Source organism: Nicotiana tabacum, chromosome 20, assembly GCF_000715075.1.
Source record: "Nicotiana tabacum cultivar K326 chromosome 20, ASM71507v2, whole genome shotgun sequence".
Lineage (NCBI taxonomy): Eukaryota > Viridiplantae > Streptophyta > Magnoliopsida > Solanales > Solanaceae > Nicotiana > Nicotiana tabacum.
The window spans coordinates 145,739,291-145,803,062 of record NC_134099.1 but is presented as its reverse complement, the minus strand read 5'-3'; the positions used below and the strand labels follow the sequence as shown (position 1 = coordinate 145,803,062).

General features: G+C 38.6%; 3 protein-coding genes across 3 annotated transcripts; 1 reads left to right on the top strand and 2 right to left on the bottom strand.

Moving 5' to 3' along the window:
* The first annotated feature begins 11,178 nt into the window (after window positions 1–11,178).
* On the top strand, window positions 11,179–12,680 carry LOC107774611 (dehydrogenase/reductase SDR family member FEY-like). Its single transcript, XM_016594201.2, has one exon. The coding sequence runs from the start codon at window positions 11,205–11,207 to the stop codon at window positions 12,327–12,329; it is 1,125 nt and encodes a 374-aa protein (XP_016449687.1). The 5' UTR covers window positions 11,179–11,204; the 3' UTR covers window positions 12,330–12,680.
* Window positions 12,681–19,645: 6,965 nt separating this feature from the next.
* Window positions 19,646–22,041, bottom strand: LOC107774609 (small ribosomal subunit protein eS12-like). The gene is made up of 5 exons (XM_016594197.2): window positions 21,951–22,041; window positions 20,931–20,976; window positions 20,197–20,488; window positions 19,977–20,042; window positions 19,646–19,884 (listed from the first exon to the last, which is right to left on the bottom strand). Exons 2-5 carry the CDS (start codon window positions 20,936–20,938, stop codon window positions 19,825–19,827), a joined length of 426 nt encoding a protein of 141 aa, XP_016449683.1. The 5' UTR covers window positions 20,939–20,976; window positions 21,951–22,041; the 3' UTR covers window positions 19,646–19,824.
* A 2,577-nt stretch (window positions 22,042–24,618) lies between these two features.
* LOC107774607 (factor of DNA methylation 1) lies at window positions 24,619–33,956 on the bottom strand. The gene is made up of 8 exons (XM_016594196.2): window positions 33,735–33,956; window positions 31,544–32,435; window positions 30,987–31,168; window positions 30,661–30,750; window positions 30,181–30,468; window positions 29,826–30,044; window positions 29,012–29,246; window positions 24,619–24,975 (listed from the first exon to the last, which is right to left on the bottom strand). Exons 2-7 carry the CDS (start codon window positions 32,433–32,435, stop codon window positions 29,019–29,021), a joined length of 1,899 nt encoding a protein of 632 aa, XP_016449682.1. The 5' UTR covers window positions 33,735–33,956; the 3' UTR covers window positions 24,619–24,975; window positions 29,012–29,018.
* Window positions 33,957–63,772: the final 29,816 nt, after the last annotated feature.

Here is a 63,772-nt window from a genome sequence, read left to right as displayed (position 1 = left end):
CCTATTATTAACTTACCTGCAGACACAGTGACAAGGTTATTGAATGTCAGAGGCATTAGTGCCTACTCAGGGTGGAAGTTCAGCTTCTCAGGCTACTTTTTAGACACAAGCACCTGCACATACTCAGACTTTCGGGAATAAGGTATCTCAACAAGAGTTTCTGAAATCGGAAAAGGGCCTAAACTGCCCCTATCATTTACTAAATGGTTTACAATTGCCCTCCGTCCACCTATTTGTCTAAAAATATACATTCCGTCCATCTATTAGTCCAAAAGTACATACTATGTTAATTTTATTAATTAAAATACCTTTACGTTTAATGGCAGACCAGTTGAACCATTAAATAATGTGTTGGAATCTTTTTACAGGACCACGTGATGCTCTTGTCCAAAAACAAATCTGAGTAAAACTAAAAAAGCTAGCATCAATTGTTTCAACATTTTCATTATCTGATGGGCTCAAATTCGGGATCAACTGAATTGGATAATACCTAAATCTAAAAATCAATTTGGGAAAGAAAAATCAGAGCATTCATTGTTGCATGACGAATGGGTCAAAACATGGATGCGGGATTTCATTGTTAAGGAACTAAATAAACACTTTGGTCATCATTTACAGGAGATTTGGGCTGCTGTTGAAGACATAATGTTTCAGAAATGGTAGAAGAACGACATCTGATTGATTTTTTTAGACACAAATCATGTATCAATTTAGTCCATATATCTACTTGTATAACTCAAAGCTCTTCAAGTATCAAATAAAATTTATAATTTCAGTGCTTTATGCCCTCATCTTTTGTACTACAATCTGTTCATGAGGATCTTGGAAGTGGAAAAGAAGAAATGATGCCAGTGAAGAAAAGGGATAGAACATAGAAGCCATGGAATGATGAAATAGAGGAGAAAGAAGAAGCCGAAAAGGTTTTTTTAACCCGGATTGTAAAAAAATTAGGACATGTTCGGTTTATGGGACGGGTACTAAACATATATATGTGTTGTCCCACCTAAAATGCCACGTGGCCCAATAAAAATATTTCACCTCATTAAATAGAAGGCCCACAGGTTATGGCGTTAGTCGCGGGGGTAATTTTGTTAATAGAATTAACGTCGTATACTTTTTTGGACAAATAGGTGGACAGAGGGCAATTGTAAACCATTTAGTAAATGATAGAGGTAGTTTTGACCCTTTTCCGTTCTGAATTTGAAATCACCAAAATTCACAAGTTCTGATAATTCAGCAGATTCTCAAAGTTTCTTGGATGAGACACTCAAGGCATTATGTGCTCTAGGATGTTCTAATGAGAGAGTCGTTGAGCTTGCAACATACAAACTAGAGGATATGGCCAACACATGGTATGAAACTGTATTGCTAGGAAGGCCAGCAAGAGCAGCACAACTGACATGGGACGAGTTCAGTAAGTTGTTCATGGATCATTTCCTTCCAGACAGCCTAATATCACGACCCAATTTAGGATCATGATCGGCGCTTAGGAGCAAGTGCTCCCAAGCATCATCGATAATTTACAGAAAATCGGACAGAGTTTTCCCTGTTTAGGGCCTATCAAAAAATAAACCTGTCTTCAAAATCAACAACACAAACAACCTATATCGACCAAACAAGCTATAATCTTCATTCACGAAATATTTCCAACACAATAATACTAACTTCATCTCCAAGTATACGATAGGAAAGTCTAATACGAATCACAAGTCTATATCAACAAAAGACTACTTATGATACTCATAAAAATGACTATGGAGCGACTCTAAGAGTTTCAAGAAAGAGACTATAACAAATAAATAACAATCTTTGCCCACGCGAATAAGTGCAAGACTCACCAGGAACTGCCAACTCGTATACTCTAATTAACGGAATCCTTACATGTGTCTATTCCTGTCTCTGTAAAAATAACAGCGGGAAGTGAGTCGCTAGCTCAATGAGTAATAATATTTAATCACAACTATTTTTAATAGGGGACAAGTCAGAAAACAAGCTTGTATAATAATCACAAAATAAAATGCCCTTTTTAAAACGGTAATAATAATCAATCTCATCATGTGTTTCCTGTAATAAAAATCAATTTAACAATTCAGTAATAAACTTGGTAAATACTGTGTCATAGCAAATTTTAATATTTGGGAGGTTACCATAAAAAGATCATGTAATATGTATCACTGTGTGGACCCCTTCGTAAAAGGAGTCAAGTATAACTATAGGCCCCTACTCGAGGGAAAACTATAACTGTATGCTAGTTCTACCTTCCTAGTAGCGAGGGCTATAACTGTAATCGGTAATTGGTAAATCTGTAAATACAAGGTGCACCAGGTCTAACGAACCCGCTATTAGCTACGGGATCCTTCAAAGTCTCCTCCCATTTATACTCTTTCTTGTAAATAGTAATTACTCGTACAAAAGCATTTTCAAAATAATAAAGGGCATATCACTCCTTATCAAATCTTGTAATTTTATTTCAATAACAGTAACCATATCTCAAGTAACAGTAAAACATATCTAGTAATAGTGAGAATACTTCAAATAAATGGTAATCATATCTCAAGTAATAGTAAAACATGTCAAGTAACAATGAGAATCTTTTAAACAACTGTAAACATCTCAAGTAAACTATTCAGTATCATATCAAGTAAAGAACTTGTCCCACATGCAATTTCAAACATTCGGTAACACATTTTATTTTCAAAATAACGTATAAACCATGCAGGTTATGAAAACACAAATTGCGGTAAGATTACTATTCACAGTACTCGTGCCAATTATTGAACTTTATATCAACTTCGGGAACTAGCAACGTAATTGGTCCAACCATGTCACTTTTAATTAGTTTTTCTGTTTAATTTCTCTAGAATATGAATATGTTTATCTGTTATTCACTTAAGTAGTACTTAAAGGGATAGGAAACTAGTTTATATTTTCCTTGGCAAAAAGAAGTTTGTATTGCTTGGAAAATTAATATTTTTGTTCGATATCACGTAGTGCTTTGCAAGCACTCACAATCTCTCCAATAGAGTATCTAACAGGATATTGTGTAATTACTTAGAATGAAGGAATTGATCTTGCTCATGAGTATTCTTGTATCCAATTCAATTAAAAATCAACTCACTATTTAACTCAATCCAGGACAAATAAAATATACTCATGCCAATGGGATAACAAAATATACCTGATGATCTTAAATACACAGTAGCTAGGAACAACAACAATATTGTAGCATGAGGTTGCTAGCCTTTTCTCTTCTTTTTTTTTTCTTCTTTTCCGCAGCTTCTTTCCCTTCCCTCAATCCCTTTTTGCTTTTGACTTTGGCAGAATGTAACCTAATGGGCTTCGGCCCTTTTGTGTCCATTCCCTTTTTTTAAAATTCATTTTATTTTATTAGTTTGTTCCTCCTTTTTTTACTTAAAATATTTGCTAAATATTCAATATATCCTCATATAAAATTATGGGTTATTACACCTGAGTCAAAAATATGCTAGAGACTTTGAGAGATTGGTTCAAACTCCAGATATAGATGTGTCAACATATAACACTAATTTTTGTAAGCTGGCTATATATGCTCCCTACTTAGTGCCTACCGAAGAAGCTCGAGTTCAGAGGTTTGTTAATGGATTGGTTGGTCGTCTATACTACAATAGCCCCACAGATGAAGACTTTATCCTACTATGATGCAGTCGATCTCGCTAGAAAGTTTGAAAATAAGGGATGTGATGAGCGTGTAGCCAGTGATTTACGCAAGAAGGCCAAGACAGGAGGATCTTTTAGTGGTAGTTTTAGTAAAAATCGCGGAGCAGGAAATTTCGGATAGCAACAACAAGGTTCTCAAACATGGACACACTTGTCTTCACAGTCCACATACAGACCACATTACAGACAGGGTACTAAGGGACCATCATCATCTGGATATCATAATTCTGGGCAGATATATGCCACTACTCCAGTTTGCCAGACCTGTGGTAGATCGCATTTTGGCCAGTGTCTTTCTGGATGGAGAGTGCTTTCGATGTGGCCAGTTGGAACATCACTTGAGGGATTGCCCTCAGCCTTCGAGGAATTTCAACTAGGCTTCTATTAAGTCAGATGCACCTACTCAGACTACTCGCAATACTCCAGGTGCTGCAGGTACAGGAAATAGAGGTCGAGGTGCCAGAGATCGTGCTACTGTGAATCAAGGTCAAGGGAATGTTGGTAGAGTTCATGCGAGAGATTTTGCACTTACTCGACAGGATGCTTAGGCCTCGAATGCTGTGGTTACAGGTATTCTTTATGTCTGTTAATTTTATGCACTTGCGTTGATTGATCTGGGATCTACTCACTCCTATGTATCCTCGTACTTTGCTTTGAGGTTTAGTAGACAGCCTGAGCTATTAAATGATCCTTTTATAGTTGCTACTCCTGTTGGGGAGTCTTTATTAGCTGAATACGTGTATCATGCTTGTCACATTCGAGTTGAGGATAGAGATACTCTAGCTGACCTTATTGTACTTGATATGATTGACTTTGACATGCTGATGGGAATGGATTGGTTATCTTCTTACTATGTTATCGTCGATTGTCATGCAAAGATAGTTAAGTTTGAGATATCAAATGAACCCGATTTATTCTAAGAGGGAGTTGGGTTCCAAAGATTCGCAAAGTTGTATCTTTTATGAAAGCTCAACGACTTCTGAAGAAAGGTCGCTTGGGTCTCTTAGCTATTGTAAATGACACAAGAAAGGAAACAGTTAGTATAGAAAATGTACCAGTGGTGGGAGAATTTCTGATGTATTTCCTGAGGATTTACCAGGATTGCCTCTAGTACGAGAAATAGATTTTGGTATTGAATTTGCCACCTGACACATAGCCCATATCAATACCCCCATATCGGATGGCACCAGCAGAGTTGAAAGAGCTAAAACAACAACTGTAGGATTTGTTAGATAAGGGTTTTATCAGACCGAGTACATCTCCATGGGGTGTACTAGTACTGTACATAAAGAAAAAAATGGATCCCTAAGAATGTGCATTGACTACAGGCAGTTAAATAAGATAAAAATACGCAATAGATATCATTTGCCTTGTATAGATGACATGTTTGATCAGTTACAATGAGCTGCCCACTTTTCAAAGATTGACCTCCGTTCTGGTTATCATAAACTTACAATCAAAGATGAAGATATTTCTAAGACTGCTTTCAGAACTCAATACAGGCACTATGAGTTTCTTGTGATGCCTTTCGGACGGACTAATGCTCCAACTGCATTCATGGATTTAATGAATAAGGCGTTCAAGCCGTTTCTGGATATATTTGTAATAGTATTTATTGATGATATCCTGATATATTCTCGTAGTAGGAAAGAACACGAGAATCATTTGAGGACTTTATTGCAGACATTGCGAGAACATCGGCTCTATGCTAAGTTCTCAAAGTGTGAATTTTGGCTAGACTCAATATCATTTCTGGGGCATGTTGTATCCAAAGATAGAATTATGGCAAATCCCAAAAGACAGAAGCTGTGCAGAAATGGCCTAGACCTACTTCTCGTACAAATATTCGCAGCTTTTTAGGCTTAGCAGGCTATTACAAGCATTTTGCGCAGGATTTCTCTAGAATAGCAGCGCCACTGACTAAGCTAACACAGAAAAATGCAAAGTTTCAGTGGACGAAGGAATGTGAGCAGAACTTTCAAAAACTCTACAGTATTCTGTGATGCCTCGAGGTGGGATTAGGATGTGTTCTCATGCAAAATGGCTGCGTTATAGCTTATGCTTTGAGATAATTGAAAAAGCACGAGCAAAACTATCCTACACATAATTTGGAGAAGGCTGCAGTGGTATTTGCTCCAAAAATTTGGAGGTATTACCTATACGGCGAAACTTGTGAGATTATACTGACGATAACAGTCTGAAGTATATCTTTCAACATAGAGATCTGAATCTTTGGCAGCGTCGATGGATGGAACTACTCAAAGACTATGACTGTTCTATTTTGTATCATCCTAGAAAAACCAATGTGGTGGCTGATGCATTGAGCAGAAAATCTATGGGGGGGTTTGGCATATATAGCTCCTACAAAGAAACTTTTGGCCAAAGATATTCAGATACTAGATGATACAAGTATCAGATTTAATGTCGGAAATTCAGAGGCATTGTTGGCTTGTGCTCAGACTAAGTCTTCATTAGTTGAGTGCATTAAAGCCACCCAATATGAGGATGAGCGATTATGCAAATACAGAGATGAGGCCTTAGTTGGTAAAAGCAAGGATATGATTGTTGAAAGTGATGGTGTTCTTCGAATGGGTGACAGGCTATGTGTAGCAAACGTAGATGGGTTGAGATAGGCTATTCTTGAAGAAGCTCACAACTCTAGATACACTATACATCCTGGATCCATAAAATGTGTCATGACCTAAAGCAATTTTATTGGTGGGAAGGTATGAAGAAAGATGTTACTAACTTTGTTTCTAGTTGTTTGACTTGTCAGCAGGTCAAGACTGAGCATCAGCGACCAGTAGGACTACTACAACAAATTGAGATTTAGAGTGAAAATGGGAAAGAATTAACATGGATTTTATGACTAGTCTACCCCGTACTCTTAGAGGTTATGATTCTATGTGGGTAATTGTAGATCGACTGACAAAATCAGCACACTTTTTGCCAGTAAAGACTACACATGGTGGAGTGAGGTATGCACACGAAATTGTCCGACTTCACAGAGTTCCAATATCCATCATCTCTGATAAAGGATCACAATTTACCTCACACTTTTGGAAATCTTTTCAAGAAGCACTGGGTACACGAGTAGATCTTAGTACTTCATTTCATCCATAGTCAGACGGGCAGTCCGAATGTACTATGCAGATCGTGGAGGATATGTTGAGAGCTTGCATTATTGAGTTTGGAGGTAGTTGGGATGTTTATCTACCTTTAGTTGAATTTTCATACAACAATAGCTTCCAGACCAGTATTCAAATGGCACCGTACGAAGCATTGTATGGTAGAAGATGTCGTTTTTCTATCGGATGGTTTGAAGCCGGTGAGACTAACTTATTGGGACCTAACTTAGTACAAGAAGCTATTGATAAGTTCCAATTAATCAGGCAAAGATTGCTCACGGCTCAAAGCAGACAAAAGTCTTATGCAGATAAGAGAAGAAGAGATTTTGTGTTCACAATTGGGGACAAAGTGTTCCTACGAGTCTCTCCTATGAAAGGTGTGATGCGGTTTGCAAAAAGAGGCAAGTTGAGCCTCAGGTTTATAGGACCGTATGAGATACTAGACCGAGTGTGAGTTGTGGCTTATCGTTTGAAACTTCCTCCTGAGTTGTCCTTTATTCATCCAGTGTTTCATGTCTCAATACTAAAAAAATATATATCAGACTCATTGCAGGTGCTTGAAACACCTACTATACCGATCAATGAGAAGTTGTCTTATGAGGAGGAGCCGCTGATTATTGTTGATAGACAAGTAAGAAAATCACGGTCAAAAGAAATACTATTCATGAAAGCCTTATGAAGAAATCATACAATTGAAGAAGTTATGTGGGAAGTGGAAGATACTATGCGAGTCAAGTATCCTCAGTTAATTCAGTCTACAGGTATGCACTTGAATTAAATTCGAGGACTGAATTTCATAAGGTTGGGAGAATGTAATAACCCATATTTAAAAAGAGGGCATAATTCTCCTTTAGCTAGAACTTAATTGAAAAGGACAAAATAAGATAAATAAACAAATAATTAAATAATGAAAACTAGTTGGGTCAAAGCCCACCAGAAAGAAAGGGGCGTATAAGGTAAAAAAATAATAATTGAAGATTAAGAGAGTTCAAAGAATTGAAGAGAACCAAAAGCCGTGAAATTATCCTTGTTTCATGAAGGAGAAAAACGTGCAAAAACTTGGCACTGGAGAACTATAATGCCAGGAACGGTGTCAACACTCGAAAACATCTGCGAATTCGAATAACTTTCGATTTCTTCGGGTATAATTTAAACTACTTATTTGAGCCTTCATGACAGATTCTTAAGTTTTCTTGTTTGGTTTAATAACTACATATCAGTCTATCTATATACCATAAAGAGGGACAAATGCACAGGTTTTTAATTTGGTGTAAAATATAATGAGTAAATTTTATAAATAGGTAGAATTAACAGATTATTGACTGGTTGAATTACCCATCGAATGGGTAAATATGATTAGATGAAGTTAGACTCAAACACGAACTCCTAGGATTAAGTATTCTAAATTAGTTATGATTAGCCTAAAAAATTTACATGGGATCGATATTATGTAATTATAGATTGATTGGAGGAAGTTATACGAATTGCTTGAGGTGAAGCATTTGGTATTTTGGCACGAGTACTGTGAGTAGTAATCTTACCACAATTTGTATTTTTCATAACTTGCATGATTTACACATGATTTTTAATATGAATATGTTACCGATTATTTTGAGTTGCATGTGGGACAAGTCTTTTACTCGATATGATATCGTTGTTTTAAATATTCTTGTTGTCACTAGATATGTTTTACCGTTACTTGAATTTACTTTTATCGAAAGGAAATTACATGATTTGATAAGAACCAAAATACCCTATATTATTTTAAAATATTTTTCTATGAGTATATACGGATTACAGAGATAAGTATAAATGGGAGTAGGCTTTGAAGGATTCCGTAGCTAATGGCGGGTTCGTTAGCCCTGGTACACCTTGTAATTACCGATTACCGTCATAACCCTCACTAGTGGGAAGGTAGAACTAGCATACAGTTACCGATTTTCCTCGAGTAGGGAGTACATTTATATTTGACTTCTTGTAAAGAAGTCCACAGTTATACCGATTACATGATCCATTCATTGAAACCTCCCAAGTATGAATATTGATATTTCACAGAATTTACCGAGCTTATTACCGAATTGTCAAATTGAAATATATTACATGAAAAACATGATGAGACTGATTATTGTTTATTGTTTCTGAAAGGGCATTCTTATGATAATTTCTGTTTAATATATAGACTAGCATGTTTTCTGAATCTTCCCCAACAAAAACGGTTGTGATTAAGTGTTATTACTCATAGAGCTAGCGACTCATTCTCCGCTATTTTTTTCCAGAAACAACAGTTGACGCAGGCGAGGATTTTATTAATTAGAGCGCACATGTTGATATTTCTTGGTGAGCCTCGCACTTGTTCGCGTGGGCGGAGATTTTATTTTTTATTTTGGTCCTTTTTTGGAACTCTTAGAGTCACTCCATAGTCATTCTTTTAGTGTCATGAATATTCTTTTGTTATTATAGACTTATGTTGAGTATTGCTCTTTATTATCAAAGTTGGAGATAAATTAGTATTCTTAGCTGTTAGTGGGTGAACTATTAATGGTGGATATTTGTTTTGGTTAATTGGTAAAGTTATTATTGTTTGGATTGATATTAGGATGTTTGATTGTTGATTTGAGACAGAGAAATTTTTGGATAGTCCAAAAACAGGAGAAACTATGTCCGATTTTCTGTAAAATACCGATGAGGCTTATTTGGGGGCACTTTCTCCTAAGCGACGATCACGATCCTAAATTGGGTCTTGACACTGACCTATAGCCAGATTTTTAACTACACACTTTATCTTTGTGGGGATCCTAGTACCCTCCTGAACTATTTTTAAATAGAATTATTATACTCTTAGTGTTGATGTGGCAGAAGAGAGTGTATGCCACTCTCCTTGAGAGAGTGAGAAAGAGAGAGAATACTGAAATTTTATTTTTATAATATTTTTATAAAATATAGGAGTACTATTTTCTATTTTTTCTTTTCTCTTGTTTTTCTTTTCTTTTTCTTTTCTTTCCTCCAGTTTTTTTGCTTATAGATTGGCCAGAAATTAGATTCGGCATTGCGAGATCGAGCTGAAAATTTTATTCTTTCCTCTTCATATTTCACTATATTTTATAGAGAATTACTGTTATTTCTAATCTCTTCACTCACCACTTTTAAATTGTCAATTGCAATTACTTCTCACAAAAAGGAATGAAAAAATCTCGTCTCAATATCAATTTCCGATTAAACCCGAAAGAAGCCCACAAAAGATTGAACATTTTTTATTATTATTTGCAAAAAATACTCTCGCCATACTCGTCGTTTCCTGATTGGGGCCTTCGGCCTTTCACTGCTGAGGTGGGTGAGGGGAGCCCTATTTTTTTAATTAATCAAATTTACATAAAAGAGAGAACAAGACAGAAGAATTTGGTTGTTGATTATTGATTGCTAGAAAGTTTTCTAGGTTTACCATTTTTCTACTTGCTTCTTCAACCAAAAAAATTTGGCTACCAAAAAAATCTTTTCGTATAATTTAGATTTATCTTTTTGAATATTTGATCTTCTATAGACTGTATTCTTGAGTCCTTAGTTAATATTTTTCCACTTGTGCGATTTATATTTTCTTTGTCTTTGCTTAGTTTCTTTATATTATGATAAAATAATTGATGGGTCTATACTCTGGCTATCTTTCATTTTTTCTTAATTCATCAATCTTTAAACAGTAAAAAATGTCTATAGAATTTTGCGAAGTCCTATAAAAGTATGTATTTATTACATTTTACTTCTACTAGTGATTTTTACATGATATTAAAAAAATAACCAAAAATTAACCGAACCTTACCAATACCGAAGATAAATCGACATGATTGGGATGATTTTGGAAAGTCTAATTTTGGTAAAATATAATAGAATAACCGAAAAATTAGTATGGTACCAAATTTATAAAATAACCGGCCGAACTGAAACATTGACACCCCTACTTTTATGCATTAGGTACATGCATCAAACGATTAAGTGTATTCACTTTAACAATTACTAATTATATACTAAAGGAAAATGCTTAATTACTTGCACCACATCAATAAGTGCATTACGTAACAATGGCTAACTAATATGTATTCTTTAATTCGTACCTAAATTTATCTAAGTGTAGTGACTTGTCATTTTCTTTTTCATACTTGACTATGGTCAGTTGACAATTTATTTAAAAAGAGAGAGAGAGAGAGATGTGAGCTTTTTATTGTTTAGCGCATTGAATAAATCTTTTTCTGTTCCGGAATATCGGCCAGTCCTTTGCTTCTCCCAATTGTTTGTTTCAACAATTAATAAGTTGTTATTTCACTTCCCTTATTTTTCCTTTCGATCCAATTTTTATCTATTTCTGAATCTCAAATTCATAATTTCAATAAAATGGGCCCATCTTCTGCTGCTTTCACATTAATGAGGAAAGAAAAAACAGGATTGGGATGGATAGAATGGATACAAGGATGGTATCGTTTAACATATGAAACACTATTTCAAAAAATCAATGCTAGGAATTTACATGACCCTTTGCCTTTACCTCCTTTAAATGGCCAAACTTGCATTGTAACAGGAGCTACAAGTGGTATTGGACTTGAAATTGCTAGGCAATTAGCAAATTCAGGTGCACATCTTGTCATGGCTGTAAGAAACACAAATCTTGCACATCAAATCATCCAAAAATGGCAAAGAAATGAACCCGACTCGAGCCCCTTAAGCATCGATGTTTTAGAACTCGATCTCCTTTCTCTTAAATCTGTCGTAAAATTTGCACAAGAATGGAATTCAAGATCAAAACCCCTGCATGGTCTAATCAATAATGCTGGTATTTATTCCATAGGACAACCTCAGAAAATTTCTAAAGACGGGTACGAAACACATCTACAAGTTAACCATCTTGGCCCTGCATTACTTTCTGTATTACTCTTACCTTCACTAAAAAGAGGTGCTCCAAGTAGAATTGTTAATGTGAATTCGCTTCTGCATACAGTTGGTTTTGTTGATTCCCAAGATATGAATTTTATAACCAAGAAGAATAAGTTCTTGAGTCGAAAGGCTTATTCAAATAGTAAGTTGGCACAAATTATGTTTAGCAGTATGTTTCAGAAATACATACCAACTGATGCTGGAATTTATACGTTATGCGTAGAGCCAGGAGCTGTACGGACAAATGTAACGAGGGATCTTCCGAGGATTTTGAATATTCTCTATCAGAAAATGTTTTTTTTCATGTTTGATGCTCAACAAGGTTCAAGAAGTGCACTTTTTGCTGCTACTGATGTTGATATCTTAAAATATTGTGATAAGTTGAAGGCAGAAGAGTGGCCTGTTTGTGCCTTCATTGGTTGCCATTGTAAACCTACGAATCCTAGTAAAGAAGCACATAATGTGGAGACTTGTTATCAAGTATGGGAGAAGACATTGGAAATGGTTGGTCTTTCTACAGATGTTGTTGACATGATTTTTCAAGGAAAAGAAATTCATTGCCGCTATGGGACTGACAAAGATCAGTAAGCATGTTGCTCCCTACTTACACAAAAAGATTTTTTTTAATCCTATTTGCACAGTATAATTTTCCGACGAGGAGGATTCAATTGTACTCCTCCTTATTACATGTAGCGCTGCCCAGAGGCGTATTCACCATCCAGTGTAGAAGCTATGGGTTCAACTGAACTCATAGTTTTTGCTCGTATCTTGTATTTTTACCCACAAAATCATTAAATATGTACAAATAATAAATTTTGAACCCATTAAATTAAATGAGATGTGGTAGAATTGTGAATCTATACCTATAAAATTTAAATCCTGAATTTGTCTTTGACTTTGCCGCCCTGAAGAGAGAAGATCTGTAGTGATAATTTTGTCTATATTTTAGCCATACATATTTCAATTCTTTGAAATTAACCATATAAAGGTAATTTCTTATCTGATCACATGTAGCTATATAAACATGTGCTGTTTGTTATACACCACAAAATAGGGTACTAACATTGAAAAAGGTAAAAACATTTCCACTAAATTGAATAGCAAAACAGAGTACGCAAGGATATTCGTGTGTGTATTTGGTTATTGGTGCACAAAGAGACAAAAGCCATAGCCAACTTTCAGAGGCAGAAGAAGCTTATATTCAATGAGTTTAACTGAACCTAACACTTTCGACAAGGGACATAGATATACATATATTTTGCAGGGGCACAAAAGGGCAACGCCAAAGCCAAGTACATTCTTGTGTGCATTCGGTATGTCATCGGAGGCTTTCTAGCCATGCCCCATGACCCCTTGGACGTGCCCTATGGCGTCCTGGCAAGCCTCCAAATGCTTAGAGCCATGGACGGCCTGATGGTTTTGGCCACGCCAAGTGACAAGCGCGTCTGCGCCTATGTCGCCCCACGGATAGTCCTCTCCAGTGCCCAGTCGCAGACAGATGCCAACAGCGCCTCGCGCAGACTCTGATGCTAAAGTCAAGGTTGCTGCCAATGGACCTGCTTCTACCTTCTAAGTCATTTTAATTGTAAATATAGAGTAGTTTTACTTCCTGTATTTCCATTATGTCTCTCTAGCTTAGTTAGGTCAAGTCCTGTAACTTTGATTTTATTTTTTTAAGCATTATTAGGGGGATCAAGCAATAAAACTTTCAAACAAGCAAACAATTCTCTGTACTAGTGTCTCTCCCCCTCGACACCGTGTTGCCTTTCTGTAATAGCTTTCATTAATGCAATCAAGCTTTCTTTCATTATCAATTCTCTTATATGTTCTCTCAATTTCTCTTGACATTGGTTTTTCCGTACAGCACTGACAGTCTCCTCTAACGTACGGAAGGGACCCCAGTTGGCAGATAGTAACTGCACAGACATCAGTTGCTTAGCTTTACGTCGCCCTTCCAAGGAATCTCAGGAAGGTGCCGCGTAATAGTTGGTATCAGAGCCTAGTCTCGACATCGGATGAGGGTAACACATTGTCATTACCACCATTTCTGACCATGGTGAATCATGTGGACCGCACTGCATCCCTTGAAGAGATGGTTAACGTATTACAACCCATCATGAATACGGTGGCTGATCTAAAAATCAACCAAGTGCAAAGGTTGGACGATTTGGACCGCAGGATGCGGCAGGCCGAAGATGATATTGCAAACATTAGTCACGACTCTGAAGGAGAACGACAAACGACAGCCATAGAGGCAACCAAATTTTTCAGTAAATTTGAGGTCCTATAACAGGAGAGGAGCGAGGATTTAGCCTATAGAGCATAAGAGGCAGACAGAGTGACTGCCACGCAGCAAATCATAGACAACTTGGCAGGCCAACTCAATGTTGTCAATGTTGCACTACAAGGCCTACTTCGAGGAGGCAGAAACCATATTTGAGGTGCTGTGAACCTCGCCCCTGTGCCACAAAAGCTGAAGGTTCCTAAGCCAAAACCATACAATGGAGCTCGGAATGCCAAGAAAGTGGAGAACTTCATCTTCGACATCGAACAGTACTTCGATGTCATGGGGGAGTTAGAAGAAGCAAAAAATATAGGAATGGTTGCCATGTATCTTCAGGGTGATGCTAAACTCTGGTGGCAGGTGAAATATGAAGCCATCAGGGCCGGTGAAGATACTCTCGAGACACGGGCAGAACTGAAGGCAGTCATACGCCTACAGTTCTTTCTTAGAAATGTTGAGTACAATGCGCGGAAAAAGCTACGGGAGCTCTGTCAGACCAAGTCAGTGCAAGATTACGTGCGGGAATTCTCTGTGCTCATGCTGAACATACGGGATATGAGGGACAAAGACAAACTCTTCACATTCCTCGAAGGTTTGAAACTTTATGCCCGTATAGAGCTGCAAAGACAAAGGGTAGACACTTTACCCAAGGTGATCCAAGTAGCGGAATGCCTTGGGGACTATAAAGTGAAAGCTCGGATAGGCCTCAACCGCATGTCCAAGGAGGATATAAAGGGGGCAAACCTAACAATGGTGGCCCTAGAAGAAGTGGAGGAGATCGGAGTGCAACCAAATCTAAGACTCCTTCCTCAGGCAGCAATAGTGTTGCGTCTCACAACATCGATCGGGGGAGGAAGCCCCCTTCAGGATGTCATCATTGCGGCGGGCCATATTGGAACAATGAATGCCCAGAGGCACAAATGAACCCCCATCAAATATTTGATGATGGGATGGATGACGACACAGATGATGCTGACCAGACAAAACCAATATGTGCCTTCAACACACTTGTATGTTCTTTTTCTAAGGCCTTAGCAGGAACCAATGCCGGTATTTGTAAGAAGAAGGACCCATGCCCAACCAGCAAGAAAGGAAAAAAGAAGGCGGATGAGAGGCCTCCTCTTAACCAAGAGAAGACCCTGATGTTCGTCGAAATAAAAGTTAATGGCAAGCCCATTCGGACGATGATAGACACAGGTGCTACTTACAACTACTTAGCCTCAACTCAGGTAGAGCGCCTTGGTCTAGTTGTGGGAAAGACCAGAGGTCGTGTCAAGGCTATCAACTCACCGCCTTAGCTAGTGGGTGGAATAGCCAAAGGGGTGCCGGTGAATCTTGGTCCTTATGAAGGAAAATTTAACTTGCGTATGGTTATCATAGATGACTTGGAGTTGATAGTTGGATTGGAATTCATGAGACAAACCAACACCATTCCTATACCATATGCAGACATGCTACTGATGATTGGAGCAGACGGGGCCAAGCCTTGCACAACCATAAAGATGGCTGCAGAGAACATATCGGCCTTGCAGTTGAAGAAGGGAGTCAAAAGACATGAACCTACGTTCCTGGATACCCTCTGTATTAAAGATATTGAATGCTCTTTGGGTATCATTCTTGCACTCATGAAGGAGCTGCTAAAGTAGTTTGAAGACGTCATGCCAGAGGACATGCCAAAGCGACTCCCGCCTAGGCACACCGTGGACCATGAGATGAGTTGGTGCCGGGTGCGAAGCCACCTGTCCGGGCGTATTACAGAATGTCACAACCCGAACTCACCGAGCTTCGGAGATAGTTGACGAAAATGTTGTACACGGGGATCATTGCACCCTCGAAGTCCCCTTATGGGTCCCATGTGTTATTCCAAAAGAAACATGATGCCATCTTACGACTTTGTATGGATTATCGGGCCTTAAACAAAATTACTGTGAAGAACAAGTACCCTATCCCACTAATAGCAGACCTATTTGATAGACTGGGTGGTGTTATAGTGTTCACAAAAATAGACCTGAAGACAAGTTACTAGCAAGTCCGGATTGCTGAGGGAGATGAACATAAGACGACCTGTGTGACAAGATATGGGTCGTACGACTTCCTGGTCATGCCATTCGGCTTGACTAATGCTCCAGCCACATTTTGCACTCTGATGAACCAAGTCTTCTGAGAGTACATTGATGAATCGTAGTGGTGTACTTGGACAACACTGTGGTATATAGCAAAACATTGGAGGAACACCTGGAGAACCTGCGGAATATCCTATCTCAACTGCAGGAGCACGAATTATATGTGAAGCTATCCAAGTGCTCCTTTGCCAAAAGACAGATTGACTTTCTCGGACATGTCATCGAGGAAGAGCGGATCAAGATGGACCAACAGAAGATTCAGGCTATCATAGATTGGCCGCCGCCTAAGGATATCCACTCCTTGAGGGCGCTCCTTGTCCTATGCAATTTTTATCGCTGGTTTGTCAAGAATTGCTCTCTCATTGTAGTGCGGTTTACAAAACTCCTAAAGAAAGCCATGCCTTGGGATTAGGGTCCCAGGCGAGCGGAGGTCTTCAACGCATTGAAAAGGGCTATGTCTAGTAACCTCGTCTTGACCCTCCTTGATTTGACCAAGCTGTTCAAAGTATAAACGGATGCCTCTAACTATTCTCTAGATGGAGTCTTGCTACAAGAGGGGCATCCAGTGGCGTACGAGAGCCGAAAGTTGAAGGATGAAGAATGACACTATGTCGCCCACGAAAAAGAATTATTGCCTATCGTCCATTGCTTACGCCTTTGGAGGCACTCTGTTGGGAACTCTGTTCGTGGTCAAGACAGAAAGCACAGTTGTAGCCATTTCATGACCCAGGCAAAGCTGAATGGCCGACATGCTAGGTGGTAGGAACTCCTAGCGGAATTTCACTTCAATCCCGAGTACTTAAGTGAGAAGACCAGCCAAGTTGCTGATGCGCTTAGTCGAAGGGCTAATCTAGCATTAGTGTGCCTACTCGCCACCCTAAGGGGGAGCGAGGTGGCCACCCCTATAAAATACCAGATACAGGATCTACTCACCAAGGATCCTGTTGCACGGTATCAGGTTGATTTGGTAGGACAAGGCAAGACTTGCTAGTTTTACATGGAAGATGGATTCTGGAAGGTGAAAGGAAACCAATTATATGTTACTAAAGGAGGCGATCTGCGAAGGACTCTTCTGATGGAACGCCATGATACTTTGTGGGTCGTCCACCCAGGTGAAGAACGCACCATGACATTGTAGTGTCGTGCTTATTATTGGCCTCAAATGGCTAATGATGTTGTGCAGTATGTGAAGACTTGCCTAGTATGCCAGAAAGATAAGTCAAACCGCTTGACACAAGCGAGACTTTTGGAGCCATTGCCTGTTCCAAAGAGATCTTGGGAAAGTGTTTCACTGGATTTCATCACCAGATTGCCCAAGGTCGGAGATCTTACATCTATCTTAGTTGTGGTAGATCGATTTTCCAAGTATGTTACATTTATAGCAGCCCCAAAATATATATCAGCATAAGATACAACTCAACTCTTCTTCTCTCATGTTGTCACGTAATGGGGTCTACCTAAAGACATCGTTAGTGATCGCGACTCTCGCTTCACTAGCAACTTTTGGACTCAGCTCTTTAAGTGCCTTAGGTCAAAGTTGAGCCACAGTTCAAGTTTCCATCCACAATCAGATGGCCAGACAGAGCGGTTTAATGGCATGCTGGAGGAATAACTCCGCCATTTTGTTACCGGATCGCAGAAGAATTGGGTGAATCTTTTGGATGTTGCTCAATTGTGTTTCAATTTACAAAAGACCTCTATTACAAACAGAAGCACTTTTGAAATTGTTACCAGACAATAACGGCTACTCCATGCCCCAAAAATGTTGAAATCTCCTCGAACAGCTAGCTTCTCGAAGGAACGGAAGTGAAATTTGGAGATAGTGCAGAGTTATCTTGTCAAAGCTCAAAAGCGGGTGAAAAAGCATGCTGATCAAAATCGCCGCTTTGTTGAATACCAAGTAGGAACAAAGTGATGGTGATATCCCAAAGCGATAATTATTTGTAGGGGTCTATGACACTCGCCTATTGCAAAAGTACATTGGACCATTGTCCATTGAGAAGCGCATTGGGAAAGTTACATACTGGGTGATTACCCCAACTTGTGGAAGACTCATCCAGTCTTCCATGTCAGCCTTCTGAAACCTTTTCGGGAAGACATGGAGGATCCTTTACGGAGCCAACTCACAATACCTAGTATTCGAGGCCCTAATTCAACCGGGAAAAGGTGCGTATAAGCTATTCTCGATGATCGAGTGGTTCATGCTTCAAGAAAAGATCACCAAGAGTTCTTGGTAAAATGGCAGGGTTGTGATACAGAGGAGAATACTTGGGACAAGGGAACAAACCTCAAAGCCTACAAGAGCATGATCGATGATTATCTTGCGAGTAAGGCGTCGAGGACGTCGCCAACTTAGGTAAGGGAGAAAACTATTACATGGCGCTTTCCTGAGATTCCTTAGAAGGGCGACGTAAAGCTAAGCAACCGATGTCCGTGCAGTTACTATCTGCCAACTGCGGTCCCCTCCGTACGTTAGACGAGACTGTTAGTGTCGTATGGAAAAACCAATGTCAAGAGAAATTGAGAGAACAAAAAGGAGAATTGAGAATAAAAGAAAGTTTGATTGTATTAATGAAAGACTACAGAAAGGCAAGACGGTGTCAAAGGGGAGAGACACCAGTACACAGAATTGTTTGTTTGTTTGAAAGTTTGATTGCTTGATCCCCCTAATAATGCTTAAAAAAATAAACCAAAGTTACAGGACTTGACCTAACTAAGCTAGAGAGAATTGGAAATACAGGAAGTAAAATTACTCTATATTTACAATGAAAATGACTTAAATTCCTACAAGGTAGAAGCGTGTCCGTTGGCAGCAAGCAGCCTTAACTTAAGCATAGAGTCTGCACGGAGCGTTGTTGGCATCTGCTTGTGGCTGGGCACTGGCGAGGGCTATCAGTGGGGCGATATAAGCATAGATGCGCTTGTCACTTGGCGCGGCCAAGACCACGGGGCCGTCCATGGCGCTAGGTGTTGAGAGGCTTGTCAGGAGGCCATGGGGCGCGTCTAAGGGGTCATGGCTGGAAAGCCACCCATGACAGGTTGTATGTATACATGAAAACCCACTAAAATTGCAATTGATTCTAAACTTCTAACCCATTATTTAAGAGTACAATGAGTTCAAAATATTAAGTTACTAGTTTTGGAAAAATCTTAAGTAACGGCACTTCCAACTATAATTTAGGCAGCTATAATTCAATAAACACCAGTCTTCGCTTAAGTTAGATGGTTTATGTTTAAGTTACCAATCAATTTAACCACAGACACTATAAAGTCATCAGCATTTTAATTGTGACATTTTACCTATCGTTAGTTCATCAAGTAATTCAGCATTTACTGAAAACTCAAATCATTATCAAAGAACACTACCAGGGTAAAGTCCATTGACTAAGTGTGAAGATTACTTTTGAATTAATAAGCTGCTGATATCACTCCTAATTTCATTCTTGCACACGTCCAAATTACTTCGACAGATTTATAATCGGCTAGGCTCATTCATAGGGTCCAAAAGACATTAAATTCAAGACAAAAACAGAAGCATGAATGCGTACAAGCAATTATCAAAATCTGGTTGTTTAACAATAAAAAATGTTCCGATGGCATCTTCAAAAAAAGCTAAACGCTCTCTAAAGATAAATCCATATGTTTACTACAAAGACTAATTCAATGCTGGTCACACTCAGTGAGACTTCACATATTCCTGAACAATGTGGAGTCCTTCTGTTTCCTCTCCAAAATCCTGGAATAGCAATTTAAATGTGAATTAAACGTTGAGATATTGACAAAAAAAAAAATTACTCTCAATAATATTAGGTGTAGCTCATTCTTTACCTTTACGACAACACAACCGCAACCAACAACCTTCCTTGCTTTGCCTTCTGAATCAATCTTGCACAGCTGCAAAATGAAATATGAAAGTGAGAAAATTAGCCGCAGTATTTAGCTACCAAAACTCAACAAACAGACTTCTGAATTGATTAATTGTTGAAAGAGAAAAGGCAGTAACTGCTTTTCTTTAAACTTTAATCAGAATCAATAGCTTTTTACTTACACCAGCCCATTCGCCGAGTGTCTTGGCACTAGGAACTGTGATCAGGTTAACATTGTGATCAGCACATAGCGCTTTGACCAATTTCACATAGTCTGGTTGGTCGCAGTCCTCTGCCAATACACAAAGTTGGGCAGCATGCTTCTCGATGACCTTTGCACCCTCGTGAAGGCCTTTAGCTAACCCACCATGAGCCCGTGATTTCCTGAGGACAAGTTGCAATGCCGTCATGATATCCATGGGCTCACCAAGAGCGGCAGCGGGAGCTGGGGTCTCAGCAACAACAGCCTCTTCACTGCATTACATTAAATCAAGGAATAAACAAAATGACATGGAAATGAGAAGATAACCATTTAAATCGAGAGCTTCTAAATAATAAGAGAAATGTCATCAAGTAAAGATGGTTAGAAAAGATGAATACAAGACAATCAAAATGATAAAACATGAAAAGATGGAAGGTGGCCTTATTTCCTAAATCAACTCTACAATCCATGACATACAAAGCAACAAAAACCAAAAAGAATGCGGTATCTTTACTAAAAAAGAGAACTAATATGGCTTGTTCATGTTAACCAAATGCAAGTTACCCAATTTTGGAGAGACCAAGAAAATGTAAAATTTCAGTAAACATTAACCAAAATATGGATCATATGAAACATGTCTATTCCAGGTACAAAAATTTTCATGCCAGTGCACATAGTTAATGCTGCTAAATCTATAATACTATTACTACTTACCCAGACATTTTCTCTTCTTGGATCTAATTCAAGATATAGACCAAACCTGTCATAAGCCAGCAAAAATAAATTCAGAAAATGAAATTACGTCAACAAAAAGGCTGAAAAACTAACCACCTTAAAATTAAGCATGAATTAGTTAAACAGGAATAGAATTGTGGGGGCACCAATAGAACTTCTCCCTTCAAAACACATTCTTAGTAATGACATGAATTGCTTAGCATTCATTTCGTTCACAGACTAGTTATGCAGGATTGATCTACAGATATTAATAGTACCAGTATAGTTATTCCATCTTGTATACCATATAACAGAATGTGGAATACTTATTTTTAAGCTATAATTATACTGATTTTAGTTATACCGAAATGAAGATACTAACCAAAAACAGGACAATAATGCCAAATGAGTACCGGGATTATTTTTTTATCTTTCCAACCAAACCAACTCCTAGAGATTGGCGTGTTCACTTTATCATTTACTTCTTATTTGTAAGAGTAGTCTCCACCAGTGGCATAGGCACAATTTTTCATATGCGGCGTCACAATTTGAAGAAATGAACAAATAAATAACTTATTGTAGTTGTAAGCGGTGTCATTTTCTATATTTTTTCTCTATAATTATAATTCTCTTATACATAACTAGTAAAAAAATTCGACGAAGTGGTGTCCCGTGACACCGCATAGGACAAGGTGTATACGCCCCTGCTCTTACCAACAACCGGATACATGCTAACTCCTACCAATACATATATACGGTAACTATACCAAAGTTCAGGCATAAGGCAATCAATTAGATGTTTTTGTCTCTACTTGGATCTAAACCTTGCTCTACAATGATTCATTCTAGCTTCATTGACTACTGTATATGCATACATACACACACACACACACACAGATAGATATGCAAAACAAAAAAATTTAATTGCACATACACAAGAGACTGTATAGAATCATTTTTTTAATAAAAGTAAATAAAGAGATTAATCAGTAAAGATTGAGGTAGAGAGAAATAGAATACCTCCGATGAAGAGAGAGCAGCGTCGGACAGTGAAGGAAAATAGAGATGCTGAGAAGCTTGCGCTCTTATATTCTAGGCTTTAGAAAAAACTAAAACCCTACACAATTTTACTCTATTATACTCGAGTCGTGGTCTCTAAGCCCAAAATCATCTTTCTGGACCACGGCCCATATTGTCTACCCATTTAGCAGCTCACCCCCTATTTCTCTGTAGAAATAAGGTATTGTTACACAAATAGCCTGTCAGATTCAATCTTTACTTTTTCAAGCCGGTATACATATATTATACATTGAATATATATAATTTTGCCAGCTATTATTTTTGAAAATTACTATAGTATATAGTTTTCCCACTTCACTTTGTATACAGTCCAATTCTATGTTGAATGCTTAGTTGGTACCATCAAAGGATGTGGTGCAGTGGATGAGACTGTTCTTCCTTTAATCGGAGATCTCGGGTTCGAGCCCTGGGTATGAAAAAAATTTGGTAGGGAGCGCTTCCCCCCGAATGGGGCCCTACGCGGCGCAAATCCGGATATAATCAGACTCCAATACGGATACCGAACACCGAATGAAAAGAAAAAAAAATGCTTAGTTGGTCAAATTTACATTTAAAATGAGTTTAGTCTATCAAAATTACTAACTTAATCTTTTTTGGGAATTTTACACGACATCGCAATTTAGAAGCATTAAGAACATTTTTGATGCACCTGCAAATAATTAACAAACTTAATACTCTCTTCGTTTCAATTTAGATGAGCTACATTGATTCGGCACGCAGTTTAAGAAGAAAAAAAAGAAACTTTTGAAACTTGTGATCTTAAAAGCTTGAGCGATAAAAGTTTTGTGGGACCATGACATTTGTGTGATTATAAAAGCTTTTCATTAAGGGTAAAATGGGTAAAATAAAAAGTTTAAAATTAAATTATTTCCAATTGTAGAAATATGTCATTCTTTTTTGAATGGACTAATAAGGAAAGTGTTTCATCTAAATTAAAAAAGAGGGAGTAATAATTTTCATTTTGTAGCAATTTAAGCCAAATACTGTCCCCCTTGATTTTAGTTTCCAATTTTGGTAAAAATATCCCTCACAAACTTCCTAATTTTCTCTCTGTCACACCTCCTTTTTACCCGCCCGAAGGCGGATATAGGAGTTTTTCCAATTAAAGTGACATAAATCAAAATGGGATTAATTAATTTATCAGAGTCGCCAGTTGGAATAGTTTAATTGGTGTCTCAAGTTACCCGTTTATTTTTAAAATCCCAAATCGAGGAAATCGACTTTATTTAAAAAGTCTACGAAACCAAATATTCTAGGTAAGGAATTCTGTTAACCCGGGAGAAGGTGTTAGGCATTCCCAGGTTCCGTGGTTCTAGCACGGTCGTTTAAACTATTAATAATCGGCTTATTATCTTATTTATTACATGTTTTAAACCTATTGTGCATTTTTTACTTTAAAACCGCTTTAGGATTTATGGAATTATTTCTTGAAACAAGTTATGGTTGTCGTACACTTGCCATTTTGGGACACACCGCAAACCACGCTACATGAAATGCACCTGCAATTCGCGATATGTTTATTTTATTATTATTCGAAGTTGTTATGATCGGATCACATGACATGCACACCCGAATTTGGTAATTAAAAATCACAACTACATCACGGAAATCGTACACGTAGCTATGATTGAATCATTTAAAGAACGCGCCTAAAGCAACTACGAAGGTTTAAATTAACAACATTTATGAGGGCCATGGAGAGTTTAATTAATGGCGCACCTCAATTTTTACAAGGTTTGAATTAATTTCATGAGGGTCATGGGTTATTTAACGGAAAATGGCACACCTCAATTTTAGAGGGCTTAATTAATTAAGATAACTAATTTGGACTTAAAAATATAACTGAACCCGCTGAGCTCTTAATTATTCTTTGGCAAGAGATTTGGGAGCCGACAGTGGCCCATTTGACCTTCTGGCAAAAGGATCAAGCAATCCTTGCAATTGCGTTAGGCCTGAAATTGGGTCCAAAGAAGTGAACCAAATTCAAAGGACTTGACAGGCCTTTTTTTCTCACCAAGAGCTGGCTCATTTTGAGCCTGTATGAGGCGGGCCCAGTTACTATATTTTTCGGCCGGGCCTATTCACCCTTACTTCTAACCACTACTCGTGCATTTGCAAAAATTAAAGAATTTGAAATCAACTAAACTTTTAAATGATCAAAAATATGCAGCGTAATTTTAATTCAAACATTGCCAACACAGTTTGCAAAAATATATACTTACACTATAGTTGATAAAGAACCTTTGAACAAACCGAATTCTTAGGCTTATGGCCCAGGCCTAATGACCGAAACTCAGGTTCATTTGGGGTAATTTTTATTTATGGGCTTACTCAAAACTTCAGCCTATTTTGAACTTGGGGGTAACCCCTTTACCATTACCACCAGGCTGCTTTGCTTCGGCCTTAGCCACGCCCAAACTAAGAATTTCAATTCCTCCCTTATAGCTTATAAAATAAATCAACAGAAGATGTCTAATTTAAGCCAACGTTATTGACAGAAACTAAACTTCAAATTTTGCCATATACTAATCCATGCCATGATGAATATACACTTAGATGCATTAATTGCAATCCAGTATACAAAATGTAAGTAAAATTTAGGCTGGAATTTACAAGTAGAGCCTGTTTAACCAAGTTCTTTAACATTCCACTTACTACAAAAAAATCTGAATATAATGACAATTTTACAGCAGTAAACAATCTTTTGTATTGCTATTGAACCAAAAATACTACTTTCTTAAGAACTACTCTAAGTAACAGTCCAAACTACAACTACTTGACTGACTGTATTTAGGCTACCACTATTACAAATTTGCATAACTAAAGAGAATTCCTGCCTCTTTTGGACATGGCTTGTCCATTAAAGCTTGGTCTTCCTTCATCATATCCATATCATACAACAGGGTTCCAAAGTTTTAGCTTCTAAACCTGCTGATTTTAGCCAACCAATGGCTAAATCTGCAGGCTGCAGCTCATGGCCAAACAATCAAAAAAAATAGTTTTTTAAGTAAAAGGAATCAGGTGAAAGAGAGAAAGAAAGCATAACTCAAATAAATTACAAACAACATCAAACCTAAATGCTATTATGAAGCAAAGCTATTTATGCAGTTTTAAGATTATTTTCCTACTACTGAAATGCACATAAAAACATAAGAAAAGCTGATGAAGAAAAATGGACACACTTTAACTCCTACTATGAAAACATACAGCCATACACACAAAGTCAGGAAGAGCTTCAAGTTTGCGCAAATAGATTCTTTCATAGTCAGAATAGGGTTACATGCCTAAAGGCAAAATGAACAGAAGAAAAAGGAACCAAATAAAGGCTCCCAAATCCAAAGAGGAAATGACCAGAATCCAGCAGCAACAGCCAACAAAACACAGCAATAAACCCGGACTATGTGAAAACAGCTTTGAAACCAAAAACCAGCTAGAGGAAACCAGGGAAATCTCTACTTCACACCATATTTTAACTTGTAAAGAATCAGAAAATCAGAGGTTTTGGAGTTTTTTCAATGATTTTTGGAATCTGAACTTTTCAAGAATAAAATAGAGCTTTTTGCAGAGAATAAGACTGAATGTCTGTCTTCTTTAGTAAACTTAGAATGAGAAAATGCAGAGAACTTTTAGGTCTTTTTTTGGTTATCAAATCTGATTTTTCTGTATAGAAATGGTACCATATATAGGTACCAAAGATGTCATCTGCTGGAAGAATTATTCCTCAGCCACAAAAAGCATATTCCAACAGAATTGGACAGCTGGTTTTCCTCTATTGGTTTTAGTACTTTGTACTAACCAAATGAGGCCAGCTGCCCTTCTTTTCTAGAACATTCCAGCATAAAAATTATCTGATTTCAACAACTATCTAGCCCTCTATGACCCCCTAAGTTTCTTTTTGTTCATTTGACCCCTCTAAGTATCTATTGATTTGCAGACTAGGGAAAACACAAACAAACATGCCAAGACAAATCAAATGAGCAAAATTAAGCAGTTGGATGAATCCGGATACTAAATGGGAAACTACAATTAACTGATTTCGAGATGAATCCATGATTTAAACAAACAGAACTCGAATTAACTAAAAGAAAATCATGCAATCGAATACTGAAATTCAAAACATGCTTTTAATCAATCAAGAACAAATAAACAGTCATGAATAAAGAAAGAGAGAAAAAATAAAATCTAAAATTAAACCTAAACATGCGGCTAATAAAAACCATTTAAACATGCAGAAGAAAAACAAAGATAAATTTAAACAAACAGAAGAAAGGAAGGAGATTTACCTAAATTTATTTCAAGACTAAGTCAATTTGAGCACTCATCCAAAATCCTTCGAAGTGTAAATGGACTTTGACTACCATTAATCAACTGTTCTTAACAGTCGACTAATAGAGGTTTTAAGTCCACTTGACCAAATCTTGAACAAAAATCAGAAAAGGAAAAAAATTAGGGCTCGATGATTCTGAGATTTAAGATTCGTGGAATTCGGCCGGGATTTTTGGGGAATCAATGGTGAGATAGGGGTGAGGGAAGGTTGAGGCCTGTATTGTATGAATTTGGGGTAATTTGGGGAAGTTAGGGTTTTTTGGGCCGGATTTTCGATCTAAAATTCGAGCAAATCGGCAGGGATTCGAAGAAAAAGAGTTGGTGATATGGATTGAGGAGGTGAAGGGGAGTTCAAGGTGTAAATTTGGGGAGCTTTGGACCACCGGAACTACCGTGAGGCGATTTCCGGTGGGCGGTCTACGGTGGAGCCGGTGAGGGGTAAAGGGGCGGCTAGGGTTTGTTGTGGAGAGAATAGAGATGGAATGAGAGGGGTTCAATTGGGGGGGGGGGTCCAAGGTTCGGACAGTTTTATTATTAAGTGAACTGTGAGTTCCGAGTCGTTGGATGATTCAAATCCAACGGTTGTGATTAGATTAACACAAAACGGGGTCGTTTTGGAACCATGGGAGCTGGACCGGGTATACAAGATTTGGGCTTGGGTTTTGGTAATTTGGGAACGGATCTGGGCCAAATTTAGGTGTAAAATTGACCCAATTTCAAAAGCAAACCCCTTTTTTCCATTCTTTCTTTTATTCCTTTTCTTTTCTTTTCTTTTTCTCTTTTTTTTTTAAATTAAAAACCTAAATTAATCACAAAATTGTGAAGTTAAACTAATTAACTAATTGTAAAAATTATAAAAATAACTTAATTCTAAATTAAAAGAGAAAAATCAGTAAACAAAAAATTAAAAGGCGAAAAATGTAAAAATGAGCTATTTTTTGTAATTTTCAAATTTCTATAAAACAAATAATTAATGATTAATCCTAAAAATGTAAAAACCAATCCTAATTCAACGCATGATATTTTTGGTATTTTTCATGATTTAAATAAAAATTAAACATGCACAGAAATGCAAATAATTAAGAAAATCCTACAAAAATTCCTAAAATGGCAAATAATTAACAGAAAACCTATTTTCTTGGGATTTTATAGGAGTATTTTGTATAATGCAAAAATCACATGCTCACACTCTCCATCCAATTCATCTATCTTTGCGTACAAAGCACTCAATTGATTAATCGATAAAAGAAATTTGAGATCTGAGATTCTGAGGAGTTTTGGAGATTTGTGTTTGAGTTTCGAAGTGAGAAATCTAAGTGATTCTATTAGATATTCTCTACTGGGAAGCCATATTTGAGAAAAAGATATGATTCCACCATTGTCAAGTTGAAGTTTCATCTGATTTCAGTTACACTCAAACGTTTGTGTCGAAAATCAGGCGGGTGTTGCTTGATCTTGTTGGAAATGGCTTGGAGTCGTCGATTTTGAAGTTTGAGTGCATTTAAAACTAATTCGAATTGGTTTTGATATAAGAAAAATTCGAAGTCGAGATTTTGAAGAATACAACTATGTATGTCATGAATTTCAGGCAACTAAGTTATACTGCTTGCATACATACAACAAACATGTGATATATATATATATAGGCTGAATACATATGGAGACACTTAAAGTTGACACAATTTTTTATTTAGACACCTGAACTTAGGGGTGTTCCTAATGAGCACGTATATTACACGAACTTTGTTCCAATTAGACAAGTGACATACATGAGATTTTTCTTTTAAACCTCGAAGTACAATGCACCAAGTCGTCCCAAACTTAAGATGTAAGCTCTTCCAGATGTTCACAAACTTTTGAAACAACAACCAGTCGAAAATGATTTCTAATTTGCAAACCCAAATTTCAGCTTCGAAGCTTCACTAGAGGCGACTGATGTGTTTATACATGTTTTAATCACCAAAACAGTGACTATCCATGTTTTTAAGTTTAAAAGTAATTCAAAAGCAACTTCCCAGCAACAAACAGTGGTTCTTCAGTTAAATTGTTTTTTTAACTTTAGATTTGGAAAGTGAAAGAACCCAGAGCAGAAGGAACCTTGAAGTTTTCAACCGTTACAGCTCCCAAATCAATTTGTAATCTAGAATTAGATTTTGTGAACAATCTGAGAGAAAAGATAAGAATCATATCCTTAAAATCCCTATGTAGATTTTGTTGGAGGTGGCATATATTATGCGAAGATTTTGTTGCTATATTTTGAAAGTGGAATAGCACCGTGTTTTTTTTTTTTTTTTTTTTTTTTTTTGTAATTAGGGGTGGGTCTTATGTAAATTTTTTCAATTTCACACATTTGCTAATCTGAGATTCAGCAATCATCAATTTAGAACGTCCCTAGTCCAATTACACGGAAAATCATCTTACTGGTCAGTGGTACAAATTTTACAACCGCCATGAAGAATATTTAAGTGCTAGCAACAGACTAATTTAATAGCAAGAGACGTCCAATTCCCACCACCTAAACTCTCATAGCATCTGTTGCCGAAGAGTCTCCTACATCATCAGCAACTATGTAATGAACCACTAACAAGATACTGCACTACAATGCATGAAACAGAGCAAGTGAAGGTGTAAGCAGATATTCCATTTGACAGAAATGGAAGAAAATATATGAGCACCTTGTTATCATCTCTTCCTCTTATGTGTCTTTAATTGCTTGAAAATGAAGCTGATTGCTTCCTTTAGTGTAGCCTTCCTTTGTTCCTTGAAATTCCACAGCTCAGGGATCACATATCTGCCACTGGGATTGTATTCCTCAATCTCCTTTAGAGCTTCAGTTACCGCATTGTAAATTTCATCCCCCCATTCCTCCTTGAGCTTTTTTAGAGCTTCATCATTCTCATCAATCACTTTCTGCAGTTAGTTGCAAAATTAATTAGATACTCAAAATGGCAGCCAATATGACAAGAAATATGCTTCTCTCTCTTTCAGATCGTTGTGGAGCAGTTAGGATACCAAATTTAGGGGACAGGTTCACAACTATTCTCTTTTGGCTGGCATCAAATAGGGGTTTGGTTTTCTTTTCTTCTTTTTGCTATTACCTTACGTAACTAAAGATTATGGTCTAATTAAGTTTTGCCACCTTTACCCAAAGATAAAAGACGACTGTCGTTGAGAAGACCATGAAACTAATAGCCAGCAAGAGAAGCCCCTCATTCTTTTTAGTACCCATGAGGATTATATTTGTACATGAGATTGGGTGTATGTTGTAGAGAAACATATTTTTGTGTAGGCTCTCCAACAGTCTAACTATTGATATACTTCTTGTATATGGCATATGGGAATTTCCCCACACTAAAAAAGTTACTTTACCTTCTCAAAAAAATCCTCCTTTAAACGTCAGACCTTTATGTGCAATGCACAGCTCTTAACCTAAAAGGAATAATATTGGCAGCAGTAACATAATAAAACAAATAGGCATAAGGGACAAACCTCAGCCTTGGACTCGTCAACCATGAAAGTTTTAAATGGATGCCAATCAGAGTCTTTTATTTTTTCCTGCCAAAGAGAACACAGTTCTAAAGCCTTGATCTCAGCTTCCTCATTTGGGAACCTTTGCTTGCATGCATTCTGAAATGCTTTTGAATCGATTTCCCCCATTCTTCTTATCCCAATATGGGAGCGCCCGCTGGTCAAGAGCTCATTCAATCCCTAAAAAGATGATGATTAAGCAGCCAAAAGGCAGTGTGCTTTAACAAGAAGAAGCTCCAACACCAAACAAGGTTTTTAACCGCATCTCATAACATAAAAATCTTACTGCCATATTGCCATTAATACTGAATCATACCGTAATTAACGTGCGCCGAGCATCTTGTAGCTCATCATTACTCCTGCGCTCCTTCGCTAGAAGGGTTTGATTCAAGGATTCCAAGTCGTCCATTTCTTCCATTTTCCCAACCAGCTCCTCGTTCATCTCCTTGATTTTATTTTGCACAGCTGCATCGTCGTCACCTCCTAGATGCTTCATAACTTCTAGTTTTCCTTTAAGTTCTGCAATTTCCATTTCCAGCTTCTGCTTGGTATCATTCTCTCTTTCTAGCTCAAGTATCTTTCTCAAAGCTTCCTCCTTCTCTCTCTGCACATGTAAAAGCACTAATGACTAAAACAGTATTGAAATAACTCGAGTGAAGACTATTTGTAAAGAACAGTAGCAGAAACCCCATTGCCAGGTTTTTGCGGGAGCAAATGTGTGTGTGCGCGCGCGAGTGTGCGTGTACACAGACGACGGGAGGGGGGAGAGAGGGAGACGGGGTTATAAATGCAGCACCTTATGTTCTTCAACTAGTCTCAACACATTCTCATCAGCTTTCCTTTGTTCTGCAGAGGCCATTTGAAGTGCTGAGTTTCTTACGTCATTCTGAAAGTCCACAAACGATGTTCAGGATCCTTAAGATGTAAACAAGAAAAGCATTGAATGTATTTTCCAGAACAAATTCTTCTAAAAAAGAATAGGAAGCTTCAGCATATTATTCTACTTCACACAATATACATCCGTAAGTAAGCTGACCACCAAAATCCAGAAGAGTGTAACTACCTACATTATAATAATGTAAAATATCAGACAACTTTGACTGATATTAGAAGTTTGATCACCTTTTGCTTCTCCTCATCCAGCTTTTGCTTTTCTCTTTCAGTTAAGGTCTCACGTTTGTTCAATTCTCTGCTCCAAATATCTAGCTGCTTCTTCTTCCTCTCCAGTTCAACACTTAACATCTCCTGCTCATGTAGGACCTTCTGTACATGCTCCCGTGCAAGGCGTTGCATCTTCCTTGTTTCTGTATTTTAGATACCAGTTATACAGGAGGCACGATAGCAGTTTCTTTAACCACAAAATACAAAAATACTAGTCCTATTTCTTTCTCCAGAAACAGACTTTCTTGAATTCCTGATTTATATCAAACCGATGGCCTAGAGTCCCTTAGAATTCTTTTAAAGCAATCCTGGAGACATTTAAAAGTAATTGACATGTAGAAACAAAGGAAACATGTCAATAGAGAACATGTGTGATGTATAATTTCAAGTCCAAATACTCTCATCATATCAGTGGAAAATGTCAAATTTCCTAACACATAAAAGAAGGAACATAATTATCACATATAATTGCACAGTGAAATGAAAATAGTAAAATGGATGGGTTTATGACTGGGAACCTTCAAAGAAAGAACGATGTAGTATGTCTTTCTCCTCAAGCATCTGCCTAAGAGACAACGTCTTTAAATTGAACTGTATCTGCAGCTCATCCAGATTTTCATTTTCCATATCAATCTCGTTAGCTAGAGTAGCTACAACCTTATTCCTATCCTGGGTTTCTTCCTTGATCAGGTCAGATATAGTCTTTAACTCCCCCTTTCCACGGAGGTATTCTCCTATTGCCCCTTCTGCTCTAAAATCATCTTCCCGAGCAACCCATCCATAAATATTTGAACTGGGGCAACTTTTATGGGCACACCATTCCTTTTTACTGCAGCGCCTAGCTTCAAAGGATTTCTCAAATTCCATTGCATTATTGAAACCAGTCCAATTCCTATCAAAAGTCACAATAGCTTCAGACACCAGCACTTGGTTATCATGGAAAAGCATAATTTCCAAGGGCTTATACAAGGAGAATTTTTTTAACCAATACTCCTTGTTGTCCACAGATTCTCCATCTGCTGTTTCTTTTGACATATTGACAACAACTGCAGTCCAAGGCCAGCAAAATACTTCTGTTTGCTCGGCTTCTGTGCGCTCTGGTGTGACAGCACGTGGGGGTACTGGCTCAGCCTCATTAGCTAGGTCAGATTCCAAGTACATTGCAAGTGCCAAGTGGTTTGCTTTTTGTTTTGCACCTAAACGAGCACCTTTACCTGCACCAGAAGCATGTTGAAGGAGTTCCTTGTACTTGTAATCTTGCTTCTTCCTCCCAGCACAAAAGGGGCATCTGAGAGACCCATTTGGACCCTTCACTTTGTATTTTCCAGTTCTCAGTTCTTGATAAGGTTTCTCTATATAATCATTAATCTCAGAATCACTGAAATCTGATTCCTCATCTGAGCTGCTCATCTGATTGAAACACAAAGCAAGAGTCAATTTTCAGAGAAGAACATAATACAAACAAATAACAAGCAAATCAAGTTAAAAGCCAACAAACAACTTCAGGAAAATATACACCAGAAGATGTCAAAAGCAGCACATGGTGGCAGAGGTTACAAATACACATACATAAATATGGTGCAAAGCACTGACAAGCACAGAAAACTAGAGATAAAGGAGTTACTAACCATCAGGGATGGTGTAGAACAGTGTACATAAGAGTCCATAACTCTCCACCTTCCCCTACTTACATAAGCTTCACCCAAACAATTCCAAACTCATAAAAACATTTCCCAAACACGCTTAGTTACTGGACAGTGCATAAATAAATGATCTACATTTTTGTCTTCTGCCAGGCATAAGTAGCATCTATTGCACAAAGGAATACCTCTGCTTTTCACATTATTTTGAGTAAGAAGCACCCTTAATTATCAAATATGGAATTTCTTTTTAAATGCTTGGGCATCGGGTGACGTTCTTCAAATTCTGCTTTGGACATTCTTCATGCATGGCATAAAAGGGTTTTGTCTAAAGAACCATTTCGAATCTGGAACACTATATTGGCAGTACTTTGGTGGGTGATTTGGAAGGAAAGAAATGCTAGAGTTTTTGAAGAGAAGAAGGAGAATGTTATTAACCTTATACACAAATGTTTATTTTTGCTCAACTTTTGGCATAAATATGGCTTGGGTCGATGTTTTGGAATCTGAAGCCATGATTAATTTTCTTAACTCTCTAAACACTTTGTAAAGTTATCTCCTTTTGGATCTACATTTCTCCAGCATTCCTTATTGCTGGTTTTCACATCAATAAGATATCTCAATTGCTTATAAAAAAAATAATATCGAGATTCACGCTGACTGTGTAAGAATACTGGTTTGAATGTGCATTTCAAGTGAGATACGAGCTTTGACGCACAAATCTACAACTTTGATAAAACATAAGTTTATGTGTAAACACAATTTCATCCATAAACTTTTCCAACTTCAACTTCAAATACTCTTCTTTTTCAACATCAACTCAAATATTGTCTAAACACCTATCTAGTTTTGAGGATTTGTTTTTTAAGATTGAATTATTTATAATTTGGATGAAATAAACCCAGTAATGCCGAATGAAGGAAGGCAAGAAAAGAGAACTGTCACTGTTTCAGAAGAGCAGAAAGCAAGAAACAATTACACAAATTCGTTGCAAAAAAGCAGACGCTGCTAGTAAAAAAGTAACAAAATTGACAGTGAAAACAAGTCCGCTTTTTCTACATTTTCATACCTTGTTACCAAATCGATTGGAAAACCTCCGTCAATGAAATGACTGAGCTTCAGGAACGGAAATGAACTGTCCTTCGCCGGTGACAGTGGTGGTCAACGGAGCTCCGGCAGTATTCTCCCGAGGAGTAAGAGGAAACCCTATAAATTGGACAGTGAATTTGCTGTGTGTGATTTCCGAGGCATGGCATGATATTATTGGAGAATATAACAAAAATGGTCCCTTATGTTTGGGTCGACTCGAAATAGGACCTTAAATATATTCTTAAGTAGTTTTGATCAATAAATTTGCCAAACGTGAACACTTTTGGTTTCCATAAAATATTAAAAAAATCCTTTTGTTTGATAGGACGAGAACTATTAAAAATTGAAGAAACTGCAATAGAAAGAATTACATTAGACGTCAAAGACAGAAAAAAAAATATTGAAATTGCCCCTCAAAAAGTGTACCAAGCTCTAGAAATAAATAAAAAATAATAAGAATTGCAAAGCACTTTCAATGTGAGTTCCCGCTAAATACTTCTCGCCATGTGTGGGAAGGTCCATCCATGGACATGAGGTTGTTTCCACGGCTTGACCCGTGACCTTCTGGAGAAGGTCACATGACATCAACTTTACCAGTTACGCCGAAGCTCTCATTCGATGATTTGATGTGACTAAATCTTAAATAATTATATTTTGTTTACTTAATGAATTTTCTTTAAAAAAATTATTTATTATCAGAAGGTGAAATATATTTTTTATTAATTTGGGAAAAAGTTATTTTCCTTCACAATTATCTCAAATCTTAACTCATATTAGTAATCTAGCCAACACTCAACACATTATCAACCTTTAATATTTAAAAAATATATTTATTAAAACCAAAACCCTTTACTCTAATAGTATATTTGATTGAAAATAATTAACTAAGTAAAAATATTTTTTGAACAAAATCAGCACTTTCTTAATAAACATCCTAACTAGTGGAAATCATTTCATATTTACATAGTATAGATTTTTGCCATATTTAACATTCATCATTTGCAGCTGCTGCTTTTCTTTATGAAACTACCTTGGCTATCTGGGTAGGACTACTCTTAGGGTATGTTTGGAAAGCCACTAGGTAATTGGAATTGGTGTAATTACTAGGGTAGTAATTACACAGTCTAGTAATTAAATAATTGTGTAATTACGACAACCTGTTTATTTGTCATAGTGTAATTACAAGTTTACTGTTTGGTTGCACAAGTGTAATTACGCAGTTAAATTAAATTTAAAATGAAGTAATTATAAAAATTTAAAAGTTAATATAATAAATTGTATACCTATGATTTTTTATAAGTATAAATGATATTATATTTGGTATTTAAGATATATATTTTTTCGTGAATATACATTAATTAGTAATCATATATTTATAACTAATATTGTAAAAATAATTTATATATATATATATATTCCAAATTAATAATATTTAATTTAGATACTTACAAAAACTAAAAATATATGTTTTGTAAGAACATCATGGAGTTCATGTTTGATAAAATAAATTAATATTTATAAATATAATGTCATAACATTATTCAAATATTTGACAATACTAATCTATTAACTCTAACTAAAAAATGAACAACATGCAATGTGAGCCAATACTACTAAAACAAGTAAATTGGAACCATGAAATAACACAATTTCAAAATCCAAAAAAAAAAAAAAAATTAGTTTAACATATGTCAAATTCCAACATAATAATAGTAAGTTCCACTACAATTTAAGATTAGGAAACACAATAAGTTTATAGCCACATTCAACAACGCAGTTCCACTTTAATAGTATCACTTATTATATGGCAAGTTTGTTAATGACTCATTATTTCAAGTATTAGAAGATGTAGTTTCAAAAAATAGAATAATAAAATAAATAATAAATAAAATATAAGCAATTACACGGATTCACAAGAAGTAAATGTAGAGAAATAAAAGATAAATAATGTACAAAGAAAAATATATTTTAAAATTTCAAAAGAAATTAAAAGTAAAAATAAAATTAAAAAGTAAAATAATAGAAATAAAAAGTTATAAAGAAAATAAATTAAAATAAAAACAAAAAAGGCAAGAAACTAAAAAGCAACTTTATAATTACGCAGTGTAATTACTACCAATTTTCACCTTCCCCTTGAGAATTGGAGAGTGTAATTACACATCTCAAATTACACCCAATTCCATGCTGACCAAGTAATTAATTGGCCAAACAAACATGACAAACTGTGTAATTACTTCCATTTACACTCAAATCCAATTCCTAGGTGGCTTTCCAAACATGCTCTTAGTTATTGTTTGAGGTGTTTGTTAGCATGATTGTTAAAGAGTCGTAGAACTAAATTTAACTCAAGTCTCCTAAGTCAATCGGAAAATATTTTAGTGGCCCTCGTGAAATTTATGATATTATAAAGATTATTATGACGTTAGGAAAAAGTTAACGACATCAACAGTTTTTTGTACGCACAGACTGAAACTTATAGTTGAAAACTATCATTCTCTTGAATTGCAAAAATATTTTAAGAATTGCATATCTTTGAGAACTTCGATTCGTCATTCTTTATGCCTACCACTTCTTCTTCTTTTGGGGTCGGAATTCTAAAGAAAGTGTAAATATTACTACTACTTAACTAGAAAATATCCAGGGAGTAATGTTTGGTGATATTACATGGTTCTCCAAAAAACTATGAACCGGAGAAAATGTGAGATTGGGAGAGTTACTGCTACTAGCTACTACACCATTACATGCCGAAGGTGGAGTTTCCCTAATATATCATTATGTAGTAAATCCTGAACAAAAGATGTGGATCTGCAAAAAAAAGGTGATAGAGTTGGATGACATTTGAGTACAACCACGTTTATCAAGCTTATTACCACTCAACCACGTTTATCAAGCTTATTACCACCTCTTCTTGACCCTTGTTTTCGTAATAAGTGGCGAAAACAAAAGAAGATTTGTGATTTTACTAGTACTTTTGCAGCTTATCATTGTTAGTAAACTATATTTGTAAACTAATTCTGGAAAAGATAAAACAACATAAACGAAACACAAATTAATCCGAGCCCACTGAATTCACAGTGTTTCCTTAAGGAATTTAATCCCCTCCTAGTACCCAAGGTTATGAATTATTTCCTCCCAGGATAAAATGAATTACACACTGGTGTAGTGGTACTTCAAACCCCAGTGTTTCACCGAACACAATGTTCGGTAGAAAATCACACTTACTGTTGCTTTGTTTGATGTTAAAAGTATGCAGAAGAAATGAGGAGAACTCAGAAAATCGTATGTAAAATCTGAGAGAATGGACTTGTATTTATAGCTAAAGTTGGGCTGAAATCTGAAGAGGTGCAACTCTTCAGAATGGTTGTTTATGCAAAAAGGCCATATCATAAATGTCATAACATAAATGGCTATTTACTCAACAATAAAGAGGTAAAATAAAGAGGGAAAATTGAAGATGGTAGTTAATTTTCTGTTACAAAAACAGAAAATGGAAAATTGAAAACGGTTGGTTTTTAATATTAATATTCTTGGATTTAATATTAATATTTTGTTATTAAAACAGATATTTAATAATATTTTTGTTAATATTTACTATTAACAAACAAATTTGGTCCAAAAAATTAATCAATCAATCATTTGACCAAATCCAAATCCGAAGCCGAAGCCGAGCCGAGCGAGCGACAACGACGACGGCGCGAGGCTTGCCTTCTTCTCAACTCTTTAAGAGCTAGAAGAAGAGCAATTGCTTATATACCCATTTAAAACTTCTTCCTCTTCCAATATGGGACAATTTCCTTCATCAAGGAGGGAATCTCAAATGAAACTCAAATATTTTATTTTCCATCCATTTTTCATTCACCCTCTTTTAAGTATTAATATACTTAAAAACCCAACACTCCCCCACATGAATGAGGAATGGCTATATTACGAAAATATGCATGAAAAACTGTGTGATTCGCAAGCAAGGATTAATTGCATCTGGATAAGTAAGTTTCTCTTTGAACTTTCCGTAGTGAATTTATGTCGGATATACTCGGTCAATCGGTAGATTTGATATCTTTGAACCGTCGAACTTTGGTGTATACCTAGACAACCATAAGTCACACAACCAACCCTTAACCGTCTTTGGTTCTTATTGTTGTGTTCGTTTCAGCCATGAACACCGCCTGATTTCATAAGTGCGTAGAGAACTTGCCTTACAAAGTTCTCCTTGAAGCGGCTAACACTTCACACTTACATAGGTGATTCTTAAACATGTCATCTCGTAGATACACTATTTGATATACCCCGTATCAAATTTAGAAATTATTAAAAAGCCTTAATACTTTATCCTTGGTACTGAACATTGTCTCATCACGAGAATGGACCAAAATTTTAGTTGACAATATTAAACTATCATTAATGACTTTATTTGATCTCCTTGAACCTAGATCTTGGGATCTTCAGTCTTCTAGGTAGAGTTACCGCCACAATGACTTGTTCTCGGTCATAGTCCCATTCCCCTTGATGATTTCTCAACTACCTCTCTAGTTAGGCCTTTTGTTAGTGGATCCGATACATTATCACTAGACTTTACATAGTCAATCATGATAATTTCTCTAGAGAGTAATTGCCTAACGTTTTATGTCTTCGTCGTATATGACGAGATTTACCATTATACATAACGCTCCCAGCCCTTCCAATTGCAGCTAGGCTATCGCAATGTATGCATATTGATGCCAATGGTTTAGGCCAAAATGGAATGTCTTCCAAGAAATTCCGGAGCCATTCAGCTTCTTTACCAGCTTTATCTAAGGCTATGAATTCAGCCTCCATTGTAGAGCGGACAATACAACTTTGTTTGGACGACTTCCAAGATACCACTCCTCCACTAATAGTAAATACATATCCACTTGTGGACTTTGAATCAGCTGAATCGGTGATCCAATTTGCATCACAGTATCCCTCAATCACGACAGGATATTTACTGTAGTGCAAAGTAAAGCCTTGGGTATGTTCTAAATATCCCAAAATTCGTTTCATTGCCACCCAATGAGATTGACCTGGATTGTTTGTGTATCGACTCAATTTACTTATAGCACAAGCTATATCTGGTAGTGTACAATTCATGATGTAAATGAAGCATCCCAACACACGAGCATAATCCAATTGTGATATGCTTTGGTCTTTGTTCTTTGCTAATGCAAGATTCACGTCAATTGGAGTCTTTGCAACTTTAAACTCTAAGTGCTTGAATTTTTCAAGTACTGTCTTAATATAATGAGATTGTGATAATGCAAGACCTCGAGGAGTCTTATGGATCTTAATCCCTAGAATTAAATCAGCAACTCCCAAGTCCTTCATATCAAACTTACTAGTTAGCATACACTTAGTAGTATTTATGTTGGCAATGTCATTACTCATTATCAGCATATCGTCCACATTTAAGCAAATAATGACTATGTGATTTGGAACATTTTTAATGTACACACATTTATCTTAAAACCATTTGACAACATTGTTTGGTCAAAATTCGCATGTCATTGTTTGGGTGCTTGTTTTAGTCCTTAAAGGGATTTAACAAGTCTACAGACCTTCTTTTCTTTATCTGGAACCACAAACCCTTCAAGTTGTTCTATGTAGATTTCTTCCTCCAAATCCCCATTCAAGAAGGCCGTCTTAACGTCCATTTGATGAATTTCAAGACCATACACTACAACTAATGCTACTAACATCCGTATGGACGTAATTCTTGTAATTGGAGAGTATGTATCAAAGTAGTCAAGACCTTCTCGTTGTCTATACCCTTTGACCACAAGTCTTGCCTTATATTTTTCAATAGTGCCATCATCTTTTATTTCCTCTTAAATATCCATTTAGAACCCAACGGTTTATTTTCAGGAGGAAGATCAACCAACTCTCATGTACGGTTGTTCAATATGGATTCTATTTCACTATTGATTTCCTCTTTCCAAAATATGATTCCGAAGAAGACATGGCTTCTTTAAATGTTCGAGGCTCATTTTCCAATAAGAAAGTCATAAAATCTGGTCCAAATGAAGTAGACGTTCTTTGACGTTTACTATGTCTTGGATCCTCCTGATTAAATGTACTTTCTTTTGTTTCTTCTCGAGGTTGTTTAGATCCTTCACCAATCGACTCACATTCCTTTTTATACAGATATATATTTTTAAAGAACTCAACATTATCTGATTCTATAACTGTATTATTATGAATGTTGGGATTTTCTGATTTATGAACCAGAAATCGATATGCTTTACTATTGGTCGCATATCCTATGAAAACACAATCAATGGTTTTTGGTCCTATTTTTACTCTTTTGAGTTTAGGAACTTGCACTTTTACCAAAAACCCCCACACTTTAAAATCATTCAAGTTGGGCTTCCTTCCTTTCCATTTTTTATATGGAATGGATTGTGTTTTGCTATGTGTCACGACCGCAAACACCGGTCGTGATGGCGCCTATCACATTACTAGGCAAGCCAACCAGTCAACTAACCATAACCTGTTCCTTTAGTAATAAACCATTTTCAATACGAGTTTTTAAATACTGATTTCTTAATAAACGTGTAGAATAACAGAAAATATCCGGAAGTCAAAATGACAATAACTATACAGCCCAAATGATCTGGTGCCACAAGTCTAGAGCCTCTAATTACAAGTCTGAACAACCTACTACATAGATGGTCTAGAAATGCGGAAAATAATAAGATGGAGGCGAGAATTCAGGGCTGTAAATGCCATGCAGCTACCTCGAAATCCCCCAACAGAAGCTGAACCAGCTGAAGAATGCTCACTCGGCCACACGGGCTCCTGGATCTGCACACATGGTGCAGGGAGTAACGTGAATACGCCAACTCAGTAAGTAACTAAAGTAAATAAAGACTGAAGATAGTGACGAGAAGTTAAAACATATAACTGAAAATAGCAACATGATAATAGCTCGACTTAACAGTTTAAAACCAGTTTCGTCATAAAATCCACACTTTCATTTTAAAACTTGAAATCATATACTTAGCAGTATTTCCAACAGAGGCTTAGTTTAAAAAAAAAGAGTGAAGCAATGAAAACAGCATAACAAGGCCCCTCAGGCAAGGAATCACTCAGAATATGGCCCCTCGGGCAGCCTCTCAGTCACTCGGGACTCAATTCTCGTCACTTAATGTTCACTCTCAGCACTCGGCTCATATATACCTCATTATAACAGAAATCATAGTAACCGCTGCGGTGGGTACCTCATAATAACCGATGCGGCATGCAGCCCGATCCATATATATATAATCGACTGCGCTCACTGGGGGTGTGCAGACTCCGGAGGGGCTCTTTAAGCCCAAGCGCTATAAACTGCACGGACAACCTGATCCATATAAGCATCGCTGCGGCATGCAGCCCGATCCATAACTCACATATATATATATATATATATATATATATATATATATATATATATATATATATATAAATATCCTCACAATTAGGTTCTCGACCTTTCTCAGTCATTAACCTCACCGCCTCTCGGGCATAACAATATAATTTAGGGAACTCAGCCCACATAGCCCTCACAATAGGAGCAGAATGATAAAACCAGTTTTAAATATTTGACAGGTAAAAACATAACTGAGACTATGCTTTAAACAAGTAAAGTGAGGAAAACAGTCAAAGTGCCCCTAAGGGTCTCTACAGATCGGCACAAGGCCCCAAACATGGCATACAACCCATAATGCAATATAAATGACTGAAGCATAGAATAATATAGATTTCCAAATCAATTACGTGGCTTAATAGTCGCTACGGGATGGACCAAGTCACAATACCTACCGATGCACGCCCACACACTCGTCACCTAGCATGTGCGTCACCGCTTTTATCAAATCAAGTCCAATACCGGGGTTTTGTACCCTCAGTTCCAGATTTACAATGGTTACTTACCTCAAACCGGTGAAAAATACTACTCCGCGATGCCTTTGCCCCTCAAATAGGCCTCCGCTCGCGTCGAATCTATCCAAAATCAGAACGAATACGTCACAATATGCTAAGGGAACAAAGCCCAAGCGAAAACAATCAAAAAATACCAAAAATTCCAAAATTAGCAAAACCCGAGCCCCGGGCCCACTTCTTGAAACTCAGAAATTTTTACACCAATAGATTCCTCGTCTCCCCACGAGTCCATACATACCAAGAATACAAAAAATCGGAGTTCAAATGACCCCTCAAATCCTCCATTAAAGGCCTCTTAAACTCAAGCCCTAATCTTTCATTTTTTTAGCCCTTTAATCCCATTAATTACAACATTAATTTGTGAAATTCTACCATATAAATGTATTTTAAGTCCAAAATCCTTATCTCAACGAAGTCACTTTGATTTCTCTCTTCAAAATCGCCCAAAGCTCCCAATTCCGAGTTAAAAAATGGTTAAACCCTTCAAAAATCGCGAAGGATGAAATATATACCTTCTGCCCAGGCTTTTCCGCATCTGCGGTCAAAAATCCGCTTCTGAGGTACCGCATTTGCGGTTTAACCAACTGCTTCTTCGGAATTCACTTAAGGGACCAAAACCACATTTGCGGTGCACTCGCCGCATTTGCGGCTCCGCAGGTGCGGGCCCTATACCGCATATACAGTCCCAAACATTCCTTCTAAAATCGCTTATGCGGTTATCCTCCCACATATGCGACACCGCACCTGCGGTCCCCAAACCGCAGGTGCGAAAACACCAGAACCAACAAAATCTAAAGCTGCAATCAACATCAAACTTCTCCGTTAACCATCTGAAATCATCCCGAGGCCCCTGGGACCTCAACCAAAAGCACAAACATAACCCAATACCTTATTCAAACTTGCTCCAATCATCAAAACACCTCAAACAACATCAAATCTACTAAATCACATCGGATTCAAGCCTAAGTTTCTAAAATCTTCCGAAATACGCTTTTGATCAAAAACCCAACCAAACCACGTCCAAATGACCTGAAATTTTGCACACACATCCAAAATGACACAACGAAGCTACTGCAACTCTCGGAATTCCATTCTGGCCCCTATATCAAAATCTCGCCTATCAATCGGAAATCGCCAAAATATCAACTTCGCCAATTTAAGCCTAATTCTACTCCGGACCTCCAAAACCCATTTCAATCACGCTCCTAAGTCAGAAATCACCTCCCGAAGCTAACCAAACCATCTGAACTCACATCCGAGCCCTCTAACTCATAAGTCAACATCTGGTTGACTTGTCCAACTTAAACCTTCTTAAAAGAGACTAAGTGTCTCAAACTTCACCAAATTCTCTCCGTACTCAAACTAATCAACCCGATCACATAAAACACTGATAACAAAGCATAAGGAAGCAGAAATAGGGGAAACGGAGCGGTAACTCCTGAGACGACAGGCCGGGTCGTCACATCCTCCCCAACTTAAAAAAACGTTCGTCCTCGAACGAGTCAAGAAACATACTTGAAGCCTTAAATAGGTGAGGATATCTGCTCCGCATCTCCCGTTCGGTCTCCTAGGTAGCCTCCTCCACGGGCCGACCTCTCCATTGCACTTTCACTGAAGCTATATCCTTTGACCTCAACTTCCGAACCTGACGACCCAAAATAGCTATTGGTTCCACATCAAAGGTCAAATCATCATCCAACTGAATTGTGCTGAAATCCAAAACATGAGACGGGTCCCCAATATACTTCCGGAGCATAGAAACGTGAAATACCAGACGCACACTAGACAAGCTGGATGGCAAAGCAAGCTCATAAGCCACCTCCCTAATCCTCCAAAGCAGCTCAAACAGTTCCCTTTCTTTCAAAATTTCATGACACCCTTTATGGATGGAACCTTCAATAGAACCTTCTCGCCAATCATGTAAGACACATCTCAAACCTTCATATCGGCATAACTCTTTTGCCTCTACTGCACTGTATGAAGCCTCTCCTGAATCACCTTCGCCTTCTCCAAAGCATCCTGTACCAAATTAGTCCCCAATAGCCTAGCCTCACCGATCTCGAACCAACCAACTGGAGATCTACACCATCTCCCATACAAAACCTCATATGGAGCCATCTAAATACTCAACTGGTAGCTGTTGTTATAAGCAAACTCTTCAAGTGGTAGAAACTCATTCCATGACCCTCCGAAATCAATGACACAGGCACGCAACATGTCCTCCAATATCTGAATAGCGCGCTCGGACTGTCCGTCCGTCTAAGGATGAAAAGCTGTGCTCAACTCCACCTGAACCCAACTCTCTCTACACGGCTCTCTAAAACTACAAAGTAAATTGAGTACCTCTATCTGAAATGATGGAAACTGGTACACCATGCAAACAAACAATCTCTCGGATATAGATCCCTGCCAACTGCTCTAAAGAATAGGTAGTACACACAGGAATGAAGTGCGTGGACTTGGTCAGCCGATCCACAATCACCCAAATAACATCGAACTTCTTCAAAGTCCGTGGAAGTCCAACCACAAAATCCATAATGATCCTCTCCCACTTCCACTCAGGAATAACCATCTGCTGAAGCAAGCCACTCAGTTTCTGATGCTCATATTTCACCTGCTGACAATTGAGACATCGAGCCACAAATCCCACAATATCCTTCTTCATTCTTCTCCACCAATAGTACTGCCTCAAATCCTGATACATCTTCACGACACCCGGATGAATGGAATACCGCGAGCTATGGGCCTCCTCCAGAATCAACTCCTGAAGCCCATCCACATTGGGCACACAAATCTGGCCCTGTATCCTCAACACCCCATCATCACAGATGGTCGCATCTCTAGCATCATCATGCTGAACTCTGTCTTTAAGGACAAGCAAATGCGGATCATCATACTGGCACTCTCTGACGCGATCATATAAGGAAGACCGAGAAACCACACAAGCCAACACCCGATTGGGCTCCGAAATATCTAATCTCACAAACCGATTGTCTAAGGCCTGAACATCAACTGCAATAGGTCTCTTCCCAACTGGGATATATGCCAAACTCCCCATACTCACCGCCTTTCGGCTCAAAGCATCGGCTACCACATTGGCCTTTCCCGGATGGTACAATATAGTGATATCATAATCCTTAAGCAACTCCAACCATCTCCTCTGCCTCAAATTAAGATCCTTTTGCTTGAACAAATGCTGAAGACTGTGATGATCAGTGAACACCTCATAAGATACTCCATACAAGTAATGCCTCCAAATCTTCAATGCGTGAACTATGGCAGCCAACTCCAAATCATGAACGGGGTAGTTCTTCTCATGGGGCTTCAACTGACGAGAAGCATAAGCAATAACTCTACCCTCCTACATCAATACACAACCAATCTCAACTCTCGAAGCATCATAATACATAGCATAGGAACCTGAAGCTGATGGCAAAACTAACACTAGAGCGGTGGTCAAAGTTGTCTTGAGCTTCTGAAAGCTCTCCTCACACTCGTCCGACCATACAAATGGAGCACCCTTCTGAGTCAACTTGGTCAAGGGTGTTGCGATAGATGAGAATCCCTGAACAAACCGGCGATAATAGCCTGCCAAACCAAGAAAGCTGCGAATCTCTGTAGCTAAGAATGGCCTAGGCCAATTTTGAACTGCCTCTATCTTCTTTGGATCAACCTGAATACCCTCGCTGGACACCACGTGTCCCAAGAAAACCACTGAACTAAGCCAGAACTCACACTTGGAGAATTTTGCATAAAGCTTCTCCTCTCTCAATCTCTGCAATACAACTCTCAAATGCTCCGCGTGCTCCTCTTGACTACGCGAATATACCAGAATATCGTCAATGAAGACTATGACAAACGAATCAAGATAAGGCCGGAACACGCTGTTCATCAAATGCATGAATGTTGCTAGGACATTGGTTAGCCCGAAAGACATCACAAGGAACTCATAATGACTATATCTGGTCCTGAAAGCAGTCTTAAGAATATCTGAATCCCTGATCTTCAACTGGTGATAGCCCGAACGGAGATCAATCTTGGAAAACACTCTCCCTCCCTGAAGCTGGTCGAATAAATCATCAATACAAGTCAAAGGATACTTGTTCTTAATTGTTACCTTGTTCAATTGCCTATAATCAATGCACATTCTCATTGTGCCATCCTTCTTCTTCACAAACAGAATTGGCGCACCCTAGGGTGACACATTAGGCCGAATGAACCCCTTATCTAGGAGTTCCTGAAGTTTCTCCTTCAATTCCTTAAACTCCGCTAGTGCCATACGATACGGCAAAATAGAAATGGGCTGAGTGCCCGGCACCAGGTCAATACCAAAATCAAAATCCCTGTCCGGTGGCATGCCTGACAGGTCTGCAGGAAACATATTGGGAAAATACCTCACAACTGGAACGGAATCAATACTGGGAGTCTCAGCTCTGACATCCCTCGCAAATGCTAGATATGAAAGACAACCCTTCCCAATCATACGCTGGGCCTTCAAGAAAGAGATCACTCTACTAGGAACATAATCAGTCACACCTCGCCACTCAATCCATGGCACACCCGGCATATCCAAAGTGACTATCTTAGCATAGCAGTCCAGAATAGCACGACACACAGATAACCAATCCATGCCCAAATGACATCAAAATCCATCATGCTCAATAATAACAGATCCACTTGGGTCTCCAGACCCCCAATAGTCACCACACACGACCGATACACACGGTCTACAACAACGGTATCACCCACTGGGGTAGATACATGAACAGGTAAGGCAAGAAACTCACAGGGCATACCCAAATAATGAGCAAAATACGAGGACACATAAGAAAAGGTGGAACCGGGAACAAATAATACAGAGGCATCTCTGTGGCAGACTGAAATAATATCTGAAATCACGACATTTGAAGCAACAACATCTGATCTACCCGAAAGGGCATAGAAACAAGCCTGACCACCACCTGATCGACCTCCCCCTCTAGGGCATCCCCTGGCTGCCTGACCTCCACCTCTAGCTGGCTAGGTGGGTGGTGAAGTAACTGGAGCAGAAGTCGAGGGCTGATCCCTCTGCTGAGACTAACCATAACGAAGACGAGGACACTGTCTCCTCATATGCCCAAACTCTCCACACTCATAACAACTCCCTAGTGCTGGAGATAGGGACTGAAGGGAACCCCTGGCACCGGAATGACCAGTAGAAGAACCTAGCATGGAAGAACCCTGGACTGATGGAGCACGAGATGAGCTCTAAGCTAGAAGGGCACAAAGTGATGGCTGGCCCTGCTGAGATCCATGATAACCATGACCCGAAGATGCTCCATGATAACCTGGGCAGGCTGAATGTGCCTGCCTGAAATAACGGCCTCTGCCCTGCTAGGACTGACCCCTCGAAGGAGCACTGCTGAAGCTACCAGATCCTCGAGGCCTCTTGGCCTCCCTCTCCTCTTGCTCCTGCTAGCAAACCAACTCAATCTCACGGGCGATATCAACAACCTCCTCGAAGGTAGCACCCGTCACCCTCACTCTAGTCATGAGAATCCGAAGCTGATATGTGAGGCCATCAATAAACCTCCTGATCCTCTCTCGATCCGTGGGAACCATCCAAACTGTATGTCGGGCTAACTCAGAGAACCACATCTCATACTGCATCACTAACATCTCCCCCTGACGCAGCTGCTCAAACTGCCTGTGCAACTCCTCTCGGCACGACTGTGGTACGTACTTCTCCAGGAAGAGAACAAAGAACTGCTACCAAGTGAGGGGCGCTGCACCAACATGCCTACGCCTCTCATATGCCTCCCACCAAGTGAAGGCAGTCCCAGAAAACTGAAACGTGGTAAATGCCACACCACTAGTCTCAAGAATCCCTACTGTCGAAGCATCCGCTGGCACTTATCTAGGAAACCCTGGGCATCCTCGCCCTTTGCACCACTGAATGTTGTAGGTTGGAGCCTACCAAACCTCTCAAGTCGACGCTGCTCATCATCCGGCATAACTGGTACTACAAACTCCTGAACTAGTGCAACCGACTGAGCTGAAGGTGTTCCCGGTGTCTGTAATCCCTGCACTACCTGCTCAGGTGTGCGAGCAATGGAAGTCTGGGTGCCTCTCCCGGCCTGGGAAGTAGCTGCGGCCGTAGTAGCTGAGACCGCCTGAGCCAAACCGGTACACACTGATAAGATCTGAGCTAAAGCCTCCTGAGGCTTGGAATCACGATAGGAACAGCTGGTGCTGCTGCGGCATCCACAACTGGGACCTGATCGAGAGCTGGGGCAGCTGGTGGGTCTGCCGGTGCTGCTCTAGCTGCTCTGCCCCTGCCACGGCCTCGACCGCGACCTCGGCCTCTGGTGGCCTCAGATGGTGGCGCTGGCGATCGTCCACCCCGTCCGGTAGCTCGTGTCCTCACCATCTGTGAGAGAATAGAATAACAGAAGTTTAGTACTCGGATCAACAAGTTCGCATGACAAGAATTTCAAGAATATGAAGTTTTTCCTAAAGGTTCTGCAGCCTCTCGAGGATAAATACAGACGTCTTAGTACCGATTCGCGAGACTCTACTAAACTGGCTCATGACTCCGAGACCTATGTAACCTAGGCTCTAATACTAACTTGTCACGACCCCAAACACCGGTCGTGATGACGCCTATCACATTACTAGGCAAGCCAACCAGTCAACTAGCCATAACCCGTTCCTTTAGTAATAAACCATTTTCAATACGAGTTTTTAAATACTAATTTCATAATAAACGTGTAGAATAACAGAAAATATGCAGAAGTCAAAATGACAATAACTACACAGCCCAAATGATCTGGTGTCACAAGTCTAGAGCCTCTAATTACAAGTCTGAACAACCTACTACATAGATAGTCTAGAAATGCAGAAAATAATAAGATAGAGGGGAGAATTCAGGGCTGCGCCCGCCATGCAGCTACCTTGGAATCTCCCAACAGAAGCTGAACCAACTGAAGAATGCTCACTCGGCCACATGGGCTCCTGGATCTGCACACATGGTGCAGGGAGTAACGTGAGTACACCAACTCAGTAAGTAACTAAAGTAAATAAAGACTGAAGATAGTGACGAGAAGTTAAAACATATAACTGAAAATAGCAACATGATAATAGCTCGACTTAACAGTTTAAAACCAGTTTCGTCATAAAATCCACACTTTCAGTTTAAAACTTGAAATCATATACTTAACAGTATTTCCAACAGAGGCTTAGTTTAAGAAAAAAAAGAGTGAAGCAATGAAAACATCATAACAAGGCCTCTTGGGCAAGGAATCACTCAGAATATGGCCCCTCGGGCAGCCTCTCAGTCACTCGGGGCTCAATTCTCGTCACTTAGTGCTCACTCTCAGCACTCGGCTCATATACACCTCATTATAACAGAAATCATAGTAACCGTTGCGGCGTGCAGTCCGATCCATATCGCCGTGACGTGCAGCCTGATCCATATATATATAGTCGACTGCGCTCACTGGGGGAGTGTAGACTCCGGAGGGGCTCCTACAGCCCAAGTGCTATATCGCTGCGGCGTGCATCCCGATCCATATAAGCATCGCTGCGGTGTGTAGCTCGATCCATAACTCACATATATATAAATATCCTCACAATTAGGTTCTCGACCTCTCTCAGTTATTAATCTCACTGCCTCTCGAGCATAACAATATAATTTAGGGAACTCAGTCCACACAGCCCTCATAATAGGAGCGGAATGATAAAACCAGTTTTAAACATTTGATAGGTAAAAACATGACTGAGGCTATGCTTTAAACAAGTAAAGTGAGAAAACCAGTCAAAGTGCCCCTAAGGGTCTCTATAGATCGGCACAAGGCCCCAAACATGGCATACAACCCATAATGCAGTATAAATGACTGAAGCATAGAATAATATAGATTTCTAAATCAATTACGCGTCTTAATAGTCACTACGGGATGGACTAAGTCACAATCCCTACCGGTGCACGCCCACACGCTCGTCACCTAGCATGGGCATCACCGATTTTATCAAATCAAGTCCAATACCGGGGTTTTGTACCCTCAGTTCCAGATTTACAATGGTTACTTACCTCAAACTGGTGAAAAATACTACTCTGTGACACCTTTGCCACTCAAATCGGCCTCCGCTCGCGTCAAATCTATCCAAAATCAGAACGAATACGTCACAATATGCTAAGGGAACAAAGCCCAAGCGAAAACAATCGAAAAATACCAAAAATTCCGAAATTAGCAAAACCTGAGCCTTGAGCCCACTTCTCAAAACTCAGAAATTTTTAAACCAATAGATTCCTCATCTCCCCGCGAGTCCATACATACCAAGAATACAAAAATCGAAGTTTAAATGACCGCTCAAATCCTCCATTAAAGGCCTCTTAAACTCAAGCCCTAATCTTCCATTTTTTAGCCCTTTAATCCCATTGATTACAACATTAATTCATTAAATTCTACCATAGAAATGTATTTTAAGCCCAAAATCCTTACCTCAACGAAGTCTCTTTGATTTCTCTCTTTAAAATCGCCCAAAGCTCCCAATTCCGAGTTCAAAAATGGTTAAACCCTTCAAAAATCACGAAGGATGAAATATGTACCTTCTGCCCAGGCTTTTCCGCATCTACGGTCAAAAAGCCCCATCTGCGGTACCGCATTTGTCGTCTAACTAACCGCTTATGCGGAGTTCAATTAAGGGACCAAGACCGCATCTGCGGTGCACTCGCCGCATCTGCGGCTCCGCAGGTGTGGGCCCTATACCGCATCTGCGGTTCTAAACATTCTTTCTAAAACTGCTTCTGCGGTTATCCTCCCACATATGCGACACTGCACATGCGGTCCCCAAACCGCAGGTACGAAAACACCAGAACCAGCAAAATCTGAAGCTGCAATCAACATCAAACTTCTTCGTTAACCACCCGAAATCATCCCGAGGCCCCCGGGACCTCAACCAAAAGCACAAACATAACCCAATACCTTATTCAAACTCTCTCCAATCATCAAAATACCTCAAACAACATCAAATCTACCAAATTACATCCGATTCAAGCCTAAGTTTCTAAAATCTTCCGAAATACGCTTTTGATAAAAAACCCAACCACACCACGTCCAAATGACCTGAAATTTTTCACACACATCCAAAATGACACAACGAAGCTACTTCAACTCTCGGAATTCCATTCCGACCCATATATCAAAATCTCGCCTATCAATCGAAAACCGCCAAAATATCAACTTCGCCAATTCAAGCCTAATTCTACTCCGTACCTGTAAAAACCCATTCCGATCACACTCCTAAGTCAGAAATCACCTCCCGAAGCTAACCAAACCATCGGAACTAACATCCGAGCCCTCTAACTCATAAGTCAACATCCGGTTGACTTTTTCAACTTAAACCTTCTTAAAAGAGACTAAGTGTCTCAAACTTCACCAAATCCTCTACGTACTCAACTAATCAACCCGATCACATAAAATACTGATAACGAAGCATAAGAAAACAGAAATGGGGGAACCGGATTAACTCCTGAGACGACTGGTCGGGTCGTCACACTATGGGGTACTCGATTTAGTATTCGGTTATCCGTAAGAACGGCTCCCCCCACAAGTTTTGTGGCAAACCAGAACTTATCAAAAATGCATTCATCTCCTTTAATGAATAGTTCTTTCGTTCTGCAATCCCATTGGATTAGGGAGTGTAAGGGGCCATTGTTTGATGAATAATTCATATTCTAAACATATTTGTTCAAAAGGAGATTCATATTCACCACCCCTATCACTTCTTATTATTTTGATTTTCTTTTTAAGTTGCGTTTCAACTTCATTTTTGTATTGCTTGAATGTGTCTATTGCATCATCTTTACTATTAAGTAAGTAAACATAGCAATATCGAGTACTATCATCAATAAAACTTATAAAATACTTCTTTCCATCGCGAGATGGTATTGACTTCATGTCGCAAATATCTATGTGAATTAAGTCTAAAGGATTTGAATTCCTTTCAGCTGACTTATAAGGATGTTTAACATACTTAGATTCCACATATATTTGACACTTTGATTTGTCGCATTCAAATTTAGGCAATACTTTCAAGTTAATCATTTTCCACAAGGTTTTATGATTGACATGACCCAAACATATATGCCATAATTCATTTGACTCAAGTAAGTTAGACGAAACTGAAATTTTATTATTATTCTCAACAACCATTACATTCAGCTTGAAAAGGCCCTCAGTGAGGTAACCTTTTCCTACAAACATTTCGTTCTTACTTATTACAACCTTCTCGGATACAAAAACACACTTAAAACCGTTCTTAACAAGAAGTCCAGCAGAGACTAAATTCTTCCTAATCTCGGGAACATGAAGGACGTTGTTCAAAGTCACCACCTTTCTCTGTCATCTTCAGAAAGATCTTCCCACATCCTTCAATCTTGGCGGTTGCAGCATTTCCCATAGAAAGAGTCTCTTCGGGTCCAATAGGAGCATATGTTGCAAAGGCTTCCCTAACAGTACAAATATGGCGAGTGGCTCCAGAATCAATCCACCACTCCTTAGGATTTCCCACCAGGTTGCATTCAGAAATCATGGCAGACAATTCATCAACATCTTCATGCTTTTCAACCATGTTTGCTTGACCCTCCTTCTTGTCTTTCTTCAGAGCACGACACTCTGTAGATTTGTGCTCAGCTTTTCCACAATTGTAGCAATTTCCGTTGAACCGCTTTTTGCTCGGGTTGCTTTTCGGTCCAGAAGCCTGCTCCCTCTTTTTCTTATTTTGAGAAGTATCCTTAACAATGTTTGCTCCCATTATTGTTGAGTTTCCACAGCCTCTCTTTTCAGCAGCTTTGTTGTCCTTTTTGATTCTCAACCGAACAATGAGATCTTCAAGGGACATCTCCTTGCGTTTGTGTTTCAAGTAGTTTTTGAAGTCCTTCCACAAAGGAGACAACTTCTCAATCATCGCTGCTACTTGGAATGCTTCATTGATGACAAGACCTTCAATGAAAATTCTGTTAGTAAAAATACTAAGATTACTACTTTCAACATCAGTATTAATTTGATTTATACCTTCAGCAAGGAGATTGTGAATAATCACTTGCAATTCCTGGACTTGGGTAATAACAGACTTGCTATCTACCATTTTGTAGTCCAAAAACTTGGCTGCAACGAATTTCTTCAATCCGACATCTTCAGTTTTGCATTTCTTTTCAAGCGTTGTCCACAATTCTTTTGACGTCTCCACGCACTATAGACATTATACAAATCGTCCTCCAGTCTGCTAAGAATATAATTCTTGCACAGAAAATCAGAATGCTTCCACGCCTCAATCACGAGAAAGCGTTCATTCTCTGGAGTTTCATCGGGCAGAACAGGAACATCTTCCTCTATGAACTTCTGCAGACTTAAAGTAATCAAGTAGAAGAACATCTTGTGCTGCCACCGCTTGAAATCTAACCCGAAAATTTTTTCGGGTTTCTCCACCGGTGTTCGGCTTGTTGATGCATTGGTAGTCACCATTGGAACAACCTGGTTCCTGTTATCATTAGTCATTTCTGTAAAAGAATAACACAAGCCAACGTTAAAATCACGTTGATTTAATCTCCAACGGAGTAAAAAACCACAAATGCTTTAAACTCCAAAATAGTGAATATAACACAAATACATAATACAAAATTAAATTCCTTAAGCTTGTTAGTAAACTGTATTTGTAAACTAATTCTGGAAAAGATAAAACAAAATAAACGAAACATAAATTAATCCTAGCCCACTGAATTCACAATGTTTTCTTAAGAAATTTAATCCCCTCATAGTACCCAAGGTTATAGATTATTTCCTCCCAGGATAGAACGAATTACACACTGGTGTAGCGGTATTTCAAACTCCAGTGTTTCAGCGAACACAAAGTTTGGTAGCAAATCACACTTACTGTTGCTTTGTTTGATGTTAAAAGTATGCAGAAGAAAGGAGGAGAACTCAGAAAATCGTATGAAAATTTTGAGAGAATGGACTTGTATTTATAGCCAAAGTTGGGCTGAAATCTGAAAAGGTGCAACTCTTCAGAATGGTTGTTTATGCAAAACGGCCATAACATAAATGTCATAACATAAATGGCTATTTACTCAGCAATAAAGAGGGAAAATTGAAGAGGGCAGTTAATTTTATGTTACAAAAACAGAAAATGGAAAATTGAAAATAGTTGGATTTTAATATTAATATTCTTGGATTTGATATTAATATTTTGTTATTAAAATGGATATTTAATAACATTTCTGTTAATATTTACTATTACCAAACAAATTTGGTCCAAAAAATCAATCAATCAATCATTTGACCAAATCTAAATCCAAATCCGAATCTGAATCCGAAGCTGAAGCTGAACCGAGCGAGTGACAACGACGACGGCACGAGGCTTGCCTTCTTCTCAACTCTTTAAGAGCTAGAAGAATAGCAATGCTTATACCCCTTAAAAACCTCTTCCTCTTCCAATATAGGACAATGTTCCTTCATCAAGGAGAGAGTCTCAAATGAAACTCAAATATTTTATTTTCTCTCCATTTCCATTCACCCTCTTTTAAGTATTAATATACTTAAAAACCCAACAATCATTACTCTAGCGCTCCTTTGCTAGAATGGTTTGATTCAAGCACTCCATGTCTTCAATTTCTTCTATTTTCTTATCCAGCTCCACTTTCATCTCCTTGATTTTTTTTTGCACAGCTGCATCGTCATCATCTCCTAGTTGTTTCATGATCGTAGGCTAGGAACTCGTGTTTTAGTTACATTTTTCACTCTAATTACTATACTTTGATTGTATTTGAGCCTAACTGTTAGTACTTTGTACTTATTACGTGTGTTATGTTGTGTAGGGTACGATTTCGAGTAAAGAAGCAAGTTTGGAGCTAAAATGGATTATTTGGAGCTTTTAAGTCTGAGTAGAAGCCCAAGAAATTAAGACGGGATCACGTTCGGGGGTCGAGTACCAAGTCTAGATGTCAAAAAGTGAGAAAAATACACTACCGCACCGGGCTACGCCATGCGCCGCTGGGGTGCATTGTGCTAGTGTAAAATTCCTGCAGAGTGTAACAAATATGCCTTTGAACTTTCCCACTAATGCGGTGCAGAGTGCGCCGCCCGGTGCGCTGCGGTAGTGTACTTTATCATCCAACTTTTCCCACTTCGGCTTGAAAAGGATAGTTTCGTCCCGGCCTGTTCCTACATGATTAAATACATCAAAAACACGAATTTTTGAGGACTTTTGACCTTGGAAGCTTTTGGATAGCATTGGAGGCTAAAAGACACAAGATTTCATCATCTTTCCATTCGTTCAATACGAGAGTTTGGATTGTAAAGTTGGATTGATGTTTTCTTACTCTTTAATTATATTTGTGATAACTTCTTCTATGACTATGGAGTAGTTTCCCTTAGGGTTTGACGGATATGCTGTTTTGATTGATATTTATGGATTTTAACTCTAGTTCTTTGCTTGAATTCATTTATGGAGTTTTGAATTATTTGCAACTTTATTCACCAGTTTATTTTATTGAAAGTGGAATATTGTGGTGACTGTCGTGCATTATTTTGTTTAGTTTAATTCAGTAATTCTCTTAAGTAATTGAAAGAGCTTGTTGAATTATTGATTAAATCAAGTTAGGAGAATATTCAAGAGACATTTTCCTGAAGACTAATCCATTAACGCATGCTTGCATATTTTCACAGTGCTTATATTAGTTCACCTCGTAACGTTAAGATTTAATCAAGAGAGGAGTCTTGATTACACGTTTGAAATAATCGTCGAGTGAATTCGTGAGAATCATTAGAACATTAGAGTGAATTAAACTAGAGTTGGATCCCAAATAGCTATCTTGCACATATCCTGTCACGACCCTTATTTCTCCCATTGATATTTCAGTGTTGCTCAACTTCTTGCATTACCTCGTTCAACCTCCTTTGATGTTCCAAGGAGGGCTTTGCATCATCTTCTAGAATAATCTTATGCATACAGAATGCAAGGCTTATCCCCCGAATATCAGCTAAGGTCCATCCAATTGCCTTCTTCCGCTTTGAAGCACCGCCAATGTGGCATCAAACTGCCTGTTAGTAAGACAAGAGGAAAGAATAACTGGCAAAAGTTGAACTAGGGCCTAAGAACTCATACCTGAGGTGTGGAGGCAATGACTTCAACTCCAACACCGGAGGTTCCTCGATTGAAGGTTTTGTTGGTGGAGTCTTTCTATTCTCAAGATCCAAAGAGAGTTTCCTAGGCTCATTAGAGTAAGAGCCCATCCCATGTAAAGCATTCACGCACTCCACTCGGCCTTCATCATCATTGACATCAAGATTCAACAATACGGCCTCTAGAGGGTCCTCCACATTGATCATTGCACTGGTATCATCAACTATCACTGTTGTGACAAGGTCCACAAAAGAGCACACCTCAGAACTGTTGGGCTGCTTCATTGACTTGCACACATGAAAGACCACTTTCTCATCACCCACCCGGAAGTTGAGTTCCCCTACTTCCATATCAACTAAGGCCTTCCTAGTAGCATGGAAAGGTCTTCCCAATATGATTGGAACTTCATAATCTACCTCATAATCCAAGATCATAAAATTAGCTGGCAAGATAAATTTTTCCACCCGGACAAGGACATCATCAATAATACCCAATGGTTTCTTCATAGTTCTATCCGTTATTTGCAATCTTATGGAAGTCGGTCTCGGTTGCCCAATACCCAAAGTCTTGAAAACTGAGTAGGGCATCAAGTTGATACTTGCCCCCAAATCATATAGAGCTTTAGCAAAGTCCGCATTCCCAATGGTGCAAGGGATGGTGAAAGCACCAGGATCTTCAAGCTTCAGGGCTATTGAGTGCACTATTGCACTAACTTGGTGGGTCATCTTGATAGTTTCACAATCAATGGATCTTTTATTTGTCACCAAGTCCTTCATGTATTTAGCATAGCCCGGTATTTGTTCTAGAGCCTGCACCAAAGGCACGTTAATGGATAAGCTCTTCATCATGTCAATGAACTTTTTAAACTGATTCTCATTTTTCTGCTTTGCGAGCCTTTGAGGATAAGGTGGAGGTGGCCTTGGTAAATGAACCTTGGCTTTAGGCACAACCATTTCTGGTATGTCTATTACGTGTTCCCTAGACAGGTTCACGTCATTCTGAGTCTCCACCTTGGCATCTTGAATATCAATCCTCACTTCTTCATTCACGTTCTCATCAACCACATTTTCAACCACCAAAGGAATTTCATCTTCTTGCAACTCAACTTCATCACTCAAAACTGCTTTTTGCTTGGAGGCATTCACATCACCACCTCTTCCACTTCTCGTAGTCACCGCCATCATATGATTGTTTCCACCCTTCGAGTTAACTATCGTATCACTTGGTAGTGCCCCCTCAGGGCGAGTATTCAAGGATTGTGAGATTTGGCCTAATTGAACCTCCAAGTTTCTGATTGAAGTATTATAGGAAGACAACTGAGCATCATAGTTCAAACATCATTTCAATTCTCCCCATTTCGTTGTTGGAAGAACTAGGACCTTGGGATGAAAATGGGGGGTGGATTGTTCGGTTGTTGGTACATTGGGGACCTTTGAAAGCCTTGCCCCCGATTTCCTTGATTGCTATTGTTCCAACCTCCCTGATTGTTGTTACCACCCCAGTTGTTGTTGTTGCCATTCCAATTACCCTGATTGTTCTGATTGCCCCAATTGGAATTTTGGTTGTTGTTCCCCTAATTACTATTGCCTTGTTGTTGTTGATTGCCCCAATTGCCTTGGGGTCTCCATTGTTGTTGGTTGGAAGAATTTCCCCTTTGGCCTTGATAGTTGTTCACGTATTGCACCTCTTCATTTTTTCCCTCATAACCATCATCTTGGAATCCACCACAATCATTGTCAAATTGATCAGAACTCCTTTGGTTCTGTTGACCTCTTTGTGTTCTTTTGTTCACTAGCATGTTGACACCTTCCATAACATTTACTTGGCGCGGATTTTGAACCTGTTGTAACTGTGCCTTTGCTAACTGGTTCATTATAGTTGTTAGCTCTGCTATAGCCTGCCCATGGTCATGTAGCTCTTTGTGCAAGTGAGTGACCGTGGGGTCACCCTGTGGCACATTGGCTCTACTTTGCCAAGCGGAGGACGTGTCAGCCATCTCGTCAAGAGTGTCACAAGCCTCATCATATGAAAGCTTCATGAAATTGCCTCCAACAAGTTGGTTCACTATGCACTGGTTTGTTGTGTTAATGCCCCTGTAGAAAGTATGTTGGATCATCGCCTCAGTCATACCATTGTTGGGGCATTCCTTTACCATGATTCTATATCGCTCCCAAATCTCATGTAATAGTTCGGTGGGCTCCTGCTTGAAGGCTAATATCTCATCTCTCAATGCCGCCATATGCCCTGGTGAGAAAAACTTTGCAATGAACTTATCCATCAACTCATCCCAAGTAGTGATGGAATGGTTGGAAAGTCGCTCAAGCCAATCCAATGCCTTCCCTCAAAGTGAGAAAGGGAATAGTCTCAACCAAAGTGCATCCTTAGACACATTAGTTTGCTTGCTCCCCCAACAGGTATCCACAAAACCCTTGAGATGTTTGTAAGCATTCTGATTGGCTGCGCCTATGAAATACCCACGCTGCTCCAGCAATGTCAGCTTCACATGGTAATTTGAAAATTACCCGCCCGGATCGGGGCATAATTCTTGGTTGGGAAGCACTCGAGGAGCCACTCTTGGAGGTGGCGAGGGAGGGTCTGAAATATTATCATTGGCCTGGCGGCATCTCCTTTGTCTCTTGAGGCACAATAGGGACCTCATCATCAATATTGTCATCTACCCCCTCCCCCGGCGAAAGATCTCCAAGAGGTGGGTTGTTTGCTGCCATTTTGTACCTGAAGTTGTGACACATACAAATTAGTAACACAGAAGGAAAGAAGAATAATACACAAAACTATTTAGATAAAATAGCCAAAACCGTTAGCTCCCCGGCAACAGCGCCAAAAAGTGATCGGTGCCAACCCTACACTGCTACAAAGTAGTGAGAATGGTCGAAACAGCTTTTACCCGAGAAGATCGGGATCGATTTCCACAGGGAGCTAGAAATGAAAATTGAGTTTCTATCTAAATTGGAGATGCGTAATTGCTCTTAATTTCACTTCTAATCATAGTTGGTTTTGATATTACTTCTAAATTTATATTAATAAGATGCTAAATTAAGCTAAGTTAAGCTAAGAGTAAGATACTTGAAGGGCTGTCTAAATAGTCAAAAGGCAGTAGGGAAGTGACTTTCTCCTAGGTGGATACTTGATGGATTCTCGAGTCTAAGGCTAGGTTGTCATGTTGGGGATTATGATATAACCAATGCACTGAACTTCTCACTCTATACCTCTCGATAGTTTGAGTGATTTTGGACTAATTTTCCTAGACTCAAGTTCTCTTTCTCAAGAAGAACCCAAGTCAAATAGGCACAAATTAGTGTTTGCAACCACTAATTCAACATTGAAACCATAAATTAGTCCAAATATCAAACATCCATAGACATTCAAGCCTTAAAACACAAGACCCATCAAATACCCATACTAGGGTTAAGCCACAACACTAGCTAGTGGGTCTAGCTACTCATGATAATAGAAGAAAACAAAGAAATAGATGAAGAAAAACCCATAATATTTGATTACAAGCTAAAACTTGAAGATTCAATGGTAAAACTACTCTAAAATTACTCAAAATAGTTAAGAACTACTGTTCACGAGCGCAACCCAATGTTAAAATACAACTGATGACCTAAAAATGGAAAAAGAACTATTTATACTAGGCCGAATTTTCTGGACAAAAATACCCTTGCCGGGGTAATGCGAACCGCACAAAATCGAGTGCGGCCTCATTGAGGCTTCTTGGCTAAAAACTTTGCTCTCTGAACTTGGCCACCGCGGGCCGCACAAAATGCACTGCGGCCGTGGTGGCTTCTGTTGCGGTCCGCACAAAAAGGACCGCGGACCGCATTGGCAATTAGCTCCAAATATTCAACTCTCTGAACTCTTCCTTTGCGGACCGCACAATATCGAGTGCGGCCCCGGTGAGTCCATTGCGGTCCGCATTAAATACTTTGCGGCTGCGTTGCTTGAATGTCTGAAATGAGCACCTCTCTGAATTCCTCACAGCGGACCGCACAGAATAGAGTGCGGCCGCAGTGGACCTGTTGCACTATGCTTGGACTTGTTCTTGGTACTTGTGCATGTTTCACTCATTTTTGAGCTGGTTTTGATGAATTGTCACCTTGTTGACCAAACCCTGCAAACAAGTACATCATGTAAGCCTTTGGGACTATTTTGTACACATTTTTAATCCAAACTCAAGTAAGAAGGAGTGTAAAATGCATCATAATCCCTAGTTATCAGAAGCATCCCAACAGGAAGCAGCTGCATGGACAGCTGCTGAGGAAGCTCTCAGAGCTGATGAAATGGTTAACAAGAATGGAGGACGAAGATTCAACCTGAACCGATCTCTGGTTGAAGATGAATTTGAAAATTATATGCCTAGGCCGGGACGATCACTAGGAGACTACGCCAGGCCAGTCTACAACCAAGGAGTATCTAGTGTGCGATCTCCTCCTATCACAACCAATAATTTTGAGATCAAGAAGGGGCTACTTCAGACCATTAAGAACAATTGTGTCTTCCGAGGCAAACCCAACAAAGATCCAAATACTCATTTGATGGACTTTGATGAGATTATGAATATCTTCCAGCACAACGGGGTATCGAAAAATACAATCTACTTAAGGACATTCTCTTTTTCACAGAGGGAAGATGCTAAGCACTGGTTGCGGAGTTTGTCAATTGGGTCAATTCAAACTTGGGATGACATGACAAAGAAGTTCTTTGAAAAATATTTTTCAGCGACAAAAACAGAAAAAATTCGAAGAGAGATCCACAACTTTGAGTAGAAAGATACAGAAACGATGTTTAAAGCATGGGAAAGATTTAAGGATATTGTGAGAAAATGTCAGTATCATGGAGTAAACTTATAGATGCAACTTCAAGATTTCTGGAAATGGGCTGACACCCTCTAGCAAGAGGACGCTAAACAATGCACTTGGAGATCCTCTTATGAAGAAAACTCCTGAGGAGATTGTTGCAATTCTAAACGAATTATCTGAAGATGCAAATCAATGTCCTGCAGATGATAATGAGAGAAGGAAAAAGGTTGGGGTACATCAAGTGGATTCTAACACCTCAGTGCAAGCCCAGCTAGACACCATGGCTAGAGAGATACAAAAGTTAACCTTAGCTAAGGTCCAGAGCCAGTCATCCTCGATTTGTGATTTTTGTGGAATGGGTCATCCAATGCATGATTGTCAGGCCTCGACTACAGATGAAGTGGTAAATGTTGTGGGGATCTTTGATAGAGGCAACTACCAAAGTGGCAATAATTTTAACTCCATGGGGCAGAGGCACCCAGGTTTTTCTTGGAGTTCACCAGGTGGTAATGCGAATGCATGGAAACAAAACAATTCCAGACCTCAGGGACAAGGAGCTCCAATTTTCAAAATCAGCAGAGGCAACAATATTAGCCTCCACAGTCTAATCAATCTAGCATAGAATATCTGATGAAGGCCTTCATTATTAAGATAGATGAGAGACTTGAAACCCATGGCTCAGCTATACAAGAGTACGGCATGACCATCCGAGAACAAGGCACGACCCGAAACTTGGAAAGACAGGTGAGGCAACTTGCTAATATATTGTCTGAGAGGGTTCCAGTAACTCTCCTTGCTTATACTGAGAAAAATCCAAAAGAGACAATAAATGCAGTGTCTTTGAGGAGTTCACACGTATTAAAGGATCCCAAGGCAAAATAAAAAGGATGAGTTGATTGAAAGACGGGTAGAGGCTATGGAGGAGCAGAAAAATAGCAACATTCAAGAAGGTGAAGTGATGTAGATGATGATTCGAAGAAGAAGGGGAAGACTAGAGCTAAGAAGAAGAAGAAAGATGGAAATTCAATGAATTGGGAGATTGAGGAAAGCAAATACATGCCTGCTCTACCTTTTCCTTAGAAGTAGAGAAGAGAGAAGCTGAACAAATAATTTGGGCATTTCCTAGATGCGCTCAAGAAGGTGCATGTTAATCTACCATTCACAGAGGTGCTTTCACATATGCCAACCTATGCTAAGTTCCTGAAGAAGATATTGTCCAAAAAGCGGAAAGTGGAAGAGACATCGGTTGGCAAGCTCAAAGAGCATTGTAGTTCCATTCTACAAAAAAGGTTCCCTCAAAAGTGTGGAGATCCAGGGAGTTTTACTATACCTACTTTAGGAAGTACTAAGTTTGAATTTTTTTTGTGTGATTCAGGTGCTTCAATTAATCTTATGCCTTCGTTTATTTTCAGAAAATTGGAGGGAGAGACTGGAGAAATCAGGTCGATACTTGTGTTCTTGCAGTTGGCGGATCAGACCACAATCATATCTAAATGAATAATGGAAGATGTGCTAGTTCGGGTGGATAAATTTGTGTTCCGTATGGACTTTATTGTGGTGAACATGAAAGAGATTATAGAGGTCCCTTTGATTTTAGGGAGACCCTTCTTGGCTACTGGTAGAGCTATTTTGGAAATTCAGGAAAGACAACTCATGCTCAGAGTGGAGGAAAAAAGAGTGGTCTTCAAGATGGAAGAAGCAATGGTGGCCCTAAAAGAAAGAGTTAGAGAGAGTAAGCATGATAAGTGTGGGGTGTACCTAAGAAAGGCAGAGAAACAACTTTCAGCATGGATGTGTGCACTGGGTTGTGCATGCAAAGGAGATCCCGACTTCGATTCAGATACCGACTAGATAATTTAGGGGAGTTTTCTTTACCTCTTACTTTTATTTGTGTGTCATAGGGACATGTCATAATTTAAAGTGTGGGGGTGGGGATGTAAATATGTACGTGTGTGTTTGTTTTCTTTTGTTTATTTAAAAAAAAGTTGACTTTTTCCGATGATGGATTTTCTCAACTGTCTTCTTGAGGGATCAAAGTCGAAGAAAAAAAAAATCTTTCATCTTTGTTTTACTTTATTAGGTAGTGTAACAATTTTTCCTTGGTTCTTTGTTCCACGGCTTTTTCCAATGGTTTTTCTTGAACTGGATATAGTTAGTTTTTTCTTTTGTTAGGAAGAGGGAAGTCTTGCGCTCTGGTGGTAAATAGATATATATATTCTTGACTTTGTTTTTCCTTGAGAGTAGTGAGTGCCTTAGTCATGATGCCTAGGCTCAGTTCTTGACTCTTAGATAAGTGCTTGAAATTATTTGATTTTGATGTTGCTTAACTGCTTTAACTAGAGAGTTGGGATAGATCCGGTCCTAAGTGAGTTATGTGACAATGTGTGTGTGAGGTATTTGTTGATATTCTGTGCATGTCAGTTGATGTCTAGAACTTGCCCTGGGTGCTTGCAAAGCGAAATGACAGTCTTATTCAGTCTAGAAAAAAGTGATATATGCATTTCTTTGTTGAGCCAGATATATATTTTTACCCACCTAATTGTGATGTATCTTAGTTAGCCTCTTTGAGCCTGTAATCCTATTTCTTTGGCAAGCACACTACAAGCCTGACCCGTTTGTTGAATTGACCATTTATTTGAACCTTTTACCTCTCATGAGCACTGAAAATATTTATGAGCTTGATAAAAGCTAAGTGGAGGTATGGTTAGATTTTTTAGTAGAACTATTGAAAAGGAGAAATGTGCATTGTTTGAAAATTTGTGAGAGCCACTTGTAGGAAATTGAAAAAAAAATGAGTTTGCTTGGAAAAAAAATTAATACTTAGAAAAGAAAAAAAAAGAGTTGTGTATGTAATAGAAAAGATTTTTTTTTTATTCTTTGCTAGTGCTAGTTCTCATTTTGTTTATGCCTAAAGATATTGAGAGTTTGATGTTATTATGTATGAAGATTGGGATTTAGTTCAACACAAGTGTGGCTTAAATTGTTAATATATATGTATTAAAGTGCTTAGGGTGGTGTAGTCACTATATCCAAATGTATCTTACCCATCTCGCAACCTACATTATAGCCAAAATAAAGTCCTACTTGATCTTTGATTGAA

Excerpts from the sequence above, each read along its gene's own strand:
- LOC107774611 (XM_016594201.2), top strand. The coding sequence starts at position 11,205 with ATGGGCCCATCTTCTGCTGCTTTCACATTAATGAGGAAAGAAAAAACA.
- LOC107774609 (XM_016594197.2), bottom strand. Across the intron at positions 20,043-20,196 it reads CACTCGGCGAATGGGCTGGT|CTGTGCAAGATTGATTCAGA; the intron begins GTAAGTAAAAAG and ends TTCATTTTGCAG. Across the intron at positions 19,885-19,976 it reads GCGGTTGTGTTGTCGTAAAG|GATTTTGGAGAGGAAACAGA; the intron begins GTAAAGAATGAG and ends TTGCTATTCCAG.
- LOC107774607 (XM_016594196.2), bottom strand. The coding sequence starts at position 32,435 with ATGAGCAGCTCAGATGAGGAATCAGATTTCAGTGATTCTGAGATTAAT. Across the intron at positions 30,469-30,660 it reads GACTAGTTGAAGAACATAAG|AGAGAGAAGGAGGAAGCTTT; the intron begins GTGCTGCATTTA and ends TTACATGTGCAG. Across the intron at positions 30,045-30,180 it reads CTCGGCGCACGTTAATTACG|GGATTGAATGAGCTCTTGAC; the intron begins GTATGATTCAGT and ends TCATCTTTTTAG.